At 45.4% G+C, this 62,172-nt stretch overlaps 4 protein-coding genes, 15 non-coding genes and 3 pseudogenes across 22 annotated transcripts; 19 read left to right on the top strand and 3 right to left on the bottom strand.

Moving 5' to 3' along the window:
• Positions 1 to 19,751: 19,751 nt before the first annotated feature.
• LOC109742342 (uncharacterized) lies at positions 19,752 to 26,677 on the bottom strand. Of its 4 annotated transcripts, none has more exons than XM_073502559.1 (14): positions 23,804 to 26,677; positions 23,447 to 23,555; positions 22,581 to 22,768; positions 22,332 to 22,476; positions 22,142 to 22,234; positions 21,593 to 21,656; positions 21,381 to 21,483; positions 21,160 to 21,305; positions 21,007 to 21,086; positions 20,827 to 20,915; positions 20,662 to 20,730; positions 20,508 to 20,583; positions 20,370 to 20,418; positions 19,752 to 20,169 (listed from the first exon to the last, which is right to left on the bottom strand). In XM_073502559.1, the coding sequence occupies exon 1, from the start codon at positions 26,375 to 26,377 to the stop codon at positions 23,852 to 23,854; it is 2,526 nt and encodes an 841-aa protein (XP_073358660.1). In that variant the 5' UTR covers positions 26,378 to 26,677; the 3' UTR covers positions 19,752 to 20,169; positions 20,370 to 20,418; positions 20,508 to 20,583; positions 20,662 to 20,730; positions 20,827 to 20,915; positions 21,007 to 21,086; positions 21,160 to 21,305; positions 21,381 to 21,483; positions 21,593 to 21,656; positions 22,142 to 22,234; positions 22,332 to 22,476; positions 22,581 to 22,768; positions 23,447 to 23,555; positions 23,804 to 23,851. The 4 variants fall into 4 exon arrangements, with proteins under 4 accessions (XP_073358660.1, XP_073358661.1, XP_020157017.1 ...); XM_073502560.1 differs by having other exon boundaries at positions 22,598 to 22,768; XM_020301428.4 differs by lacking the exon at positions 22,581 to 22,768.
• A 3,554-nt stretch (positions 26,678 to 30,231) lies between these two features.
• On the bottom strand, positions 30,232 to 33,201 carry LOC109742343 (18S rRNA (guanine-N(7))-methyltransferase RID2). The gene is made up of 9 exons (XM_020301433.4): positions 32,896 to 33,201; positions 32,721 to 32,796; positions 32,537 to 32,620; positions 32,387 to 32,442; positions 31,837 to 31,893; positions 31,693 to 31,742; positions 31,463 to 31,615; positions 31,226 to 31,367; positions 30,232 to 30,671 (listed from the first exon to the last, which is right to left on the bottom strand). The coding sequence occupies exons 1-9, from the start codon at positions 32,989 to 32,991 to the stop codon at positions 30,504 to 30,506; spliced, it is 882 nt and encodes a 293-aa protein (XP_020157022.1). The 5' UTR covers positions 32,992 to 33,201; the 3' UTR covers positions 30,232 to 30,503.
• Positions 33,202 to 33,263: 62 nt separating this feature from the next.
• Positions 33,264 to 33,778, top strand: LOC109742335 (small ribosomal subunit protein eS30z/eS30y/eS30x). The gene is made up of 2 exons (XM_020301419.4): positions 33,264 to 33,351; positions 33,438 to 33,778. Exons 1-2 carry the CDS (start codon positions 33,348 to 33,350, stop codon positions 33,620 to 33,622), a joined length of 189 nt encoding a protein of 62 aa, XP_020157008.1. The 5' UTR covers positions 33,264 to 33,347; the 3' UTR covers positions 33,623 to 33,778.
• Positions 33,779 to 34,027: 249 nt separating this feature from the next.
• LOC120967666 (small nucleolar RNA Z107/R87) lies at positions 34,028 to 34,132 on the top strand. Its single transcript, XR_005761392.1, has one exon. It is a non-coding gene; the product is annotated as a small nucleolar RNA Z107/R87 (small nucleolar RNA).
• Positions 34,133 to 34,268: 136 nt separating this feature from the next.
• On the top strand, positions 34,269 to 34,365 carry LOC120967663 (small nucleolar RNA snoR31/Z110/Z27). Its single transcript, XR_005761389.1, has one exon. It is a non-coding gene; the product is annotated as a small nucleolar RNA snoR31/Z110/Z27 (small nucleolar RNA).
• Positions 34,366 to 34,662: 297 nt separating this feature from the next.
• LOC120967687 (small nucleolar RNA snoR2/U65) lies at positions 34,663 to 34,801 on the top strand. Its single transcript, XR_005761413.1, has one exon. It is a non-coding gene; the product is annotated as a small nucleolar RNA snoR2/U65 (small nucleolar RNA).
• Positions 34,802 to 34,839: 38 nt separating this feature from the next.
• LOC120967515 (small nucleolar RNA SNORD14) lies at positions 34,840 to 34,960 on the top strand. The gene has a single exon (XR_005761266.1). It is a non-coding gene; the product is annotated as a small nucleolar RNA SNORD14 (small nucleolar RNA).
• A 105-nt stretch (positions 34,961 to 35,065) lies between these two features.
• Positions 35,066 to 35,186, top strand: LOC120967513 (small nucleolar RNA SNORD14). Its single transcript, XR_005761264.1, has one exon. It is a non-coding gene; the product is annotated as a small nucleolar RNA SNORD14 (small nucleolar RNA).
• A 43-nt stretch (positions 35,187 to 35,229) lies between these two features.
• On the top strand, positions 35,230 to 35,349 carry LOC120967520 (small nucleolar RNA SNORD14). The gene has a single exon (XR_005761271.1). It is a non-coding gene; the product is annotated as a small nucleolar RNA SNORD14 (small nucleolar RNA).
• Positions 35,350 to 35,462: 113 nt separating this feature from the next.
• LOC120967536 (small nucleolar RNA SNORD96 family) lies at positions 35,463 to 35,553 on the top strand. The gene has a single exon (XR_005761283.1). It is a non-coding gene; the product is annotated as a small nucleolar RNA SNORD96 family (small nucleolar RNA).
• Positions 35,554 to 35,654: 101 nt separating this feature from the next.
• Positions 35,655 to 35,751, top strand: LOC120967541 (small nucleolar RNA SNORD96 family; annotated as a pseudogene).
• Positions 35,752 to 35,964: 213 nt separating this feature from the next.
• On the top strand, positions 35,965 to 36,036 carry LOC120967595 (small nucleolar RNA R66). The gene has a single exon (XR_005761325.1). It is a non-coding gene; the product is annotated as a small nucleolar RNA R66 (small nucleolar RNA).
• Positions 36,037 to 36,147: 111 nt separating this feature from the next.
• On the top strand, positions 36,148 to 36,235 carry LOC120967694 (small nucleolar RNA snoR118). The gene has a single exon (XR_005761419.1). It is a non-coding gene; the product is annotated as a small nucleolar RNA snoR118 (small nucleolar RNA).
• Positions 36,236 to 36,881: 646 nt separating this feature from the next.
• On the top strand, positions 36,882 to 36,970 carry LOC120967618 (small nucleolar RNA R16; annotated as a pseudogene).
• Positions 36,971 to 37,020: 50 nt separating this feature from the next.
• LOC120967616 (small nucleolar RNA R16) lies at positions 37,021 to 37,104 on the top strand. Its single transcript, XR_005761345.1, has one exon. It is a non-coding gene; the product is annotated as a small nucleolar RNA R16 (small nucleolar RNA).
• Positions 37,105 to 37,184: 80 nt separating this feature from the next.
• LOC120967689 (small nucleolar RNA U36a) lies at positions 37,185 to 37,269 on the top strand. The gene has a single exon (XR_005761415.1). It is a non-coding gene; the product is annotated as a small nucleolar RNA U36a (small nucleolar RNA).
• Positions 37,270 to 37,322: 53 nt separating this feature from the next.
• Positions 37,323 to 37,417, top strand: LOC120967562 (small nucleolar RNA Z223). The gene has a single exon (XR_005761300.1). It is a non-coding gene; the product is annotated as a small nucleolar RNA Z223 (small nucleolar RNA).
• Positions 37,418 to 37,514: 97 nt separating this feature from the next.
• On the top strand, positions 37,515 to 37,605 carry LOC120967584 (small nucleolar RNA Z159/U59; annotated as a pseudogene).
• A 76-nt stretch (positions 37,606 to 37,681) lies between these two features.
• On the top strand, positions 37,682 to 37,827 carry LOC120967702 (small nucleolar RNA snoR137). The gene has a single exon (XR_005761427.1). It is a non-coding gene; the product is annotated as a small nucleolar RNA snoR137 (small nucleolar RNA).
• A 114-nt stretch (positions 37,828 to 37,941) lies between these two features.
• LOC120967580 (small nucleolar RNA Z103) lies at positions 37,942 to 38,040 on the top strand. The gene has a single exon (XR_005761314.1). It is a non-coding gene; the product is annotated as a small nucleolar RNA Z103 (small nucleolar RNA).
• An 87-nt stretch (positions 38,041 to 38,127) lies between these two features.
• LOC120967582 (small nucleolar RNA Z103) lies at positions 38,128 to 38,226 on the top strand. The gene has a single exon (XR_005761316.1). It is a non-coding gene; the product is annotated as a small nucleolar RNA Z103 (small nucleolar RNA).
• Positions 38,227 to 59,074: 20,848 nt separating this feature from the next.
• On the bottom strand, positions 59,075 to 60,437 carry LOC109742332 (thioredoxin-like protein CDSP32, chloroplastic). The gene has a single exon (XM_020301416.4). It carries the CDS (start codon positions 60,279 to 60,281, stop codon positions 59,370 to 59,372), a length of 912 nt encoding a protein of 303 aa, XP_020157005.1. The 5' UTR covers positions 60,282 to 60,437; the 3' UTR covers positions 59,075 to 59,369.
• Between the last annotated feature and the right edge of the window lie 1,735 nt (positions 60,438 to 62,172).

Genomic DNA, 62,172 nt, shown 5'->3' with positions numbered 1-62,172 from the left:
CCTCTCCTTCGCTGGAGAAAACAGCGTCTCATTGTGGTCACCGGCCAAAGCTTCCACAGGTATCATGCACATATGGGTTTGCACAAGCCAAGTGTAACATGGATTGCGTATTCATTTTTTTCCATCGAATGTGCTTTCTAAGAATACACAATCAAACAAAGCCATTTATTTCTTCAGATATGACAGTCCTATCCGTCACAGAAGAAAATGGGAATGACAGTCCAATTTCTTATGCAACACATTAACCTTTCGATACTTCAACAGTAATTAAGTCAATAGTAACAGGTTGCCGTTGGACATTTGCGAGGAGGAACCTTGAACATTTTCGTGCTAATATCCGAACGTTGGAGACGTGTAGGTGTGGTAGGCCGGGGCGCTAGGACATGTCAATATATTGTTGTGCACAAATATCTGTATGTCAAGTTGATACTACATTCTTATATTATGGCCTGTTGCGAAATCATTCCAGGAGAATAAGCAGCGCGTATGTGTGTACTTACGGATTGGTGCAACACTAGACTCATTGACAAGCAAACAATTAAAATAATCCTGCCATGCGCAGCTAGATCCAGACATTCTTATGATCTACTCCCTCCGTCCCAAAATAAGTGTCTTGAGCTTAGGACAAATTTGTACTAGAGCTAGTACAAAGTTGAGACACTTATTTTGAGACGGAGGGAGTAATTTGGTATGTTACTTGTACCCAGGTACCCATCGTTGGTCTTGAGGGGAAGTACGTTGGTGTATGCTTTGTAGTGAACGGCTATCCTCCAGTTGAGGAATTTACCCCAATGCTTGATATATCGGGAACTCAAAGAAGTGGGGGAGAAGTTTGAAGTTGTAGCTGTATCCTCGGACAGTGACGAGGCATCATTCAATAAGAGTTTTCCAGGCATGCCTTGGCTCACCATTCCTCAGGGAAACAAGATGTGCCGGAAGATTGTCAGTTACTTTGAGCTTAGTGATCTTCCTACACTAGTGCTGATTAGTCCTGATGGGAAGACACTGAGCAGCAATATTGCGGACATAATTAATGAGCATGGTTTTGAGGCATGGGAGGGGTTCCCCTTCAATGCAGAGAAGCTGGAAATTCTAGCTGAGAAGGCAAAGGCTAAAGCAACGTCACAGATATTGGAGGCCCTTCTTGTTGCTGGTAATTTAGACTTTGGCATCGGGAAAGATGGAGCAAAGGTACGTCTTACATATGTTTGATTCCGTGGATTAAAAGCTCCTTTTGTTGGCAACAACGGATCAGGCATATTTCTGTTTGAAGTATCTAAGAATAATGTATCGGGGCAGATTAACCCTATTCATCTAAAATTGTGACCTTCGTGCACAATTTTAAAGAGTAGAAATATCCATTTTTTTTTGTTAGTTGAATTCGTGGTAAACATTCTCACATCAGAGGTGGAGCTACGCGCAGTTTTCTTGGGGGGGGGGGGGGGGGGGGGGGGGGTGTTGCGACCAAAGGCCCCCTCCCCCAAGATCTTCAGCTAAATTTATGTCTGGCTCTTGAGATTTAAAGTGTCTGCCAGGTGGGCCTTTGGTCGTGTTGCGACCCCACAACCGTAGTTGTCTGATCTTTTCGGGTGATCCTAATCAGCGCTGCAGGCGCCGGTTGGTGCTACCGGCGCTAGCGACCCCTAGCGGGCCGGCCCACCAACCGGATCCGTAAGGAAAACGCGAAAAAGAAAACTCAAAAACCACCAGACCATGCTGGCTTTTTTGTATACAGATAGAAAGCATGCGTAGTTAATGTTTCCTGTAGGGCAAACGTTAATGTATAGCTGATATAAATCTCTTTGAAAAAAAGTAATTTTGTAAAAAAGATCATCTATTTTTAGAAAAGTTCATCTCTTTTTAAATAATAGATTTTGAAAAGATTTCATCGATTTTGAAAACACTTCATCAATTTTGAAAAAATCATTGATTTTGAAGAAAAAAAAGTTCATCGATTTTGAAAAAAAAGTTCATCGATTTGAAAAAGAGATTTTAGAAAAGAGTTCATCGATTTTGAAAAGAGTTCATCAATTTTGAAAAAAGAGTTCATCAATTTTAAAAAGAGTTCATCGATTTTGAAAAGAGTTCATCGATTTTGAAAAAAGAGTTCATCAATTTTAAAAAGAGTTCATCGATTTTGAAAAGAGTTCATCGCTTTTGAAAAAGAGTTCACCAATTTAAAAAAACATTGATTTCAAAAAGAGTTCATCGATTTTGAAAAAGAGTTCATTGATTTTGAAAAAAAGTCCATCGATTTCAAAAAGAGTTCATCGGTTTTGGAAAAACTGTTCATCAATTTTAAAAAAGACTTCATCGATTTGAAAAAGAGTTCATCAATTTTGAAAAAATATCATTGATTTGAAAAAAAGTTCATTGATTTTGAAAAGAGTTTATCGATTTTTAGAAAAGTTCATCGATTTTGAAAAGAGTTCATTGATTTTGAAAAAAATTCAACGATTTTGAAAAAAATGTTCGTTCAAATTAGCAAAACGAAAAAAGAAAAAAAAGAAAAAACCAAGCAAAACCATTCCGAATAAAAAAGACAAAACCAAAAAAGAATATAAAACAGAACAAAAACCGTTCTGAATAAAAAAGAAAGACGAAAAAAGGAAAATGAAAATGAAATAGAAAAAGGAATAGACGTAAGAAGAAAAAGGGGAAGAAGCTGTAGCTGTCCAGCTAACGCTTGATCGTATGGTGGTTAGCGCATCATGCCAAAGATCGTGTGCTCGCAGGATCGAATCACAAGGTTGTGTATATATTTTTGTTTACGACGGAAAAAAATAGAAATGGGCCGAGCCCAGGTAAGGCTGCTGCAGGCGCTACAAAGTTGAGACACTTGTTTTGGGATGGAGGGAGTAATAAAGAAGAAAATACACATAGGATGGTTTGTTTCCGAGTCCACATAAATTCTTTTTAAAAAGTCTACATAAATCCGTTAATACTATATATTTGTTATTTATATTCGTGATGATAGGAGTCTCTTACCCAGGAAATCCCATTTGATGTAGTTGATCAAGGCAGACGAAAGATATGTTCAAGGTCGGCCCATTTAAACCAGTTTTTCCTTTTGTGTTCGTTAGTTTTTCACCTGTTTCTTATTTTTTTGTCCAAGCTTTGATTTATTCTGGTTTTCCTTTTTTTCCTTTGGATTTTCTTTTTTCACTTTTATTGTCTTAATTAATGTATATATATATATATTTCTATACAACTATATTATATAAATACACATTCAATTTTTTTTTAAGACATGGTGAATTTTTTGAATACGTGGTGGATATTTTTCAGACACACATTGAACATTGCAAAATACATGGTCAACATTTTTTACATACACCATTCATTCTTCAGCAAACAACACACGACAACATTTTTTAAATGAATATTTTTAACATACATGATAAAAACAAATTTAATATGCGATGAACAATTTTACATGTATGTTTGTTTTGTAGGTACTTTTTATATATTTTTTATAGTTCTTTTTGCATTTTAATTGAAACATTTTTTTTCCAAACAATAAAATGGACGTTAGCCACCCCATCAGAGTTGTTTTCCTTCCTATTTGACACACTCTTACACACATCCACTAGCCACGTACCCTACATGGAAAAGCACTCAGATGTCAAACGTAACTGTAGTGGGCGCAGCAGAGCGCGCCATACTATCTAGTTTATGTTAAGGTTTGAATTAGGTAGACATTTAGACCCTCCATATCATGTTGAATTCATGATCAGCATTCCCATGTCGCCTGGACGTCTTATTTATGTCAGGAGCTCTATTAGGTGGAGATTTAGACCCGCCATATCATGCTCACCAGGATCTTACATTTTCTACCTAGCACTACGAAATTGAATGCAGCTTTGTCGCAACTAGTTCTTGCACCTCTAGTTTGTTCATCTCAATTTGTCCAAAGTTGGAAAACAATCATATATGTAGTTTAGACCAAAAGAAATAAATCATAGATATAGCGTCTATATTTGTGAGCCATACAAAAGGACGGATTTGAAGGACCAGTGTAGGAAAGGATGCACAAATTAGAATGGACGAATTATTTTGCTAGGGTCTAGGAACAAAGGAAATGATAGAGAGCCATTTGTCAGGTAGCCTGAATGTATATGATATATTGTTATATCGCTACTATACTATTCTTAAATCATTGACGATGAGCATATAGTAGTAATTTCAGAATGAGCATATGGTTGAGAGGTGTCAGGTAAAAAAATCCGTCTACACTTCTGACGTTGTCTGAATTGTGATAAGTATGAGAAGACTGAAATATGCTTTGTAATGTATCGTGTCAGTTTTGAAGGATGCTGCAGGGAAGCCAGTCGACCTGCTTGTCTCATCTCGAGGGGCCGAATCCAGGATATGTATTTATAAGCTGCACAACCAAAACACGTGCAACAAATAAAGTTACTCCCTCCGTCCGGAAATACTTGTCATCAAGATGAATAAAAGAAGATGTATCTAGACGTATTTTAGTTTCAGATACATCTTTTTTATCCATTTTGATGACAAACATGACGGAGGGAGTACTTTACAACACGCTAGAAATTGGAAGCAAGAAACTGGGTTAACACAAAGGAGAATCGGGCTTATTTGAACCTAACAAGAAAACAGTCTATATTCGCGTACCACATCGCCCAAAAGACAGTCTATAGTCTGGATAGACAGCAACATAGTTGTCATAACAACCATCATCGCCCAGAAGCAACCAAGTGATTTGACAGTAAGTGCCTGCGAGCTGGAGCTCAAGCAGGGGAATCGGAAGTACAGACATACCGATAGAAGACCGACCATTTATAAGCATCTTTTCCAAAAGGCTTAGATCAGCAAAACATGTCACATTTTAGTAATTCAAGTAAGAGACGTCGAGAGGCAAAGGAACAATCATGACCTCTTTGTGTTTGTTTCTTCAACAGGCAGTGGCAACTTGTTCTCCTCAGTGATGGGCTTGTCAGTCGAGCCTATCGCCTCACTAGTCTATAGGAGTAAACCTCATTGGGAAAAAACGCATCTGCCTCCCGGGTCGCTCCTCCAGGCGACTCCGGAGGCCTTCCCAGCCGCCACTCGAGAGGCCACCCGATCCTCCTCCCTTCCTCCCGCCGCTGCCGGAGGACGCCGCCGGCTAGCGCCCGGAGGCCGACGGCGGTGACGGGGGCTCTTCCTCCTTCCCGCGTCTCAGGGGTGGCGGGGCCCCAACATGCGTGGAGGTGCGGCCGATCTAGAAACGGCGGCGATGGCTTCGACGGCGGCGGCGGTCGGCCCTGCCTCGGGTCACGGGCGGCTGCTGCGGCGGCTGGCCTGGATCGGGCGGCGGCGCGATGCGGTCTTCGGCGGCATGTCATCTGGCTTTAGATCGGCGACGGCGTCGAGGGCCTGGTGGACTGCTTGGCGGCACATGGCAGATCTGTTCTGGCCGGTGTAGCTAGTGGTGGTGGTCATCTTCTTCGTCGGAGGTGGCCGGCCAGAGGCTTGGTGATTCGATCTCGAGATCCATCATCTAGTCCCGGCTGCGAGTTGGGGAGACATGGTTGCCGGTGAAAACCGAGCCGATGGCAGGCGATGGCGGCGTTCTACGCCGTTACCTTGATGAAGGCATCGTCGTGTAACTACTGTCGACCCACTCGTGCTGCTCCGGGGGAAACCCTAGGACCTGGTGTTCCAGATCGGACGATGGCGGCACTGCGGTGTCGTTTCTCTCTTGGGAGCATCGTTTGTGGAGCAGAGCTGGAAGTCAGAGGCAGGAGGTGGAGCGGCTTCGTCTTGCGCGGAGCTTCGGTGGAGATGTCAAGTCATGCCTGATCGACAGGTGCTACGCTTTGTCATGCCTGGTCGGCAGGTGCTATGCACGACAGATCTTCCAAAGACTTCAAGCTGTGTCGGCTGGTGGTACTTGGCAGCATGGTGCTGAGGTGTATCAGTGGCGACCGCGACGTGCTCAACTGTTTGCGCGCAGGAAGGAGGTGCCGTTGGGCGCCATGGTGACGTCGACGATAGCTGGACCGAGCAAGGTTGATGCATTAGTACAGTTCTGAAGATGGAGTGGTGGCAGTTGGCGGCGGCGGCCTATGAGAGCACGTCGGACCGGTGAGACCCATGCCCGGCAGGCGTCCTGGATGGGACCTCAGGTCTTAGATGTTAGGTTTGGCTGTGATGTCTGTTTGGTATTAGGCCCAGGCTATCTGCGCCCCTTTATCAACTGGATAGGTGTAGCGACAGTTTGTTGCTTAGACGGCGGCTTTAGTCTTACTATTGTATTATTTTGTAAGGTCTTGTGAGAATAATTAATAAAGTGGCCGTATGCATCGCTCAGATGCAGAGGCCAGGGGTCATCCTCCTTTTCTAAAAAAAAGAAGTAAACCTCATTAAGGCAGCAAGGACAGACAAAAAGCATAATCTGGAGAATGGGAAAGATCAGGGGGCCGCCACATCTTCGTCGGGTGGGTCAGCTAGTTCATCATTAGTTGAGTAAATTGCACAAAAGCATCATTTTAAAGGCTAGGTTTGCGAAAAATACTACAATACATTTTTTTTGCAAAAAATACCACGTCTACGGTAATGTTTTTGCAAAAAACACTGATAGGCGGATCGGACTTAGTTAAGTGAGTTTATGACAAATGGGGTTCGCCAGTCAGTCAGGCTGACATGGCACAGCCTAAATAACGGCGACGCTGGCTAACGTTATCATCATGTGTGGCCACATGGGTCCACCTGTCATTGAAACAAAAAAGAAAAAAAAACTGATGCTCGTCAACCTCCCGTCGTTGGACCAATACGTCCAGAGCTGCTGCTGCCGCGCCCGCTGCTTGCCGCGCCCGCTGCTCGCCGCAGCCGCCGCGCCTCGCTGCTGACGCCACCACTCGTTGTTGCCGCGCCCGCTGCCTGCTCGCTGTTCGCCATGCCCGCCGCGCCCGCTGCCTGCTGCTCACTACTGCGGCTCGTCCCAACCCCGACCGAGGTCGCCCGTCCTGCCCCCAGACGAGGCAGAGCCCGCCATAGTCGTTGCCGCACCGAGGCAGAGCCCGCCCTTCATCCGCCCTTGGGCGAGGCAGAGGCCTTCACGCCGCCAGTGCCATCCTTGAGCATGACCACCGCATCCCGGCGCCACCGTCCTTGACCTTCGTCGCCTGGCTGAGCCTCGCGACGGCGGTCTTTGTCCGCGAGCCTATGCACGCACGCAAATTGTTCGATGGAATGCCCAAGAGAGGCTTGTTAGGCTGACAAGCGGGCCCCATGTCCAGCAAACGTTTTCATGTAACGGTGTGAGAAATTGGTGCCATGTCAGCCTGACTGGCGGGCCCCATTTGTCATAAACTCACTTAACTAAGCCCGATCCGCCGATCAGTGTTTTTTGCAAAAAGATTACCGTAGACGTGGTGTTTTCTGCAAAAAAAAAGATGTATTGTAGTGTTTTTTGCAAACCTAGCCTTTAAAGTGGTGGTTTTGTGCAATTTACTCTCATTAGTTGGGGCAGTTGGATTATTTTTAAAGAGGACCCATTGGGCCACCAGTATAAAATTTGAGGTCACACCACTGCCAATGATAGATGAAACATATGAAAAGTATATCATGAGAATAATCTCTTAGAAGAAGGCTAGGTTGATATTTGCTAACTCGATCACCACTGGTGCTCGTTTTCTGACGGGAGGGAAGAGAAGGTAGGGACTGAATAAGGGCCTGAACATGAAAAGGTACAGGGTTTTGAATTGAAAATTGCTTGAAGAGATGTAAAATTTAAAGCAGAAACAACTAGATGTAAATCTTAAAGCAGAAACAATGAGAAAGGACACGATAAGAGACTACAGAGAGCACAAGAAAGTGGAAATGGCAAGAATTAAACATAAACAGAGATCAGAATATAGTCTAGAAGACATAATGATTATTAATGGCAAAGTCATAGACAATTGGTAATGGAGAATAACCTTTTTTACAACTTAATACAAATTCTGTGCACGGAACATGACAGAAATCAGAGGTCGCACCATCCAAATAGGATATATCTCTACTACTTGAAAAGAAACGTAAGGTTCCCGTTTCACCTTTCTTCCCACCATCCCTTCATCCAACCTTCCACGTATAATAATCAATCACCTTAATTTACTTACCTTCTGAACCAATTCCACTTTAGTTTTCTTACCAAATTTCTAATCCAAATATAAGGTAAATCACGGTCAGAATTTGATGAACATTTATTTACACAATCGTATACTATGGGCAGGTAAATCACTTCTGATCATAATATCATAATATAAGGTAAATCACAAACGAAATTTGATGAACATTTATTTACACAATCACATATTATGGGCAAGTAAATCACAATCTAACGTACTAGAATATTTATACCCATTGCAACGCACGAGCATTGTTCTAGTTTATAAAAGAAAAAGAGGGAAATAGTTCACCCAAGTATGTATCGCTAGAGACGATACAAGCAGAAGTGAGGCCACCACTAAGAGCATCTCCAGCCGCGCCCCCAACAGACCCCCCCCCCCCCCCAGGCCACTTTTTCGGCGTCGGCGCCAAAAAAACGCCCCAGCCGCGCCCCCAGGACGCCGAAAAGCGCCGGTTCGGCCCTTTTTTCGCCCGGCGGTCGCAGGCCAAACCCGGCGCACTGGGGGGCGATCGGGGGCTCCGGCGCAAGGGAAAAGCGCGGCTGGCCCACACCGTCAGGTGAAAAGTCAAGATTTTCTTCTCCGACTCGCCTCCCACCCCCCGCGCCCTCGGCCGCCACTAGCTATATCCCGGCGCCGCCCGCCGCCCTTCACCGCTAGATAGCCATTCCCCGCCGGAAGAATAGCAGAGGTTCGCCGCGGCAGCCCCTCCAACAGCAGCTGGGCGTTTTCGGCCGCCGTTTCCGGCCGCGGAGGGGCAGTTTAGCGGCGGGTACACGCCCACCGGGCGCAAGGTGTTCGGCGATTTGCCTGCCTCGGCGATGGACTCGGATGACGAGAAAGCGCTCGCCGCGCTGCTGGAGGAGGAAGCCGAGGCCGGCATCCAGGAAGAAGAGCATCTCATGGTGCTCGCCGCCCTCGCCCAACTGCTGGCGAGCATAGAAAAGCCGCGGCGAGGTGGCTCGGCGCCGGGGCGGGTGAAAGCAAAGAACCGGCATCGTCTCGAAGGCTACTGCATGCTCTACTCCGACTACTTCGCCGATGCTTCACTTCACGGTGACAAAACATTTCGGCGCCGTTATCGGATGAGCCGAAAGCTCTTCCTCGGGATTGTGAATTCCATCCGGAAGTTCGACAGCTACTTCAAGTGCAAGATGGATTGCACCGGCAAACTTGGATTCACCTCGATCCAGAAGTGCACGACAGCGATGAGGATGCTTGCATACAGAGCTCCCGGTGATTCACTCGACGACTATGGGCGCATGGCCGAGTCCTCTAGCCGAAGTTGATCACCAGCTACCGGCAACCTGGACTGCCTACCTCAGTATGCGTGAGGAGATCTGTCGTGGAATTGTCACGGCAGATGTCCTCGAGCTAGGACTTAGTCGTGGAGCCATCGCAGCTAGGAAGCTTGAAGGGGTTAATGCAGGACAAGGAACACGAGGGTTTATACTGGTTCGGCCCCTTACGGTGAAGGTAAAAGCCTACGTCCAGTTTGGGGTGGTATTGATTAGGGTTACAATCACCGGGGAGCTAAACTGCTATGCCCGGCTCTTGAGGAGATTGTTCTTGTTCCTAAACCGCTGCCGGGTCGTCCCTTTATATAGGGAGGCTGACGCCCTGCAGCTCTCAGAGTCCCGGCCGGCTCATAAGAGTGTCCGGCTCGGACTCTCAACTATTCTTGCCTTACACTACAAGTTCTACCATAATAATGATTGCAACTACGGGCTTTAAGCCATATCCGGGTCTTAAGCCCATCTTTGGCCCACCGTCTTCACGCTTGGCGCCGGGCTTCGGGCAATGATCATTAGAGTAACCCGGCCCCTCCTGGCGGGTGACTCTAAGGTTTATATCCTCAACATTAGGCCCCAGATTGATTTGAGCCGGCTCATGTCAATCTTCCATTCCTTCGACAGAAAAATCTCCGGCTTTACACATGGGTGAAGGCCATAACCCGGCATGACGTCACCCTCTGGTCTCCGGATAATCCGTCGTGACGTCATCTTCCATTAAGCCCGTTGTTTACTCCGCCAGATCCGCAACGGATCTTTGCTTTTACTGTCATCCCGAAAATCGAGGCGTTACGTGGGGAGATAACCACACCGTGGTTTCCTTGATTCTCGCGCCCACTTATGAGCTCGCCTTATAAATAGGCCGGCCCGACGGGCCTTTCTCACTCTCCTTCCTCTGTCGTCTCCTTCCTCTCACTGTCCCGTGCTACTCGAGCTCCGCCGCCGTCGCCACCGCGGGTCTTCTCGTCGTCACCAGCTCAGGCCGCTGCATCACCCTGAACGGACCAGAGAAACGCGACAACCTCCGCGGCTCTCCAGCTCCGGTAAGTCTTGCTTGTCCTGTAGAATAGATCTGCCGTAGGGTTCGTCCGCGTTCTTCGTGTTTGTCGCCATTGCCACAAACTCCGGTAGTTTTCTTTCTTACTGCTCCTTTTGATTTTAGATCTGCATAAAACTATTGCGGTAGACGTTTAGCACCCATTTTACACGCGAGTAGCCTTCTTTGCACTGCATAAGAACTTTGTTCGGGCCCAAGAACTTCTCCTGCCTCCGTTTTTAGGTCTAGGAATTTTCCTTTTAGTCGACCATTTTGATCCAAAAATTTTACTGCGATGTGTGAAACCTGTTTTACCACACTTAGTAAAAATTGCAATCCTTAAATCTCGGCGGTTTACATTTCTGGTTTAAAGAAACCACGCGCCGTAGAACCTTCCGGCTTAAAGAAAACCATGCGCCATAAAATTTCCGGCTTAACTGTGATAAAGCCTGTAGACAATCAAATTACTCTCAATCCCTCGGCGGCTTAAATAGCCCGATGCACTTAAATGTATACCATTAGTCCCCTTCATAAGCCGCCACCTTGATCTTGAACCGTAGATTCCTTCCGGCTCATAATTAACCCGGACGTTTTTCCTTTTATCATAGACTGCCGACTTTCACCATGCCTCCCAAAGCTCCCATTACTTGCAACTGGATGAGGTCCAATGTCACCAATGAGACCCTAGCAGATTTTGTCAAGTCCGGATATCTGCCCAAGAAGGACGTCATGTCCTACCATGCCCCTGACCCGTCAGAAGAGAGACCACAGCCAAAGGATGGGGAGGTAGTGATTTTTGCGGATCACATGAGCCGGGGCTTCGCACCGCCCGGCTCAAAGTTTTTTAGACATGTTCTAAACTTCTTCGATTTGCGGCCTCAAGACATAGGACCCAACTCAGTGTCCAACATCTGCAACTTCCAAGTATTCTGCGAGGTTTACCTTGGAGAGGAACCAAGTCTGCTGCTCTTCAGAGAGCTTTTTTATTTGAACCGTCAGAATGAGTGCGCGAATGGGCCAAGTCTGGAGCTAGGCGGCATCTTCATCCAGCGGCGTAGGGACTGCCTTTTCCCTTACGCAGAGCCGCCCAGCCACCCCAAGGACTGGAATCTGACGTGGTTTTACTGCCAAGACACGTCGCCGGCTGACGAGAGTCCATTGCCCGGCTTTCGCCCCTCGCGTCTGGAGCCGACTCACCCACTGTCGGACAAGCTGACTCAAGCGGAGCGCCAGCCTCTGCTCCCCACCATCAACAAGATCAAGGCTCTCCTGGGCAATGGTCTGAACGGAGTCGACCTGGTCCGAGTCTGGATCTCATGGCGGGTGATCCCATTGAGCCGCCGCCCCGGCTTAATGTGTGAGTACACGGGCCGAAAAGATGACCCTCAGAGACACAGCCGCAACGATCTTCCTGAAGATGTTGCAGAAGAAAAGACCAAGGCTCTTTTGAATGAGAGCCTGGCAGACTGCGGAAGGACCGGGCTAGCCCCCTTCTGCAAGACCAACCCAGCCCCAGCGGTAAGCCACTAATCTGAACATCTTATCTGTACATACCTTTCATCTGAATCATTTTAAGAAAACCTCATTGTACTTTTCAGGCTGATGATAAATTCTGGCGGGTCAAGTATGACCATGAAGCGGCCAAGAAGGCCAGAAAGGCGAAGAAAGCCGCCAAGAAAGCCGCCCCTCGCAAGAAAGGAAACAGGCCTACTGCTTCAGAGCTGATGCAATTAAGCGACAGCTCTGAGTCAGAGGTAACCCCTGAGCCTTTAAGTCCTTGCTGTATTTGTTGTTTGTTGCTGTCCGCCTTATCCATACTTGCTCATTGACAGGATGACACCGGCGCAAGTAACCCGGTGGTTGAAGAGGTAATGTCACTTTCCTCTGACTCGGAGCCCTTGCCAAAGCTGAAAGTCCGAAGGGTAACACGGAAAGTAAGCTTTTCACATCCTTTAGCTTATCAAGACCCTCAATTTTCTTTGAAGCGACAGGTTCATGAAAGCCGGCGTCACACCCGGACCAACAAAGACACCGACCTTTCCACCGGGTTACCTGACACATCAAGGAAGCGCCGAACTGAGGTTATTTCCCACTTGTACCCTTTTCATCAGTTGGCGGGTGTTATCCGTCAGCCACTCAATTCTTCTGACTCCAATTATCAGGAGACCTCCCCCTCTTCGGCGACTCTATGCAGTCGAGTCTTCCGGCTTTCAAGACCGCGCCCGGGTAATGACAACCATCTCACATTATACTTGTCTTTACTTACCCTTTTTGTGCTTAACGTTTCTATCCTTTCAGTGCCCAGGCAAAGCTCACCAAAAGAGCGAAGAAGACCAAGTCAGCCGGAGTGCCGGATTTGCCTGACCCGGAGGTGACGGCTCAAGAACCGCCAGCTGCCTCCGCCCCCGAAGCCACCATTCCAACCGACAAGGCACCTGAGGCCGCTGCCCCAACTACCAAGACAACTACAGAAGCTTCCGTTAACCCGGAGGCCTCCAGCTCGGCTCCACCAGCAGACGACCCGGACGTGGTAATCACCCGGACGGCATTTGTTGAGCCGGGGAGACCTACCGCACTGGCTAAGTGCTCCGCTAAGGGGGAGTTGCTGCAGCCCCACCGGGTGAACCTGGACCTCTCCGACCACACCAACCTGAGCATTGGAGAGCTCGTCTCTGGCTACATCAGCCAAGTGCACAAGAGCCGGGACGCAGAGGTTGCCATGGTGAACCTGATCCAGCAAAAATCCGAGGTATCCTTCTGCTATCCTCTTACTTACTGCATAGTTACCTTTATCATGCTAGCCCCCAAGTCGGCGACTTATGATTAAATATGTGGTAGACTTAGGTTCCGGCTTACTCAATTGAACCGGCAGTTTGTAGATAGACACATTCAATACGCATTAGCCCCCAAGTGCCAAGTGTCTTTGCTTGGAAAACGCTTGGGACTTATATAGTAACTGTTCATGTCATGACCCGGAATTTTATACAGGCTGCTGGCAAGAAGCTTGAGGCTGACCTTACCGATGTCAAGAGCCGGCTGAAGATGCAAGAGATGGAGACCCGGAAGGCAAACGCCAAGTTCGTGTCCAGCATCGCCGCGCAAGAAAAGCTGAAGACGGAGTTTGATGCTGAGCGGAAGGCATGGGCCGAAGAGAAGGCCGCCTTGGTAACCCGGGCTGAACAGGCGGAGAAGACTCTCTCCGAAAAGACCGCCGAGCTCTCCGGCCTAAAGCGCCAGGTTTCCCAGATGGTGGCCGCCATCTTCGGTAAGTCGCCTCGCCGGCTTTCATCAAGTTTAAAATGTTTATATCTCATAATTCATCCTTGTCGCCGGCTTGTCTGATTCTGTTAAACAGGTCCCAGAAGTGCCAACCTCAACCAGAGCGTGGTCACCAAGCTGAAGGCCGTGTATACCCTGGTGGAGCAGCTCTACACCGGGTCACAACGTGCCTTAGCTGTGGTGGCCCTATCCAACGAGGTGCCGACTCACCTGGCAGAAGTCCTGCGCCGGCTCGCCGTTCTGCCTCAGCGGATCCAAGAGCTGCGACGGGCCTCTGCGAGAGCCGGAGCGATCGCTGCGCTGAGCCGGGCCAAGGCATTCCTGCCGGAGTTAGACCCGGCGGACATCGCCCTTGGCTATCCAAGCCTGAAGGAAGACGGCTCAGCTTTCGATCAGAAGGATTTCGCAGCTTGCGTGAAGGCTGTACGCCCGGTGGCCACCCTTATCGGGAACGACACAGATCTAACCAAGTACCAGCCGGGTTACAATGCGGAGAATCAGAGGATTCCAACCCCTCGCTATGAAGCCCTCAACTTGATCCCGCCAGCTCGTCAGCACACTTTCGCCCCGGAGATTGACCCGGCCGGGTTAATTGACGAGGAAGCCCAATTCGAAGCTCTCAGCGGCATCGACTGGAAGTCATCAACCTTCCAAGTCTTGGGATCAGCCGGAGGAGAGGATAGGAACGAGCCGGAGACTTCAACTCAGCAAGCATCATAACTCGGCTGGCGATTCACCAAACAGTGCTCCACCCTTTTAGACTTGATGAATTTTGTAATAGAGTAGGTGCAACAGTTTATCTCTGCCGTGCCATCGTGCACGTATTGAATACTAAAGTCTTTTGAAGTTGTCTCTTTGATATTTCTCCGGGTCATAATCAATCATTTGTTTTTCTTAACCTCAAAAGAGGTGCCTGTAATTATCCTGCATAGAAGGGCAAATCACAAGTCTCGAGGCGGCTTACCGCCGGCCGACAAGCATACTTCCGGTTTAGATAACCCGGATAAGAAGGTTGGTACCGCAACTCCGGTTTACCTGTCTTATAACACCCATTGTGTTCAGCAATACTGTAAACCCAAGTGAAGCCGGCAAGGTGAAACCCGGTCGTACACACTTAGAAATAATCAGAAGAAACTTGTTATAAAGCAGAAGAACGTAGGGGCTTCCGGTTCGGATACGACTAGAGACCCGGCCCAAAGGGGTTATGCTAAGATTCGTATACGATCATATAGCCCCCAGTGGGTATGGCGATGCCAATCAAGAGGGTATCGACAGCTATGTTCTCTTTGGTTCGAATACGACCCATATTTGAACAGGAAGCCCCCAAGTGATTTTAAGAATTGTTTAACGACGCTGATTCGAATACGATCCACGTCGGTTCTCAGAGGGGCTACACTATGATTCAAATATGACCAAAGGTAACCTCCCAATGAGCTCGGCACTTTGCCAATCAAATGGGTATCGACAGCTATGTTCTCTTTGGTTCGAATACGACCCATGTTTGAACAGGAAGCCCCCAAGTGACCTTACTGCTTACGGCTAAATTCGAATACGATCATAAGCCGGATCCTCCTTTAAGTCATCATGTAATCTTGCAATGAAAACAACACGTGCATATTTGGAGGAGAAAAAAGGACAGAGGTCCTGCTTTATTGCTTATCATAATATATACATGGCTGAGAGAAATATGTACACCACGAGAGCCGGTGGCTCAAGTGTAGTAAGGCCGAAGCTAAGCTATGTTCCACGGCCGACGGGTCTCTTCCTCCGACTTACGTGAATCTTTGTGCTCCCGAATATCAATGAGGTAGTATGACCCGTTGTGCAAGTTCTTGCTGACCACAAAGGGCCCTTCCCAAGGCGGGGATAACTTGTGTGCATCTGTTTGATCCTGGATGAGCCGGAGCACGAGATCGCCTTCCTGGAAGACCCGGGATTTAACCCGGCGGCTATGATAACGGCGCAGGTCTTGTTGGTAAATCGCTGAACGGGCTGCTGCACATCACGCTGTTCGTCCAACAAGTCAAGAGCATCTTGGCGCGCCTGTTCATTATCCGTCTCAACATAAGCCGCCACTCGAGGTGAGTCATGACGGATATCACTGGGGAGGACTGCTTCTGCCCCATAAACCATAAAGAAAGGAGTGAAGCCTGTAGACCTGTTAGGAGTAGTGTTGATGCTCCATAACACGGAGGGCAACTCCTCCACCCAACAACCCGGCGTCCGTTGCAAAGGGACCAAAAGCCGGGGCTTGACACCCTTCAGAATCTCCTGATTAGCTCTCTCAGCTTGACCATTGGATTGAGGATGAGCCACTGAGGAAACATCAAGTCGGATATGCTCTCGTTGACAAAACTCTTCCATGGCCCCTTTGAAGAGATTGGTGACATTGTCAGTTATAATGTTGTGCGGAAAACCAAAGCGGAAAATCACCTTTTTCATAAATTGAACCGTCGTGGCTGCATCGCACCTGCTAACTGGCTCAGCTTCCACCCACTTTGTGAATTTGTCAACTGCCACCAAGAGGTGGGTCTTCTTATCCTTGGACCTTTTAAAAGGCCCAACCATATCAAGCCCCCAGACCGTAAAGGGCCAAGTGGTTGGGATCATCCTCAGCTCCTGAGCCGGCACATGAGCCCGTCGTGAGAACCTCTGGCAACCATCACATTTACTGACCAAGTCCTCTGCATCAGCATGAGCCGTCAGCCAATAAAAACCATGGCGAAAAGCCTTGGCCACAAGAGACTTTGAGCCGGCGTGATGGCCACAATCCCCTTCATGGACCTCACGCAAGATTTCTTGGCCTTCCTCAGGGGAGACACAACGCTGAAACGCCCCTGTAACACTGCGATGATGCAACTCACTGTCGATAACAATCATTGACTTAGCCCGCCGGGTTATTTGCCTGGCCAAAGTTTTATCCTCAGGCAACTCGCCCCGGGTCATGTAAGCCAGATATGGCATTGTCCAGTCTGGTATGATATGGAGAGCCGCCACCAGTCGCGCCTCCGGGTCAGGGACAACCAAGTCTTCCTCTGTAGGCAACTTAACAGAAGGGCTATACAGGACGTCCAGGAAAGTGTTAGGCGGCACCGGTTTTCGCTGAGAGCCCAGCCGGCTTAAAGCATCCGCCGCCTCGTTCTTCCTGCGATCGATGTGTTCCACTTGGTAACCCTGAAAGTGTCCAGCAATGGCATCAACCTCGCGGCGATAAGCCGCCATGAGAGGGTCCTTAGAGTCCCACTTGCCCGATACTTGTTGAGCCACCAAGTCTGAATCACCGAAACACCTTACCCGGCTCAAGCTCATCTCCTTAGCCATCCGGAGACCATGGAGCAAGGCCTCGTACTCAGCCGCATTGTTAGTGCAAGGAAACATCAACCGTAGCACATAATGGAACTTGTCACCTTTAGGGGAAGCCAATACAACTCCAGCCCCCGAGCCCTCCAACTGCCTGGACCCGTCAAAATGGATAGTCCAATATGTGTTATCCGGCTTCTGCTCGGGCACTTGTGACTCCTGGCGGGTTACTAGACCCTGCACCTGGCGTGTTGAAGAGGTTGCGTGGATCGTAAACCGGAGGGAGTCGAGATTGGGTCTTTTGATGCCTCCTTCTCATGACCTCATTGGACGCGTTCTGATCCATCGTGAGTTGGAAGGACTGCGCCTGGATCAGCTGAGTTTGGGCATCGAGAGCCGCCCTCTCTGCAGCCATCCTGATCCCTTCCGCTGCAAGCTCCTCCTTAGCTTTCACTAGATCCAATTTTAACTGTGCCACCTCCGCATCATGCTGAGCTTGATCCGCCGGGTCAACCGTGGCGGTTAACAGGGCCGTCATCTTGTCTGTGAGATCCATCAGCACCTGAGCCGGAGAAGGCACCGGGTTTCCCGCTCCAGCAGCGGGGTTCTGAACAGGCTGCGCGCCAGCCATAAAGACTCCAACCTGACTTGGCGGCTCAAACGGGTCCGGAATACTGTCACCATCGGAACAACCCATGAGCCTGCCATCTTGAAGTTGATACAACGAGTTTGACTCATCGGTGGCCGACTCGCCGTCAGAGCCGGCGGCCGCCTCATCACCAGACCCAGATAGATCAGAGGGCCCTCCGTGGATACATCCACAAACGCGCGCCTTAAGGCAGGCCGGGCCCGGGCGGGTCGTGCACGCTGAGTCGTCTCGATGAGATCGGCGCAGAGATCCGGCTTAGGGCCCGGCTCACCAATCTTGCCAATGAAAACATGAATTCCGCCGAAGGGGACCCGGTACCCGTACTCAATTGAGCCGGCGTCGGGACCCCAGTTTGCATCGTCGATGTAGAGCTTGCCGCGACGACTCTTGGTCATCCGGCCCACAGCGTATCCCTTGAGCCCTTCGAAGCTGCCCTTCAAGAACTCAAATCCACCGTGCGCTGGCCCCACGGTGGGCGCCAACTGTCGTGGAATTGTCACGGCAGATGTCCTCGAGCTAGGACTTAGTCGTGGAGCCATAGCAGCTAGGAAGCTTGAAGGGGTTAATGCGGGACAAGGAACACGAGGGTTTATACTGGTTCGGCCCCTTACGGTGAAGGTAAAAGCCTACGTCCAGTTTGGGGTGGTATTGATTAGGGTTACAATCACCGGGGAGCTAAACTGCTATGCCCGGCTCTTGAGGAGATTGTTCTTGTTCCTAAACCGCTGCCGGGTCGTCCCTTTATATAGGGAGGCTGACGCCCTGCAGCTCTCAGAGTCCCGGCCGACTCATAAGAGTGTCCGGCTCGGACTCTCAACTATTCTTGCCTTACACTACAAGTTCTACCATAATAATAATTGCAACTACGGGCTTTAAGCCATATCCGGGTCTTAAGCCCATCTTTGGCCCACCGTCTTCACGCTTGGCGCCGGGCTTCGGGCAATGATCATTAGAGTAACCCGGCCCCTCCTGGCGGGTGACTCTAAGGTTTATATCCTTAACAAGATCCGAGACCCACAATGTGCATCATCAACTGCAGCATGATCTGGTGGAGCACCTATGGAGGCTCAAGGGCGACGCCGGGCGCGACATGTGATGAAATATGAGTTTTTATTTGTTGAACTATATAATTTGTAGTTGTACTATTGTGTTGAATTATTTGATTTTTCTGTGATGAACTATGTGATAAAAAAATATTTATATTCATAATTCAACGCCGAGCCACGGCGAACCACGCCGAATATGGGCCTATTCTCGCCCATATGGGCCCGTTATTTGCCAAAAGGGGGCTGAAAAGTGGGCTGGGCGCAAAACCGTCCCCAGCGCCGATTGTATCGCCAGCTCGCCCCCAGGGGACGATTTTTATGCGTCCTGGGGAGGCAACGGCTGGAGATGCTCTAAGGCACTAACAGCCTTAGTGGTGGAAACAGCACTAAGATGGTGGCCATGGGCTATGGCGACAAAGTTCAAGAGGAAACAGCTGAGGCATAAACCTCAGAGTAGACGATGCAGTCTCAGATGCACGTCTCCCATCTTTATCTTCGACGAGTAATTTCAAGGATCTTCTCGACATGACTCGGGACAATAGGAACATAAAACCGTCCATGGGTAAACATATGACTTTTCAAGTATAAGGCCTGACCTGGCTCATACTTACTGTCATAGCATAACACAATCAGACAAAAAACGGCCGTCTTTTCAGGCTGAATGGCAATTGGTTTTCTTTTCCATCAATCCTATTCTAGGTATATAAACATGCTCTCCTATATGAGAACCCACCATAATAACATACTGAATGAAACAGTCAGCAAGTTCCTTAACGATCAGTCAAGTTCTATTGCACGCTTGGCCAAGATTTCCAAGTAGCACAATAGGGACACCTAATTATAAGAATATCTTGAGCTCATGGAAATTTATCATAGAACTGAACTAACCTTCGCATGATCTCCCTTTAACAAGAACAGGGCGTGAGCATGCGACAGCCCTCGTTTTTCAAACTCAACACTACACAACATTGGAAGGTGACAAAGGCATAACTTATATATAAAGCAGCTACTTTTAACTCATGGAAGGCGTTCCAGGAACCAACCACAAGTCCAAATTCCTTTATTACTCTCATGTTCCAAGAGATAATTGTCAACATCATACAGTTTTGCTAGATCAATCTTTATTTACACAATGCACTAGGGAAATCTCACAGAGATCTCTTTAATTTTGTTAGACTAATAACAAAGATTTCCTCAAGAATCACAACCTAACGAGCTCAATGAGGAAATAATACAAAGATAAAAGGCAGATGGTTTTAACAAAATATATCATGTTCAATGGCACTTCATCAGACCAATCATCAGCATATGACACATCGGCAAGACAGGGATTTTCCAAAGTTAGCCGATCTTGGGCAGTCAATGTTTGGAGCAGTTACTCTCTTACGGATGACTGTTGGGGAACTTATGTTGATGCAGTCAATTTCTTGGTATTCCATACACGAACCTGTTGCACATAGCAACATGTCAGCAGCAGTTTAAAGTTTCTAACCAAACTCATGTTCTTTCCATTTGTACATTAGATACCAACAAATACTATAGATGCCCCTAGTCATAGTGAGATGAGTGGGTCCATTTTGTTGTAGCGTCTGACAAGGCAAGATTAACATGAAACTTGTTAACTTTTAACAAGAGTACAAGACTAACCGTGGAATCATCAGATGATGATACTATCTTTCCAACCTCCAAAGCACATCTGAAATTGTGAAATTCGCATTGCAACATGAGCATTATAGTGACAGTAAGACAACAAGTAATGAAACCATTCTTGATGATAGATCATACCAGTCAACTGAAGTGGCTTCACCCTCGTGGCCTTTCAGAACTATAGGGCCACTTTCAGGTTGGTCCACCTGCATAACTGAAAAGAAATTAGCAATTTAGCATGAATACAGTGTATGAAATGTAAAAGAAAAGGTAATAGGAATGCAACAAATACCTGCCACAGGTACACATTGCCATCGCTCGAGCCACCTAAAATACGAGTCCCATCAGGACTAATAGCAGACTGCATTCAAGCACCAAAGCATGTGTTAAATAAAACACATGAAAGAAACTAAGAATATACAGTTGGAAGAGAAGGCTAAACCAGTTGACCACTCACCTTGTTTGACAAAGAAAGACTCAATTTTGCTGCCAGTGTAAGTCTTTATTGGACCCTTGTCCATGTGGAGAGTACTATACAGATAGATCCTGGAAGTGGAAAGCTTATGAAGTCAGAAGCATCCCCTCCAGTGACATCACTTTTTTGCAGTTCTGTATAGTGGACAAATGTTATGCTCACCTGTGATCCATGCATGACGCAGCAATATAAGCACCATATGACTCCTGAGACAAGCAAGAGATCCCATGTGTCACCCCCTCCTGAATGAAAGGATCAGTCAGCCTTAAAACAGAAATACAGAAATATTCTGTTGTAATTGCGCTGCTTGCTTACCAAAGGTTGTGCTGTTGATTGAGAGGTTTTGTTGGAGACAGGGGCTTTAAGGTTCCGTGTATCCCAAAATTTCAGCCTTAAAGCAGTGAAGGATAAGCGGGAGGAGGACCATATCTCGGCCAAAATTATTTGATGTCAGTTGATAGCTGGCCAATAACAAGAGATCAGTCGACCAGAAGACCAGCTGCCTGGAGTTTTTCTCTTCTTAAAAAGAACAATACCTGCATGTTTATAAGCCATGGAGGCGGTGCACCTTCTGGCATACCAAGAGCTTCTTTTAAGTTCTCGGGACAGCATACCTGGCTTCATTTTCCTAAGTTTGGCCTGTTGAGTTCATACATGTATTATGCTCGGTGAGCCATATGGATGTTCCAAACAATTATCAGTTATCTCTGTTCCTGACATTAAGAAGAGAGCGAAGCAAAAGAAGTACCTCAAACTCTTTCCTTCATAGTAAAGGTCACCATGACTAGTCAATTTTGGTTTCCGTGTAAAACCTGCACACAACAAAATTACGGTGAGGCTTGCTTTCCTGCACATTCAGAAGTTAACTCATGTCTAAAATTTGAACATACAGAAGAAACACATCGTACTTATCAGCTATGATATTTACACGTGTACATCAGCAGTATTAGTGCCTAAGTGGCAGGTGATAGAACACCTGGCAAACCAGATATGCATGTAGAGAAGTACTCCCTCCGTCCGAAAATACTTGTCATCAAAATGGATAAAAAGAGATGTATCTAGAACTAAAATACATCTAGATACACCCCCTTTTATCCATTTTGATGAGAAGTATTTCCGGACGGAGGGAGTATATCACAAGGAGAAAACTCAGGCATGTGTTATTCAACACCTAAGTAAAATCAGCTGGAAAATAAATAGTGCTCTGTATCCATCTTGCTCATTATGGAGAACACAGATATATATGGCATGTGCTTCTATGTGCAACTCAGATTGGCCTCAACAGGAATTAACTGACCTGATAATCTATATCCATCTTGCCCATTTTTGGCTGCATATGCCCCCGCTGCTTCTGCTTCAACTTTTTGCTATCCTCTTTCTTGATATATGCCTGAAAATGCATTTGGAAAGCTACTTACAATTTGTCCATCTTGCCCATTTGTGGAATAAAAATTAAAGTGCTAATAAAACAAAACTCCCAAAGTTACCAAGTTGACAAGGGAGATACAATGTCCGTCCATAGCATTGCTACAAAGGACCAAAATATTAAGATGCCTGTCCTATTTTTTCTATTCCACTTGCAGCAATGAAATCAGGAAGTTGGAATGGTTGTTTTCGGATACCTTGCTTGCCCTGAAAGAAATAACATGGTGATGTAAAATCTATTCGACAAGATATAGATAATATGAAGCAAAGCGTAATTTCATGTTCTGAAGATATAAAAAAGTTGCAAAGACCTGGGCAAATGATATACTTGTATACGCAAGCAAAGGAGGACAAGGATCAAGATCCTAGATGGACCTAAATGTCTTTCAAGGGAATGCGTAGCATGAATCAACTAGATCAAACGCTTCAGCATTCATACTACAGCAATCACTCAAGTACAGTACCACCAAGACCTTGCTCCCAGGAAGTTGCAGCATCCCTGCAAGAATTATATATCTGTATAAGAGGGAGGGAAAACCTTATCAACTTTATGTTCCCTCCCCCCTTCGAATAACACCCACCCAGGCACTGCCATGACACTTTGTAATGAGTTCACTAGCTTATGCATGCTGGCCCGAACAGTTGCGGTTATGGGCTTACACTTTTCAATGATGCAAGGACAAAACCCAAGTGTGCTCGGCATTAAGTGAATTTGGGCCTGGCATGGTCTGTCCCTTGGCCCTTGTGTTTTGTTTCTCTTTCCTGCTCTGCATAGCTTTTTTGGTCTTGTTTGGTTTTCTGTCTGTTTTTGGTCGGCTTGTATCTGGTTGTTGTAATCATGGTGCTCTATTTTACAAGTGAGTTACTTTTAATACAAAATGAGACGCATTTAGATACAACATGCATTTAGATGCAGGCCCATGGGAAAAACAAACTTCTGTAACAATGCATGGAAGCATGCAGTATTAGTTAGATGACAGATATTAATTGAGGGAGATGCTCCAACACTTTTACAAGTGGAGTTCAAAGAAACTAGTGATCTGTTTGCATCTGCCTACCAACTCCACTACTAACAACACTATTTTCTGATTGTGCAGTTTATTTCTCAGAGGTGCATCCAAGTACTCGTTACGAAATTATGCATAACAAGATTATTCATGGTACATGTATTACAAACCTGCAAAGAATTTCCTCTTTTGGGACCAGTGCCTTGGGACAGGTACTGTGTTCCTGTAAGACTTCAGATAGACAAGTAACTTGGGTTCTGATGCAGTCGCATCCCAAACCTGGCAGGAAAAGCATAATTGCATCAGTTGAAGCTAATTCATAATCAACTTTACACTGCTAATAGCAATGAGTTAAAGAAGATGGCACACAACAAAGCGTGTATAAAGAAGATGTCTGCAAAGCATATATAAACATACTGCATGTAAGAGCATTACACCTCAAAACATTAAGCACTAAGCACATGAATGGATGTCATAATCATATTTTCCAGGCTTCCAGTAAATTCATGACTTGTAAAATATATTACCTCGCTGACGAGATTTCAGTGGATATAACCGCAGCGAAATCATACATGTCACTTATACTGCCTTTCCCTCAAGGTTTTCTGATTTAATACAGAAAAGGCCAGTACACCTGGTTTTATTCCCCTGTCTACCATTTCTTCAAAAAGATCTTGTGCCTTCTCTATTTCGCCCTGGCTGCAATATCCACATATCAGAGCTGTGTATACATGTTGATCAGGAGTCAGCCCTTTCTGCAACACTTCATCAAATTCTCCCCGGGCTTTCTCAAAATCACCGGCTTTGCAGTACCCATCTATCAATACGGTGTAAAAGGGTACATCAGGTTCGATTTCCATTTTTTTCATAGAGCTGAGCAATCTGTTCTGCTTTGTTCTAAGAACATAGATCCTTCTCTCCTTACTAACGCCCTGCCAGCACCGCTGCAGGTACTCTTTTAGGTGACCATCCAGTAGCATGGTATATGCAATTACGTCAGGCTTAATACCTAAACTTGTCATCTGATCAAACAATTTGCAAGCTTCTTCCATCTGGCCAACCTTGCAGTAACCATTCATTAGTACAGTGTATACAATAACATCAACAGAAAGTCCTCGCTGAACCATATCATGAAACCATAAGAGAGCATTGTGCATATCTCCTGTCTGACAATAGGCTGATATGAGTTTAGTATATGAAATTACATCAGGAATAACATTATTTTCTAACATCATGCTGCAAACTGTTGAAGCTCCCTGGGCATTTCCATCCCTACAAAGGTCATTCATCAACTTTGAACATGCGAAACGATCCACAAATTTTCCTTGCTTAGCAACCCTAAGAAAAAGCATGTAAGCATGATCTGTCCAGCCTGAATGCAAATAGCCACAAACCATTGAACTGTACAATACTTCGATGCGTTCGATTCCTTTCTCTTCTACTATATTAAATAACACCTCTGCTTCACTAAGGTTGCCACTTCTGCAAAACCCATCAATTATTATACCATAAGTGAGTGAATTAGGCTCTAACCCTCGATCCGCCATATGGTCTAGAAGGTCAAACACCTCTGTAACAAGACCATTCTTGCAAAATCCACTGGCCAATATGTTATATGTAACTACGTCTGGCTTTACATTGGCCTTCAGCATCACTTCAAATGCTTGACGTGCATTTGGTACATCTCCCTTCAAGCAATAACCCTTGATCACGCATGTATAGTGAAATCTGTCAGGTGTCAGACCCTCAGCCTTCATTTCTCTCAGTAGCTTAACCGCCTCATCCATGTTACCATCCTTGCAATAAGCATCCATAGCAATATTATACAGCACGCCATCTAGATGGAGTCCCGAATCTCTGAGTTTCTGGAAATGCTCTGTAACTTGAGATGTCATGCCTAACTTCATAAAGCATTGTAGAAGATAACTCGCAATGTGGCAGTTTGTTTCGAAACCATGGGATACCATGGCTTGATAATGGTCCAACACCTTGAGTAGGTTGCCCGCTTTGCCATAACTCCGAATGAGATAGCTATAACCATATGTATCTGGTGTGAACCCTTGTCTGGTCTTGTTCTCCAAGAGCATTTCAGCCTCCTGCAGTCTCATTTCCTTGCATAGCCCATCCATTACCATGTTATAAGCCATGTCCTCAACTTGAATCCCCTCTCTGTTGATCTCTTGCAGAATCGCATAAGCCAAATCAACCTTTCCGCAATCACACAGACCAGTTATAAATGATGAGTATGCAATTACATCTGGTTTCACCCCCATTTCAATCATCTCAACCCACATTTGGAATGCTTTGTCTGCCTTCTTTTCTCTAAAGAGAGACCTAGTGATAAGGACTAATGCGTGAGCATCCAAAGTCAATCCAAATTCCTTGATTTGATCATAAGCCGATACAACAACCTCCGAGTCACCGCCCTCAGCAGCAAATTTGAGAAGTATGTTGCAAGTCCAGACTGCCGGGACGATTCCAAGCCTGCAGAGGTCACCAAACAGCCCTATTGTGTCCTGTGCACTGCAACAAGTGGTGCATGTTGTGATCAAGCAGTCTGTCGCAAACAAGAGAGCATACGAAGTAGTGCACGTACTTCTGAGCTGATCCATGAGCGGCACGATCTCAGGGCCGCCGCCGCCGCCATCGGCCGGCGAGAGGATCTCACTGAACAAGGAAAACAGCATCCTCCCCTGGCCCTTGTGTGACAGGACGCGGATGATCTCGGCGTAGGTGGCAGGGTCATGGCGAAAGCCGATGCTCTCGGTGTCCTTGAAGTAGGCGAACGCGATGGCAGGCTTCCTCTCCAGGCGCTGGAGAGTCCTGACGACGCCGGCAGAGCTCAGGCTCGGAGCAGAGCTCCTCCTCCGGGCAATCTCGCCAGGAGCGCAGCCCCTTCTCCAGGAAACCTCGCCGGGGGGAGCGCAGCTGGGCCTCTCCTCGCCGCTGGAGGTGGCGTCGTCGTCCGGCTGGTGCGCCCAGGCGGCGAGCACGGAGAGGCGGCGGCGGCAGCGGCGAGCGGGTGGGGATGGTTGCGCCGCGGGCAGGGCCCGGGCGTGCCTGCGGCACTCGGCGACGCATTTGCGGCGCCACAGGAGCATGGGGATCTAGGCGGCGCGCATCGTGGGGTGGGATTGAGCAGGAGGGTCGCCGGACGGAGGCGACCTAGCTCGCACCTCGAGGCTCGGCGGCCAGAGACCGCGGGCGGGGCGGGGACGGCAGGAGCGCGCCGCGCGATGGCCCAAGGAGGACGGGCGGGACGGAGGTGGCCGCGGGGGAGTTTGGGGGGCGGGGGGAGGGGAGGGGATTGGGTCGGCGGCGGCGACGACAAGGGACGGAACGGAACGGCACGGCGGCGGCGGGGCGGAACGGGGGGCTAGGGCTTTGGGGAGATTTTAGACAGTCTTTTTTTTTCCACCACCAATTCATCCATTCGTTATGTAGTTAACCCCCAAAAAATGAAATGTCTAGTGAAATTCAATGATGACACAAAACTTGTCGGGCGTGCTCCTTTCGTTCACGGGCTCATAAAATGGAATTTTATCATGCTAGTTTTGTCCTACATGTTCGCTTTGGTTGAAATCGTTTGGAAGCAAGGCCGTGACGATTAAAATGTGCCGCCACCCTCGATGACACCACTTGTACATCCGGCGAAGGGGGTGTGCCTCGAATTTCGATGTCCCCTTTAACTCAGACCATGGACTTCATTGGACAAATTCATCTCACCCGGTGAACCGCTTTCAAATTTTCGCGCAGGCCGACTCCTCTCACTACCGCATAGCTCCTAGTCATCTTTGACAAGCCCCGAGATGTCGTTTGGGGAGAGCGGTTTTCGCTCGACGTGCGATCAACAAGCGGAGGTAGAGGGTAGGCTCGTAGAGGTTACATGAGTGGCGACCTGGCGAGGAGTAGGTGTGGGAGGGCTAGGTCTGTCTGGATTTGGTTGTGGTGGCTCGTTGGTAGGCTTTCGAATGTGTGGTGTATGTGGCTTGGGAGGTGGATCCAGGTGAAAGTCTTGTCTCCGGTCATTACCAGAGTCGACGATGATGGTGATTTTGAGTGTCGTTTCCTTCTTGTTAGCATTTTCAAGGTGATACGTCTAACCACAATCTTTGCAGCTTTAGGGGGAACTCTAGATCTGTGTGATCGGGCATTGGTGGCTCACGGGTGCAGCAGTGGGGAACCATGGACAATGGGCAAAACCTTGATCCAGCAATATCGCGTGAGTGAAGAAGAGCAATGCCGCTTGTAAAGCTCTTTCGTCGAGTACACGATCATGATAGGACTTGAGGAAGAAGTCCTGGCTTACTCCATGCCAGCGGCATTGTTTTCTTTCCAGATTTGTTCAGGAAAAAATTTCCATCCGCGGGCCTAGCGAGAAAGGTGAAACACATGGTGTCGACATCGGTTTTTCCTATTCTTCTCTTCCAGTGGCCGTGACATCCCATCTCAGAGCCACGCGCGGGGCGGCTCGCCGTGGTCCCTCATTCCCTCCACCTTCCCTCACTCCTCCAAGACAGCATCTCCTTCTTCGCCCACCATGGAGTGTTTGAGGGTAGTTTATTTGCGCAGAGATCGGGTCCACAACCGGAGACAAGGAGGAGGGAAGCGGGAGGATACTCACCCAGGCAGCGGCTGACGCTCCCATTCTTCCAACATCCTGGGAAGGAGTTATGCGCTCGTCGCGGGGGAAGGCGTCGGCGTCCACTCATGTAAGAGGGGTCGTGTGGTACATTTTGCATCTTTAGTCCCAATCGGCAGTTCGGTGCAATTTTCATGGTTTTTATTAGGTCGGGCTTCAGCAGTAGTGTCATCAAGTAGGAATGCGAGGAGATAGTAGTAGTGTACTGTATACGATATCGAGTCTAGTATGCGGTACTAGATATAGGTCAAGGTTTACATCGTAGGAGGTGTAGGGGGAGCTATGCCCGGTAGGATGGTTGGGGGTGAGGTATAGGGGGCAGGTATGTCCGGCGGGATGACCAGATGGTGGGGCTAAGGGGTGTGTGCTATGCCCGGCGGGGCGGCCGCCGGGGTGGTTTTGGGGGGAGGTGTGTCTAGCTCAATAGCCGGCTCACAGGGGCAGCATGGAGGATCTATGCGTCTTAGGAAAATTGCCAGTAGGGGGGGTGTGTGTTTAAAACTTAAAATCCCTAAAAAAAATCCCTTCAGGAAAAAAAATCCCTCCAAGCAAGCTATGCACCAAACGAATACAAGAAGTATTTCATACTTCGGTATATATAAGAAGGGAAAGATAAATAATAAATACCCACTTGGAAGCCCCCACCACAAATTCAACTAGTTTTCGGTTCTGCTCGGTTCTTGCAAGGGCAGCTAATTGAACACATAAAAGGGGTTTTCTTTTTAGGCGGCAATGTGCATTATGTGCAATGTATGATATATATTATGATGTCACTACTTGTAGTTTATTAGATATCAGAGGATTAAAATAGTTAGCATTGTGGTAAATGATGATCCGTGATGTTCGATGTTGTGCTGCTGAAGCTGGACAAGATATGATCAATTAGATGGCTGATGATGAGGTTAAAGGAAAAGTATGAGTGATATCTTAACAGGTCTTACACGAAAGGTAATATAGGAAGCTGCAACATTTTGGTATGAGCAGAATTAACAAGATTAAGTATGTAATCTTTCTTACCATCCAAGAGAAGTGAAACCTGAGAAAATGAAAGTCAAAAGCCACATGTTATAATGTCCTTGCCATTAACACATTCAGCAATAGACAAGTTGTTATTCCACAAGAACACAAGAACTTCTCATCATTGTGAGTGGTAATGTAACATAGCGCGCACATCAAGAACATACCAGAGGAAGTTTAGTAGCAATGCAGTGCTTACTTGGTGAAGATGAAGGAGATGACATGTTTGGTTGGTTATTTTAGCGTACACATCAAATACCTGAAGATGAAGCTACAGCAGTTTCGACAATGCTATCATGTTTGCAAGGATATTATGACATGGCTGGTTGCTTCGTGTCTGCATTGGTTTGATTTTTTTTTTGCAAGTTTGCTTATTTTGTATCGAGGGCGTAGGCAGTAACCTGTTTTATCGAAAAAAATAAAAAGATGCAGGCTATTCAGCGAAAGATGGTTTTGCGATAATATACTGTGTTCTTTGTAAGCACATGGCATAGATATAGGGGTTCCTGTTGATGTCATGTTTCATTCGTTAGTTCAGAGATTTAGGGGTTGGATTGTGCACTCTCATCGCAAAAACAAACCTCGCTTAATTTCTGGTTTTATGTCGGTGTATGCACAAGTTAACTGAATGAGCTGCCATTTTAGTGGAATCCATGAGGGATACATCAATTTTTTCAGCATGCTAACCTTATCCCATGAACTCGCAAAAGTGCAGTTTCGTCATGTTGAACTTGTCTCGGTCTGAATCTCTCACAAACGAGGTTAGCTTAGGTGAATTTGCATGCGTGGTACACTGAGTCGTTTCTTTCTTGAAATGGGTGCAAAAGAAGAGAATTGCCCAGTTAATAAACGAAAAACCGACAGAGACCGCCACAAACCGCAGAATGACACGCACAACATACTCCATACACAATACCACAGAGAAGAGGCCTCACCGAGGTAGCACACTGACGTCATTGTCACCACTTCTCCCTCGAGCAAGCATCATCACAATCCCATCTCCATGAGCAAGGACTCCGAATTCACCGCAGGCGAGTGCCGACCCAACCCATGTTGTAGAGGATGCGCAAAGTCACATGAAGGTCCATGCCAAGTTCTTAGTCAAGCGCAACACGGCATCATAGCTCCGATTGTGACGTATACCATGCATGATTTCGTATTCCATGAAAAACAGCTCGTGCATACAATACAATACACAAAAACAGAAATTTTTATGTTGCGTTTGTTTTTGCGCCTAGTGCGCAGCTTAAGAAAATAATCTCCGAACCATTTTGTTTCAGCATCTACACCACATGCTTCCAAATAACACAAAGGGTATATCATCGCGATTACTGCCAGATACAAAATTGTGCATACTTTCACAAATCCATGCAAACATGAAACAACCAACAATGTCATCATTACATATATCCTCGCAAACATGACACTACTAGCATTTGCCAAAACTGCTGCATATCTTAAGAATAGCTCTCGGTGGTATACAACGGAAGCGCGATACAGTCAACTATTCTGACACAAACACTCTTGCTGCTTCTGACAAGCTAAACTAAATGACCGCCAAAACCGACTTAGAAGCGGGTTTTCCGCTTCCGCCCTGTGTATTTCGTGTCGGCGGGGACGTCGCGTCCTCTTTTCCTCATCTGCTCCTTTTTCCTCAGCAGCCAATCCTTGCCCCTGCCGTTCTTCTTGTTCACCTTCTGCCTCTTGTTTGACCTGTTCCGTCCATATGTGCCAACCTGCATTGGAAAAATCACATTATTATCATGTATCACTGCCAGTAGAGCACCAAGGCTTCATCACATGGGAGGACAATCAACGATGGACTATTAAGTGAGGGAACGGAATAAGATAAGTATGATGCAAGTTGATTCTTGATCAAGCACAGACAGTTAGCTCACTGCGTTCAAGATAGCAACAGTTTTCAGATAAAGTAAACATCTGGAAATTATTGGGTAGAACTGAAGATGCTAGCAGCTGACACAGGGAATACATAGACAGTTTTTTCTTTCTGAGGAATCATGACAGTGGGAAAAAAATACAGACAGGTAGAAAGATCACCACAAAAATAACAAACATTTCCATACCACAATAAGAGAGTAATGGCCTATTTGGTCATGTCATTAACATTTAACAACATTTCTTATGCAACTGGTATGTGTACACATCAACTGGGTCACATATAGTTCCACTGATCAAGGTGGAATGAAGCAGTAGATAAGACACAGAGATTAAAAGCAGTAAAGCTCAAAATGTATAAACAGAAAACATATCTTGTTAAGAGTGAGCTTACTGTTTGGTCATCGTTGCTCTCATCACCATCATCGTCATCATCACTGCTGCACATCTCACCATCTTCACCTTTCCCCTTTGGAAGAGATGCGATAGAAGATGTACCACAAGTGAGGACAAGGTAGGACTTCTTTGCTTTTGAACTGTCAGAGGAAACGCATCCACATAAGTCTACAGCAGACAAGAAATCCATAAGACTGTTCATACAACCATGGCTCTGAGGCAATGAAATCCTTACCTATGAGGCCAGTCAATAACCACTCCACCAGCAAATCCAGCTTTCATGGCAAAAGACACGAGCATTTCGGTTTGTTTCACATTATCAGCATAAAACTGTAGAACGGCCCTTGCTCCCCTTGCTAAGCATCTATATAGTGATCCAAAGAAAGCCCTGGAAATTATGCACATCAAGGTTAAGATTTGGTTGCAGATAACCCAAGGGATACGTTACAAAATAGCTTCACGTACTTTAACCGCAATCTTGGTTCATGAGAAGACTTGTCCGCATTGCATAACCACTGCACAACATTGTCAACAAAGGGCATAGTTATGAACAAATCACTAAACACGACAAGCTAGTTGCAGAAACAAAACAAAAACTTGAAGAATCACCTGGACTGCTGAAATACTAATGGCACCATCCATAACTCCTGGGCGCAAGCCTAAGCCCTGGAATATGCGTTATTATAAACATATTAGTTCAAGTAACAACAAACTGTGGTTACACAGCTGTGAAAAGGTCAATGCAGTTGTATGAAGCGAAAATTGGAAATCACGGTAATTTCATAATCTTCGTAGGACCTCAGGTTCAGCATGCGCAATAGAAGATACCACTCGGCAACCATACAATTATTATAGAGGAAAGGCAGTAATGAAATGTGAAATGTTCAGGTTCTTTGGATTCATACTCATATTTTCCCACCAGACATAGGTTCGAAGGCCAATACTTTTACAGTGTCAATCAGGTTTGACGTCGAGATCATGTTGAACACAAGTCATGCACACCATTATCATCAGCAAGGATACCTTCTAACAGTAAATAACACATAAAACTCAACTGTAACAAGAAGAATTGCACAAGACAAGCTTATGAGCTACGACCCAAACATAGCATCTGGAACTAAAATTCTCGGCTAATCCAATGCCGTAACAGGCATTTTACCTCGCCCATGTCTGCGAGCAGGAGATCTCCCTCCGTCTCCCGCTCCAGAGCAACATCTGCGAGGGGAAAACAAAACTGAAACTCTCAAACACAAAGCTTCGTGACACACCAACATGCCCATAAGAGCGAGAAACGAGGTGAGCTCCTCACCAAGCATGGACTGTGAGATATCACAGCCGATCCAGTGGTGGCCGTGCTCCGTCAGCGTCTCACCGCTGAGTCCGGAACCGCACCCTGCGATTCACACAACCACAATTCAACACAGCACAAGGATTCTCCAAAGGGGGCATAATAATTCTGAACAAAGCAACACAGGATTGAGGGAGAGGCTGACCGATGTCGAGCAGCATCTTGGGGACGCCGTCGTCGGGGAGCGCGAGCAGCTCCAGCGCCCTCTCCGAGATCCTCGCCTGCGAAGAGGAAGAAGAAGATAACCCGGGTCAGCCTCACCACGAACCGCCGGAGCTCCTCACACAACACACGACGAGAGGGGGGCTTGGGCTGCTTGCCTGGATTTCGATGATGCGGGAGGAGGTGGTGTACTTGCGCGCCTCCGACTCGTTGTAGAATATCTCCGGCGGCGCCTGCACCTCCGGCCGCGGCATCTCGCCCCCTCTCTATCTCCTCCGCCGCCGCTGAGCTCGCTCCCGTGCTCGCCCGCCGCCGCCGCCGCCGCCGAGGGTTCTGTTCTCTCGTGGGTGGAGGAGGAGGAGGGAGGGGGTTCCCACTCCCCACCTCTTTTACGGGCCCCTAACGGGCCACATCTCCAAGCCCAACACCGGACCATTTCCCACGGGCCTGCCAGCCCACGGCCCGCATAGCAACGGAGCCCTCGCCTCTATAAAATCCCCCACCCATCTAGGGCACACCTCCCATCAGCAGAAGCCGCCGACGCCGCCGCCGCCCGAGCGCCCTCCGTTCTCCTCGCCGAAGCGCCCGCCGCTCCACCGCCGCAGCCGCCATGGGTAACGATCTGCCCCCCCTCGACCCCTATCTGCTCTACTGTTGTCGTGGTTGTCGGTGCTGACGCGGCGGTGGTGCCTGCCTTCAGGTAAGGTGCACGGATCGCTGGCTCGCGCCGGAAAGGTGCGGGGCCAGACGCCCAAGGTGGCGAAGCAGGACAAGAAGAAGCAGCCGCGCGGCCGCGCCCACAAGCGCATCCAGTACAACCGCCGCTTCGTCACCGCCGTCGTCGGCTTCGGCAAGAAGCGCGGCCCCAACTCCTCCGAGAAGTAGATCTAGGTCGTCTCGCGCCAGCCCTCCTTTTTTTTTCGTGTTTCCCAGTAGCTGTGATCCGTTTATTCAGTATGCATGCTAAGAAGAAGACCTGATCTAGTATCTGTAATTGACTGTGATGTTGGTAATGGAAATCTCACTGCATTGTCCAGTTAATATTTGCCATATGCCTATTTATCCTATATTATCATGCTCGTGGCGGTCTGCTTCTACTATTTCATCGACTATAAGTTGCAATACCTGTATATGTATACTACAGTGCTGATTAGAACGAATAGTTAGCTGAACAATGAATCAATGCGTGACTGCCAGTTGCTTAGCTCTTTTTGCTGTTGCTTTGTCTCGATTTGAGAACTTTTCAACTTTGTTTCTTCATTTGGATTTGCTTCTTTTCCAATTTGTGCATATGGCAGTGACGATTTGCAAATATTCAAGCTGAACAGACCAAATCACAGGTCGTCTCTCTTGAGATTGATTTGTATGCCGATTATCCCGCTGAACCGAGCCATCACTTTGTAGTTCTCTTTTTTCTTTTCTTTTCAAAACGGTTGGTTTTCTTTTGAATAAACGTTTATCCTTGTGCGTGTTTTTCTGAGCCTTCTCTGCCGTGTTGTGGTAACATCTCTTTTTTTGATTGATTTTTTCCAGTATCAGGTGATGAAACCTTGAAACAATCTTAGGACACCTTCTGACACAGTGCTGTTATCCTGTGAATGAGAAGTCATTTATTTTCTGATGATACAAAACTGCCCCACATTATGCTCATTGCATATATTTACCCCTCTTTATTTTCTAGTTTTGTGCTATCTCTGGACTACAGATTTTTAGTTGGCATTTTATGTCGCTTTCAGAGGTTTTTGTCAGTTTAAAACATTTTTTCCGTTGGCTGCAACTAAACATTTGACTTTTGTGGGTCTGTCTTCGTTGGAGACCCCATTTCATTGCTTTATGTTGTGTGATTCTATGTTCGTCCCCATGGGGTTCTCTCTGACTTAGGCTGCTCTTTTATTCATTAGTTGTTTCTACCGTAATCTAACTTGTGCCCAATGGTCCTTCTCTGGTAGCTACAAGCATTGACCAGGGGATCTATAATTGGGCCAAGAATCTGTTTTCACTCATTGATAGGAACCTGGAACTTCATTTTGTTAGTCCGCGGAGCCTATTATTGTGATAAAATTGCCTACCTAATATAGTTGAGTTGATTTGCTTGTATTTTATGGCAATGATAATAAATTTAAGGCTTGTTTCTCAAAACATTCGCAGTTGCCGCCTAAGAGCTTTCGCCTTGCCAGGCTTGAGAGCTGGTGCTGCTAATTCCTTCCTTGGATGTCTGAGCCTTGTTATTTTTTCAGCTCAATATAACTGAGCTATATAGTCCTCCCTTTGTAAACTTCTATAATATATTTTAGATCACTAAAGTAGTTATCGAAAATGTTGCTGCATTGCAAATGATGATAAAATCAAGGCTTGTTTCTCAGAACATTCGCAGATGCCGCCTAAGAGCTTTCGCCCTGCCAGGCTTGAGAGCTAGTGCTGTTTGATCCTTCCTTGGATGTCTGATGCAATGCTGGTCATATGTTTGCTTTAGTTGTTTGGTGTTAATGCAAGCCTGGTGATGATTAGTTTAAGGCTTGTTTCTCAAACATTCGCAGTTGCTGCCTAAGAGCTTTTGCCCAGCCAGGCTTGAGAGCCAATGGTGTTAGATCCTTCCTTGGATGTCTGAGGGCATAATGTCAGCTCATTGTTAGTGGCATTCCTCTCCTGTCTTATTTTGTCAGAATTTGGTTTTCTGTAGTATTTTTTGTTCTGTTTTGTCGACCTGTTTGTTTGTGTTTGTGTTTGTCCGGTGATGAAAAACCTTTAATCATACCATCTTTCGGGACTGATTGGTCGCCGTGCGCCCATGCTGTCATTCTGCAATTCTGAGGACAAATTGAACATCTTAGCGTAATTTTTCTAAGTACTTCTGAACTTATTTGTCATCTACTTTTCAGTTTTTTTATTTGTTGTTTACTATTTATAGAATATGACTGGACAATGATGAAAACCATGAACAAAACACACCATCTTTCGGGACTGATAGGTGCACTCTTTGTGCCATGCTGTGAAAATCTGCAATTCTGATGTTCACATGCTATGCTGTAATTTTGGAGACTGAATTTAATGTCGAAATGTTAATTGGGCTAGAATTTTTCAAATGGGCTATCCTTTTTGTGGATCTTGAGTTGATTATTTGTACTTGTGAGCTGAGGTGAATAACATTCTCCAAAAGTTGCTCATGCTATTCTTATCGTTTTATGGCTTTTTAGTTTGCCATGTTCTCTGCAGTTCATTTCTGTTAGTCCAGTGATGGCACATCTTTGAGACCTGAGATTTCTTCCTTGATGAAAATCATAAGCATAATCCCTGAGGGCTACTGATTTGATCTTCTGTTGTTGCTGTCCACTGATTTTATTTCCATTGTTCGTTGATTCTCTTCCTTCACTTTTGCTCAGCTATTGTTTGGTTGTATATGTCTTGATGTCATGGATGATGATATGCACTGGGCTCCGAGCAGTGAACATCGCTGCAGTCTGATGGAGATGCATTTGCCTAGAAAGCATTGTCTGACAGCTCAACCATTTGTTATGGAACTCTTTAAATATTCTTATTTGAAATGAGGATTCTGTGTAACGTTTCTGTTTGATTTTTCTTTACTAATTGGAGATTGTTGTCTATGGATCCTGGTGATGACTTGTGATGTTAAAAAGTAGTGGCCTGATTCATACATTGATGAGATCTATATTATCACTCTTGGGGATCTGTCCGACAACATATCCAACTTTTTTTATGTTTGTGTTTTTTGGTGATATTTTTCTCTTATCTGGGCACAATGTTAACACATTTTTTATTTGCTTTGATCTTTCTTGTTAATTTTTGGTTTTAAATCTTTCTCTATGAAGAGAGTACAAGCAGACGGGCGGTCTGAACTGATGCCATGTTGATATGTCTGCATCATCCGTGCTTCCCTTGTGGTTGGCATCTGAGAGAAAAAATGTCCATCTTTATTCTTCTGCTTTTCTTGTCATGTTTGCGCTTAGCTTCTAGTGTCCCTCTTAGTTGCACTCGGATCTGAGGGGGCCATAGCAGGTGCGGATAGAGAAATGGTTTACTTACCAACCCTTTGCAGCGTTTGCCATTGCTCTTGGGTCAAATGGTCTAACCAAGATTTTCTTTTCCGATATTGTTCTCAAGATTTTAGAATTATTTGAATTTTCGAGCTGGCAAGTGATGATCTGATATCCTACACTCTCAATGGAAAATTCCATGTGTGGACTATTAATCTCATCTTATTATCTGATGCACAAAGCGCTCTATTTGTCTTCCTTGTTTTTCCATTTCAAGACTATCAAACCTAGGGTGGCAAATGATGTTAAATATTATATGCTAAACACTGAATCTTTCATATGTTTACAAAACTCCGCTTATTATCTGATGTCACCCATCAACTTCAAATGACTTTTATCGTGTTATATCTTGTCTGCACATATGCCCAGCTCTTACATGGATTTCTTTTGATTAGTGGCAGTGGTTTGAATCTTACCCGCGCTTCTGATTAGTTCATGAAAGAGAAGGGAAAACATGGTTGAATTTCTTAATATGAGCCAAAAAGATCAACTCTCACTATTGTCATTCTTTTAGATTTATGTGTTCTGGTTGACCATGGCTGTGATGATAAACACTTTAAGCAAACATGCCAGTTCTGCTTCTGAAAATTCATGACTGGAAAACCTGTTAAACAAATCTGAGCCTTTGCAACATCTTTTAGATTTATATGTGTTGATAAACACTTTCATCAAACATGCTAGTTCTGCTTCTTTTGTTTTTGTGCTTGTTTATCTGATGTTGGAAGCTGTCCGATGATGATCAAACTAAATACTTTCGTTCTTCTGATGCACTAAGGTGCGATGCGGAAGCAATTTGGAGACCTGAACTGAGGATTATTATTGATCATATTGTTCATCCCCCAGAACTGGATTTTTTGTTTTTTCTCTTTATTGCTGAACAGATGTTGTGTTTGTTGCTTCACAACTGGAAGGATGGCCTGTTGTTTACAGTTTGGTCATCCTGTAGAGGGAAGCATAGATGAGCGGAAACACCGGCCAGCATTAAACAGCACGGGGCATTATGAAACCGCCCCGTGTTACCTGTCTTCTGGCACATATGTGCATATTTCTCAAGATTGAATCTTTTGATAGGTTGCCATCATGTGATGGCCGAACTAAACAATTTGGAGTGGTTTGCCAAGTTTTTTGTCGGAGATTGCTTTTTTGGTTAAGATGGAAGTGAGGATCCTTTCCCCAGCTGATCGACTATGATTATACTGTGCGCAAATGAAATTCTTTATCAGAGGATTCCAAGCCAGAAATCTGATCCATTGTCCAACAATCTCTATCCCTCTCTTCTCTCTATGTTTGTACTGTTGGTATTTTATTTAGGTTTTTCTGCTCTGATTTGTAAATTGAATTGGAGTGAGGATCCTTTCCCCAAATGATTGACTGTGATTATAATGTGCGCACATGAAATCCTTATCAGAGGATTCCAAGCCAGAAAATCTGATCCATTCTAACTTTGTTCTCTCTTTGAGCGCTTTGTTTTTGCTGTTTTTTCTTGTGCAATAACCTTTATGTATTGTTCTTTTTATTGTGTTATTTAAATCGTGCGTGTGATACAGTTCTGTGTTTATAAAAAATTGGTTTTGGACATTCTTTCCTTCATGAGCACTGGCCAGGTTATCCCGAGGCGATCATAGATGAATGAATTGTGTCAGTGGTAAGATCTTCCTGGCCAAGCTGTCGTGGGCACTGGTCGCATAGATTGATGCTGCTTTACTTCTTCACAAGCCTAGCTAAACATCGTTGAGGACCAAATTTCATCTAATTGGATAGATAATTCTTTGTGTTTGAGCCTATTGTGAATGTATTTTGTGTTACATTCTATTCGGCTTCTGCTACAGACTGTTTGTAATGGGTAATGTGAATTTGTTTCTGTGTTGAAATAGTAAATTCTGTCAATGTAATCTATACGTCAATATATTGTGCAAGTATGAACGAAGTAATTATATCTAGTGAGATTTTTGCATCACAACAAAAAGTGTTTACGCCCAAACCTCGTGATGCTCTTAGCCGTTATATACTTTACACTGGGGCCCGGTGGTGAGCAAAGCGGTTTTCGAGTGTACGGCCTACCCTGCGGTGAGAAAACCACTCCGGCCATCATATTGAATGCAGGGCCGAAGAAGGGATCCTCCTTTACGCGGTAGAGTATCGTTGCTATGTTGACAACAGTGGAAGAGTTAATTGATATATAGGTCAGTGGGATGAGGTGTTGGTTCGCGATGTCTTATGGCTTTGTTTCATGGCATTATAACCGGAATGAAAACTTCACAGTTAGATCGGCTTATTGTTAGGATTAAATTATAGGTTAATTAAAGAGATAATCCTCCCATTGTAATCTGTACGTCGGTTGCATTGGGAACCGTCGCGCCTCTCCCCTTGCGTATATATACCGAGAATCATTCAATGGAATCGGGACTTCCATCATTTGTTCCTTTCGATCTCAAACACGTTATCAGCACGCTTCTTCCAGAGAGCAATGAGGTCAAGATCGGCAACAGAGAAAGGATGGAATCAGGGCACCGGCGTCCCTGGTCATCTGGCCATGACCCAGCCTCCCAACGCGGTTGCGCGTCCTCTGGGATGCGGACGCTGTGACCGGCCACACCATGGCCGCCCGTGGCCGGTAGTGCCTGGCCGTGGTCGCCCCTGGCCGCGCCAGCCCGTCTGCTCCGCCCGGCCAGCGCGCTGGCTCGCGCGGCGCCGCGCTCCGCGCCCGCTCGCGCCGTGCCCGTCTGCCGCTTGCGCCATGGCCTCGCCACCTGCGCCCTCGCGTGGCCGTGGCCGCACTCCCCGTGCTCCGCCGCCTAGGAGCCGAGATGGAGGGAGCCGATACGACCACTCCGCCTCAGCCGGAGATGGCCATGGGCTCGAGCAGCCCCGCCGAGAGGCGCTTCGTCGTCTCTTCTTCCTCGGATGTTGTCCGTGATGCGGTCACATATCCAAGACCGGAGGCAGCAACCTCGGTTCGCATCCACGGGAGACGGGACGGACGACCTACAGCCAGCAAGGAGCGCTCCATCTAGCACGCGGCTCAGCGGCGCCCTTCTGCACGCGACCGTGGCTCAGTGGCCTGCTGCAGCCCGAGCCGGTGGCGGCTTCCAACGCGGAGCACGCGACGGTTGAGCGCGGCTCCCGGGAACGACATCGTCTTCATCGAGCATGAGGCCGCGCCGCTGCCATCTCCGACCTCTGCGGTCGTCGAGGTCGCCGCCTGTCACGCGCTCGCCTTCGTGTCCGTGCCGACCGGGGCCTCCGTCTTCATCCTTGGCTCCGGCGTGTGCGGCTCCTCTTGCGCCGCGGCAATCGATGCAGGCGTTGCCGCGCCGTCCCAGACACCAGTCAATCCTCCGCCTTTGCGGCGCACAGGCGCTCGCCGCCGCCTCGTGGCCCTCGCCGTCCCGCTGGAGAGTCCACTCCAGCCGCGCAGCAGCAGCGCTCGCGCTCGCGGATGGCGCCTACAACGGCGTCGCGCCCGGCCACCTCCGCGGTGGCTCCTCCTCCAGGACGAGCGCGGCGGGAGGTCTGTTGCGGCCGGTCAGCCTGCGTTGGGGGATCTCCGCCGGTCTCCGTTGTGGATTTGGGATCGAAGTGACTCAGGAATTGCTAGACCTGTCTATTTCATCTAGTGGCTCTCCCTTATTTAATCGGTTGGACCAGGTCGGGGCTGCCTTACGTGGCCATATGTATGCGCTGGGAATTTAGGCATCCAGCATAGCATGCCACGTTTTGCTTATTTGCACATTAATTTTAGCAGATTAGCATTTAGTCTACAACAGCACTTCTAGTCACTTTTTAGACTTGTTTATTTCAGTTTCAGTACTGCATTTCCATTGAGTACTACGTATTCCGGAATATATGTATCTCCATGTTCGCTACATGTCGAGATTAATACATATATTTGTAATTGGGATTTTCAATTTCTTGTAAATACATATGCAAAATTCAAGGTGTCATCCTTAGCAATTTGAGATTCACAATAATGATTTCGAGCTACCTTCTTGAAATCTATTGATTTTGCAACATTAAGATGTATTTATATTACGCAATCTGTAATATAAATAAATTACCGGTTTTTATCGGGGATGATATGTTCTATGTGTTTACCACATTGACATTCTTCATGAACATGTCACAGCGGTCGAGATTGATTTCTCCCGCAGAACAAACTTGTAAATTTTTGACAATAACATCTCCCTCATTATATTAGGAAAACACAAGGTAATGAGTTGGATCTACTGCCCATGTGTAGACTATCTCTATTACTGTGAGATTTGTATGATCTTCAATGTGTTATGTTCCCACAATTGAGGTTGAGCATTTTCAAGTTATGTACTTGAGTCAATTTTTTGCATTCTTATTACAAAACCATGATGGTTTTAATTTACTTATTGTAAATTAATTATCTCTGGCTTGCCCCTATAAGTAATCGATGGCTAACAATTTGAGGCACTTGCCCTCAGTGGCCACAACTTACTTAAGCGGGTCATGGATATCAAGATCAGTCTTGCATCCCATGGGATAGCGCGTGCAATCCAAGCCACGCCACCGGGACGCAAAGGACCTCAAAGGTAATGGTTTGAAACTCACTTCAAACCCTCAACCTGACACCATCAAGCTGTCACGAGACCCTATGAGCATGGAGAGCATGATGGTTGAATATGCATCAACCGACATGTTTGGAGACTCTACATTTAGTCCCTTAGTCTCCTTAGTGATCTATTTATTTATGTCCATTTATGATGTTCTAATAAGAACATGATTATTGTTGTCATCATATATTGTATATCACAATATATTGTATCAGCACTTTGATACAAATTCATTTGTATGTATTCTATATATCCGACAGTGATTTTCTTAAGAATCTTCATGTCTATATATAGATTTCTATGTGAGTCAATCTGATGAAAAATGATATGTGCCTTGTGGGCATATGCACCACAAACTCTATACTCAGGGAAGTCCAATGTTTCCACTCTCATTGAGAGAAAGGAGATATTTTAAAATCGCTAGATGCGATGAGGTATTTGTTGGCTCAACTCGAGTCATATTTACTATCCCTGTGGGTACTCGAGTAACGTCAGGATGCTTCATTGCTTCCCAAGTTTAACTCGTACCCTACTAAGCTATAGAGATATTTGTCAAAGTGGTTTCCATAGCGAAAATTATGCTGACAAGAAAGAGAAATACATTCTCTTTACCATATGCAACAGATATGGCAAACACATTTTCTGTGTATCATCTGGATTGTACTACACATACTACAAAACCCGTAGCACATGTTGCGCCCAAGATAGTTTTCCAAAATGTCTTGTACATGAAAAACTTGGCATACTCACCTTGGTCATCGAGACATTGGGTTGAAACCGAAACTATAAGCAATTCCAATAGTTTATAGTTGCTATGATGCTAAATTCTAACACCATTTGGATTTTAGGTGCACTACAAGTGACATAGGGAAGCTAATTTTAAGGCTCGCACACCTTAAAGTCCACGCTGAACCATTCAGACTCCTTGAATGCATCAAGTTGAGGTAAGTGGCTCTTCCCATCCATTGACTAGACTATCCAGGTATTCCATGGTTCTAAAAGACATATCTACATGATGGTCTTAAGTGTGTGCTTTATTCACACGAAACCATTGACTCATTATCCTGACATCGATTTCAAGCAAACCGAATGGATAACATTGCAGAATTCTCCTTGAGTGCCTTCTCTATGGCCCTTGGATTGAGTTAAGCAATTTGTCCTATGGTCTAGACTCAAAATGGTTTGGTAGAATCCTATCCAAAGAGTTAAGCTCATTGCATTATCTTTACTTTGGAATTGTAACTTGCCAACTTTACGTTGGAGTCATGCAATTTTACACGCTCATGACAGAACTGCATAATATTATTACCCTCTAGCTTTGATATGTGGATATCTACCAAGTATTTCCTATCTGCGGTAATTTGGTTGCATACCGATATCACCACCCGGCATACATCATTGGCCCCTCAACATATAGTTGGGATCTATGTGAGGAATAACTGTATTTCCGTCAATACCTCAAGCCCCTCGCATGGGGAGTTATTCAAGGCCAGTATGCTAATTCAATGAGGAACATTTCCAGGCATTAGGGGGAGATTTCGGGTACCATAAAGAATGCCAGGAAATTAGTGGAATGTTCAACACATTTCTGCCTCAAATCCACGTACTCAAAGATCTGAACCATGCGTTCAGAAGATTTGTAACACATTGCAAATAACCTGCCAGATTCATTTACTGAACATAAAGGTGTCACACAATCCTGCAAAAATATGTCGGAAAGAGTGGAGGTACCAACTAAAACCACTCAACTCCTCGTTCAAAGTAACAGGGGAGAAGTACGGCAATAGTACATCAGGATTCAGCTTTTTGCAAGCAAGGATATCATGACCAATCAGTAAATGCAAGTCAACTTCACGTTGACAGACACCTGATGGGTAGTATACCCAGTGGATGGGAAACCTCCACCAACCCAGGTCATAGTGCACACAATGACCGGGACATCGGAATACCCGACTTGGCCGCATTGGGAAATCGCGAGCAATCACCACGGGTAACGATATTTCCATCAAATCTGTATTGATATATAGATTCTGGAGAAACATATAACCAAAAGTCTACAATTGTCGACATACATTTCCCAACTAGATTGCAAAACCTTTCAAGTGATTCAGATCCAAAGACCATGGCCATGGCAAAGTGTGAACAACACTTGGACTGAACTCAAACAAAGGGTATAATCTAGGTAGAAATGATCTTGCTCAATAATGGAAGGTATTCATAAGCAATACCTACACCAGTTTTCTTCTGGAAACAGAATTGAGAACAATGAGGTGGTGAAACAAAGAGCAAGTATTGTAGCACAAGGGTTTACGCAGATACCCAACTATTCTCCAAAGGTGGAATCTCTTTCCGATAACTTATATCATTGGCAGTACAAAATCATCTATCTCTGCAGTTGATAGATGTAGTGATTACATACCCATGTAGATCACTAGATTCAGATATAGATGGTTCCCGACGGAACCTCAATTCTGAATCGAAGTACAAAATGCAACATATATTGTGTAAAATCAATAAGTCACCATATGACTTATTATTATTGTCGGTACATTTGGTACAACCGACATAGTGAGTTCCTTATTCACAAGGATTACTCCTACAATGATTGATTAACCATGTTTGTGTGCCTGCAATGACGACACATGTAATCATCTAAATGACGGAGTTTAAAATGGAGGATTTGGGTAAACCAAAATACTTCTCGTTACTACAACTTGAGCACCTTCATTCATACATTATTGTACACCATGTTGTCTATATCCAAACTATTTTGGGGAAATTCATTGTGGACAAATCTTATCCATCCATAACTCTCATGGTAGTTCATTCTCTAGACGTAGAGAATGATCTATTTAGACCAAGAGATGATGGAAATGAGATATTGGGACTCAATGTTCCATAATGTCATTGGATCCACCAAACACAATTGGTTGGTGCTCAAGAATATCTTCCGATATCTCCAAGGCATCAAACATCTTGTCCTGGTTTTTCAGTTTCATAGGAATGTGAACACCGATATCATTGGATAGATCGATATGATCCCTACTATGTCAGATTGTAGACAAGCTTTGGTGTTCCTCCTAGGTGTAGTAGCCCTCTCATGAGAAGTCTTCGAAACAGACCTCGTGGCTACATCCACCAACCATTATCTCAACGATAATGTTTCTTGTGTTGCCCGGATGCAAACATGTTACATAATAAGCAATATCACTATATTGCATATCTTGCAAGTCAAATCATGCGACTGATTTGTTCATCAGATTTCTACCAACTTCTATGTTCCGGAAATGTGTTCATAGAATTGGTAGGTGAAGGGTTCGAATTTTGCAAGAATCAGGGGGGGTATCTTCCTGAATTGTTCCTGTTCAATGCATCATATTATACTCTTTTTCCCTTCATGAGTTTACTTTACAAGTTCTCATAAAGGTTTTTAATGAGGTAATATCAACATGAGATCATATGTCATACTTTCAGTTTTCCCCACCGGGGTTTTTACGAAAGTATATACGACATATTTATTGTCCTCTGAACTCTATGGGTTTCCTCGTATTGAGTTAATAGAGACAATAACCATCATATGTTGCACCATTTTCTCCTTATTTTTCCCACTGGGTTTGAAGGAGTTTTAGCAACATATCATACTACAATACTTCTCACATTTTTCTCACAGGGTTTTGGAGAAGAGTTAATTCAAGTATGATTCCAGAGATGATCGGTTGCAAGGACAAGGAAGGATTAGGGGGAGTGTTAGGATTAAATTATAGGTTAATTAAAGAGATAATCCTCCCATTGTAATCTGTACGTCGGTTGCATTGGCAACCGTCGCGCCTCTCCCCTTGCACCTCTACGAACAGTCGCATCTCTTAGTCGTGTATGTTCCCCTTGTATATATACCGAGAATCATTCAATGGAATCGGGACTTCGATCATTTGTTCCTTTCGATCTCAAACACTTATCACACAGAATTTAAACATCAATTTGGGCGTCAGATGGATCTGTCTTATCCACAACAGAGCCGAGAATAGGATATATGGAAGCATGTTTGGGCTCTTCGAGTACCTGGGAAGATCAAGCACTTTGTGTGGAAAGTTAATCGGAGTGCTACCATGTTTTGGAACCCTTGCAGGGCGTCATATACCAGTGTCCGGTCTGCCGGATTGGTTATGAAGACACGCAACATTGTTTAAAACGCAGCTGTCTCAATCCGAGTCCTGGCCACGAACTTTTACCGTTCACTCGCAGTGAATCAACCCATAAGAAAGCGTGATCACATGTGGTAGAAACCGGGAAGGGGAGTAGTGAAGATAAACATGGATGCGTCCTTTTGTTATGAGAATATGAATGGAGGAATGGGGGCTATTGCGCGGGATGAGCGCGGTGAGTTCATGCCTCTAAGATCGGTTGCAATACTTTCCAGATAGAATCTGATTGGTATAATGCGGTCCAAGCGTTTAGTATGGAAGAATACTCGGGACAAGATTCAGCTACTGTATTTGAAGGAAAAGAGTTGGGATTAGATGTTGCTCATTATGAAATCATTGCTTGTCTACGGGAAGCAAATGAAGTAGCTGATTGTATAGCTAAATACTCCCTCTCTAGTAGACTCTCGGAGTTTTGGGATAGCTCAATTCCGGACTTTATTTCTCAACTTGTTGCAAACGACCTCACTATCATTTGAGAAATAAAGTTATTTATGTCAAAAAAAAACCACTCCGGCCATCATCAGCACAGAACACTGCTTAGGGCATCTCCGACCCTCAACCTCCTGTATCCGTTCCAGATTGATTCCAAGCCTTGTTCTAACTGCCCTAGCCCTTCAAAAACCCCGTCCCCCTCTCAGTGTGTTTTTGATCAGCGTTTGCATTCATGCCCGTCCAGATTGGAGGCAGTCAGGCGAAGGAGCAGCTCGCCGTCGGTAGGGTTGTCGCGCTGGTCGCGGACCTGGCAGTGCAGTAGGAGTTGCTCAAGTCCTATCGCTCTTCCCGCAAGATCTGCCTCACCCGGTGGCGGTACTGCCAGCGGGTGGTGGAGGTGGAATTCGCCTACAAGGAGGGCGACGACATGACCGAGGCGGTGTTCGGCGAGACCGACGAGGAGGAGGACATCGCCGAGTCCATGCCCCGTTGCGCGAGCACGAAACTGACACGCCCGCGACGTCAAAGTATATGTACCATTTGCATCTTTACAGACTGTAGCCCATTGACTCGAGAGCCATAGAATTGTGGTAGCATACTGTAGGTAATGTTTGATTATAATTATACAATAATGTTACACCAAGACATGATGAGATTTGATGTTATATGTACTAACACTTCTAATAAAAAGTTTGGTTAAGTTTTATGTGGATGAAGTGTTTGAAGATCGAAGAGGTATCGATATGAGAAGAATAAGGAGAGGTAAGAGTTCAAGCTTAGGTACCCAAGTAAATATTCTGTTAAGATTAATTACAAAATGTATTAAGGGGAAAATCTCCCCTTGCCCAAACCGTCGGGCGGTTCCTCCCGCTACCGACGCGACTCTCTCTCGTCCTGGAACCGACGAGTCTTCTGTAATGCATCAATGAATGGAACGAGATCAGTTTGATTCGGAACATATTCAAGGAAGCGTCTAAGCTTGGGGATGCCCCGGAAGGCATCCCATCTTTCTTCTTGTTCACATGATATGCGTAAATTCTTGGAGCGTCGTGTGCTTTTTCTTTTTCTTTTAGTAATGCACCATGCTGGTATGAGATAGTCCTTGGTTGATTTATAGAATGCTCTTTGCACTTCACTTATATCTTTTGAGTATGACCTTATAGCATACTTCATGTGCTTCACTTATATCATTTGAAGTTTGGATGCATGTTTCTCTACATATAGGAAGCTTCACTTAAAAGCATGCATAGTAGTACTTCGCTTCGAGGGGTAATAAACTTTGGCAATAAGTATGTGAGTTTTTTATGACTAATGTGAGTCCATGGATTATACACACACTTACCTTTCCGCCATTTGCTAGCCTCTTCGGTAACATGCATTGCCCTTTCTCACCTCGATAGTTGGTGCAAACTTGGCCGGTGCAACCAAACCTCGTGATATGATACACTCTATCACACATAAGCCTCCTTATATCTTCCTCAAAACAGCCACCATAACTTTTATGGCATTTCCATAGTCATTCCGAGATATATTGCCATGCAACTTCTACCGTTCTGTTATTATGATATACGTGTTCATTGTCATATTGCTTTGCGTGATCATATAGATGACATAGTATTTGTGGCTCAGCCACCTTTCATCATTATCATACATGTTACGCTAGATCAATGCACATCCTGGTACACTATCAGAGACATTCATATAGTCATATTGTTCTAGATATCGAGTTGTAATATTGAGGTATAAGTAAATAAAAGTGTCATGATCATCATTACTAGAGCATTGTCCCAGTGAGAAAAGGATGATGGAGAATATGATTCCCCCACAAGTCGGGAGGAGGAACCAGACGAAAAGAAAAAAAGAAAAAAGAGAGGCCAAAAAGAGCCCCCAAAAAGAGAGAAAACAAAAAAGGGAAAAAGAGAGAATGGGCAATGTTACTATCTTTTTACCACACTTGTGCTTCAGAGTAGCACCATGTTTTTCATATAGAGAGTCTCCTATGTACTCATTTTCATATACTAGTGGGAATTTTTCATTAAAGAACTTGGCTTGTATATTTCGATGATGGACATCCTCAAATGCCCGTGGTCCTCATGAGCAAGCAAGTTGGATGCACACCTACTTAGTTGTCAGTTCAGTTTTCATACACTTATAGTTCTTAGTGCATCTGTTGCATGGCAATCCCTACTCCTCGCATTGATATCGATTGATGGGCATCTCCCTAGCCCGTTGATCCACCTAGTTGATGCAAGACTTTCTCCCTTTTTGACTTCTCCTTATTGATCTCTATCATCACATTTTATTTCACCCATAGTGCTATATCCATGGCTCATGCTCATGTATTGCGTGGGAGTTGAAAAAGCTGAAGCGCGTTAAAAATTATAAACCAATTGCTTGGCTTGTCATCGGGGTTGTACATGATTAATACTTTGTGTTAGAAAGATCGAGCATGACAAGATTATATGATTTTATAGGGATAGCGTTCTTTAGCATTTTTATTTTGAAAGGCATGATTGTTTGTTGGTATGCCTGAGTATTCATGTCTTTATATCAAATGATAGACTATTGCCTTGAATCACTCGTATGTTAATATTCATGCTATGATTAGATTATATGATCAAGATTATGTTAGGTATCATTCCACATTAAAAATTATCTTTTTATTATTTACCTACTCGAGTACGAGCAGGAACTAAGCTTGGGGATGCTGATACTTCTCCGTCGTATCTATAATTTTTGATTGTTTCATGCCAATATTTACAACTTTCATATATGTTTGGCAATATTTTATATTATCTTTGGGACTAACATATCGTACCAGTTCTTGTTTTTTGCATGTTGTTTGTTCCGCTGAAAGTCCATATCAAATGAAGTCCAAACGCGGTAAAATTTTATGAAGATTTATTTTTGAATATGTGTGATTTTTGGGAGGTGGAATCAACGCAAACGGAGGCCCACAACCTTCACAAGGCGTCAGGGCGCCACCACCCCCTGGCCGCTTGGGGTTGCCTTGTGGGCACCTCGTAAGTCGGTTTGGGGTCCTTCTTCGGCCACAAGGAAGCTTATATCGAGAAAAAAATGTGTTAAAATTTTAGCCCGATCGGAGTTACGGATCTCCGGATACGGTTTTCGGCCAGGAAACAGGAACACGAAATAGAAGAGAACGGAGTGAGAGAGATCCAATCTCGGAGGGACTCCTGCCCTTCGAGAGCCATGGCGGCCATGGACCCGAGGGTAAACTCTCCTCCCATCTAGGGGGAGGCCAAGCAAGAAGGAGGGGGCTGTCTCCCCTCTCTTCTGGTGGCGCCGGAGCGCCGCTTGGGGAACCGTCAACACCAACTCTCTCCCCTCTATGCAGCGGTGTAACACCTCTTCTACCCACGGTAATCTCTAATTAAACATGGTGGTTAATGCTACATATTATTATCCAATGATGTGTTGCCATCCTATGATGTTGAGTAGATTCGTTTTGTCCTATGGGTTGATTGATGATCATGATTGGTTTTAGTTGTATGTTTTATTTTGGTGCCGTCCTATGGTGCCCTCCGTGTAGCGCCAGCGTGTGGGGTTACCGCTGTAGTGTGTTGCAATACATTCATAATTCGCTTATAGTGGGTGGCGAGAGTGACAGAAGCTTATACCTGAGTAAGGGGGTTGTTGCGTATAGGAGTAAAGATGACTTGTTACTTAATGTTATGGTTGGGTTTTACCCTAATGATTTTTAGTAGTTACGGATGCTTGCTAGAGTCCCAATCATAAGTGCATATGATCCAAGTACAGAAAGTATGTTAACTCATGCCTCCCCCTCATATAAAATTGCAATCCTTCTCTTATGTTACAAAAGCTTTCTACTAAACAACTAACTTTTATTATGTTGCAAATTACCCATAGTTTTATTCTCACTAAGTACATTTAGTTTTATTCTCGCAAACTTATCCTTACACCTACAAAGTAGTTTCATATTGTTTTAGGAAGCGAACGTTAAGTGTGCGTAGATTGTATCGGTGGTCGATAAAACTAGAAGGAGGGATATTAATTTTACCTTTAGCTCCTCGTTGGGTTTGACACTCTTACTTATCGAGAAAGGCTACAATTGATGGACGTGAATTTTTGAGACATGCGACCACGTGATGCCGAAATCTGAGACGTCCCGCTGCGCATCAAGATGCCTACTTAATACAGGCCCATTCGTAATACCTGACGCGTTAATCAGGGGCGCACTTGAATACGTCGTGTTATACATCAGAAGAGTGGGCTAGACGCTATTAATGCTCGTATGAATACATGCTCATCTGGCAGCACCCCACGTCACGGATCGGGGATGGCATAATTGATCTTGAAGGTGGGCAGACATCATTAAGCATGCCCCTCGCTCCAAGCCGTGCCCTGTGAAAAAGCAGATGGAGAAGAGGAGATGGCTTTTGCAGAAACGGAGTTTAAGAGATTAGCCGGCTAAAACTATACTTGATCTGTGGTTTTCGGTTTCTTTTGGGTACGATCCAACGAGCCCACCTGTAATCATCTCTCTATTGCCTCAACCCCCCTAGCATGTCAACAATTTTTTGGGCGAATTACGGATTTGGGTGCTCAAGTGGAACGTGGGAAATGCCTGTTTACATTTCATGTGTTAGAATTTTCCAGCCTGGTCTCACATGTCTTTCTTTTGCTCGATAAGTGCAGGAAAAGCAAAGCAGATGCCCGACGAGCGAACAACAAGCGCTGGAAGATTAACCTTCCTCGAAACGGCCCTAGTCTGATTTTCAAAAATAACGATTGCACTCGTTTAAAATACACTCCACTTGTTTGAAAAAAAAGATTCCACTCATTTCACTTAATACAAACAAATAGTTTCAATTATTTTCAAAAGGAAAAAAATTCATTCGTTTAGAGCTTCAACAAAAATGATTTCACTCGTTTCAGAAAATAGATTACACTCGTTTCCATCAATTGAAAACGAATAACTTCAATAATTTTCTAAATATAGTGATTTCACTCGTTTAAGACAGCATATTGCATTGTTTTATTTCACTCATTTCAAAAGGCAGATTGAAAACATTCGCTAGGTACCGGTACCCATGCACTCATTTAAAAAATCCGCTCTTCTAAAAAATAATTTTACTAAAATAAACTTCAACTACTCAAGAAACATGTTTCGCTCATTTCAAAAGAATAAGGTCTCTACAATCAAAATCAGATTTCACTTGTAAGTGTTGTTCTAAGCAGTTACACTGAAATAGGTTGAGCGAAATAAGTGAATTTAAACATTGAAATGTAAACATGTTTGAAATGTATCCTACATTACTTTTGTTCTAAGCTATCGAAAAATGTACGTCAGGTTGTTCAAAAAATCACCGTCATAATCGTTGGCAGATGGTTTTTGGAAAACTATGGCTTAAGCAATCAAAGTGACCAATAGGAGGATGGTTTCCCCGCAAAATAAAAAAATAAAAATAGGAGGATGGTTTCCATTGATAATCGGTAATGTTGGCTAACACTTGCAATACATTGTATTGAGAGACGATAAATGTTTATGTCAGAATATTTAATCAAGCTTGTTTAATGAAAAGTTACTCTAGCCAGTCCAAGTAAGCCAAGGGGTTTCCGTTGGGTGATGTCAAAGACAAAAGGTCCTGAACTGTTTCCATTAAAACTTCCTGGGTGACTTAATGAGCTGCAGGGGAGGGGGTCCTGGGATTGCAGGCCCGACTTAATTGACGTATGCTCAAATGCACTGCTCGTTTGAATGCCCGACCCTGCCTTGTGGGCCATCTGTTGGTGAGGGCGTAGGTAATATGAATGCAGAATGCTTTGTATACAGCCCATGGATCTCAGAATACATGTTACTCGTATTTGGACTGCACGAATCACGTGGGAATGAGCAGGCCTGATATCGACCGCGCGTAGCACCATGTCCACTTGTGATTATTCGTACAATTGATCCCCTATACTTGTGTGTTATCATGGAGGCAGACAAGTTCACTTCCCGGGCCACCGGAGGCGGAGCTGGAGAGCGCCGAGGCAGAAGTGGAGACGGTGAAGCTTCAGTTCTCGAGGCCATGGCCGGACACAGGGAACGGGCGCCAGCGACCATTTAGATTAGGTATTAATTTACCTCTAGAGCCGGACTAGCACCGCTTTGATGTAAATGTAACGAAATCCGTCATGTTTATATGAAATCTGAACGTGTTTATGTGAAATCTGTCATGTTTATATGAAACCCGGCCTTGTTTCACGAATTTCATTCGGTTTGTTGAAAAAGAGTTTGAAATGTATGCGGCTACAGTTGGATGACGGCCTCTCGCATCCATGTCCGCGGACGGATGCAGGAGGAAATTTGCGGGTTCCCGTTGAAGATGCCTTTACTCGTTGTCAATCGGGACGACAACCCAACACAACGGAACCAGTGTTCGTGGAAAGGATCTCACGCTCCACTCAGGCCCGTGTTGAGAAAGCCCTTGCTTCATGCTTTGTTCAGCGGCCATGCCTAGCCCTGCGGCGATGTCGGGAAAAGCTATTCGAGGACGTGGTGTTCCATGACCGACATGAGGACGCGGTGTTCCACGACCGACGTCGCGGGCTCATCGGGACTAGGGGCAGCGACCCGTGAAACAAAGGCCCTCGGCCAACAAGTGATGCGCCGTGAAGCCCTTCACGCAAGCGCAAGCCGAGCAGTGGCTTCCCATCTCCCGGCGTGGCCAACGACCATGACCTCTCAGCACACGGCGGTGCTTGGCCCGCCTTGATGACCCACAAGTATACGGGATCAATCGTAGCCCTTTCGATAATTAAGAGTGTCGAACCCAACAAGGAGAAGAAGGAATTGATAAGAGGAGGAGAAGGAATTGATAAGCGGTTTAGCAAGGTATTCTCTGCAAGTGCTGTAAGTAGTAGTAACGTATAATTTGATAGCAAGATAATTCGTAGCAAGTAGCAATAGTAACAAAGTGGCCCAATCCCTTTTATAGCAAAGGACAACCCGAAAGTACTTCTTATAGTGAGCAAAGCGTTCTTGAGGACACATGGAAATTTCACCAGTCATGTCCATTATGTTTAGTTGGTTAGCATTCACTACTTTGATAATTTGATATGTGGGTGGACCGTTGCTAGGGTGCTGTTACCCACTTATGGTTACCCCCTCTCATAAGCATCTACAACTACGAAAAAAGAATTAACATAAATCTAAGCATAGCATGAAACATATGGATCCAAATTCCGCCCTTTACGGAATAACGCATAAACTAGCTTTAATCTTTTGTCACTATCTCAACCCATCATATACTTACTACTCCCCAGTGCCTTCCCCTAGGACCAAGTATGATAATGTGTCGTGTAGTTGACGTTTTACATGACACCACCAGAGTAAGAACAACATACATATCATCAAAATATTGAATGAATACCAACTTCACATGATTACTTATAATAAGTCTTCTCCCATATCCTCAAGAACAAATGGAACTACTCATAACTCATATTCATGTTCAATATCATAGAAGAATAATTTCTGATTAACAATGTGAACATATGATCTTCCACCAAACAAACCAACTAGCATCAACTACAGATGTAATCAACACTACTAGCAACCCAAATGTAACAATCTGTGGGTTTGAGGAAAAATTGAACACAAAAAATGAAATAGGGTTTGAGATGAGATGGTGCTGGTGAAAATGCTGATGAAGATTGGTCCTCCCACGATGAGAGGATTGTTGGTAATGTCGATGGCTTCGATTTCCCCCTCCCGGAGGAAAGTATACCCGTCGGAATCGCTCCGCCGGAGAGCAAACGTGCTCCTGCCCAGGTTCCACCTCGAGACGGCGATGCTTCGTCCCAAACGTCTCTTCTCTTATTTGTTTTTGAGGGAAAATGGCCTCATATAGTAGAAGAGGGGCACCGGAGGCCTTCTGTGGTCCCCACAAGGGGCATGGCGCGCCCCTGCCTTGTGAGCCCACCATTTATCTTCTTCGGTGTCGTTTTCGTCCAGTATTTTCTATATATTCCAAAATTAATCTCCATAATGTTTTAGGTAATTTGGAGCTTCGGAGAATAGCTATCTCTGCTGTAGCTCTTTTTGGTCCAGAATTCCAGCTTGCGACAATTTTCCTCTTCATGTATATCTTGCATATTAAGAGAGAAAAGGCATTAGAATTGCATCATACAGTGAAATAATGATAAAAAACATTATAAATAACAGTAGGAAAACATGATGCAAAATGGACGTATCAACTCCCCCAAGCTTACACCTGGCTTGTCCTTAAGCGAATGCCGAACTCGATAATCATGACCACATGTTTTATAGAGAGAGGCATCGATAAAACAAAATACGAACATAGAAGCATCAAGATCATTATTATAATAACAATTATTCGTCATAAAACTTCTCATGATCAAGTAACAGTTCATCCACAAGCTGAAGTATAAACAATAAACTTTCTTGAAAACTAACAAACTATGTTCTCAATCATCAAAGCAATTACAATTCATCATATTTACAGGAAGAGTCTATGTAAGAGCTCTTGGTTTAGCAAATTATACATACTCAACTATCATATAGTCTTCCATGATTGCTGACACTCAAAGCATATTTTTAGAACAAACGTTTCAATCAGACACACAGAAAGATGGGGGTTTAATGTTTCACCTCCCAACTCGTTTACCTCAGGGATAATGTCAATAATAATAACAACTCATGATCACCTATATCCAACTGGATATATCTGCTGTTGGGAAACGTAGCATGCAATTTCAAAAATTTCCTACGCTCACGCAAGATCTATCTAGGAGATGCATAGCAACGAGAGGGGGAGAGTGTGTCTACGTACCCTCGTAGACCGAAAGCGGAAGCGTTTGACAGCGCGGTTGATGTAGTCAAACTTCTTCTCGTTCCGACCGATCAAACACCGAACGTACGGCACCTCCGAGTTCTGCACACGTTCAGCTCGATGATGTCCCTCGAACTCTTGATCCAGCAAAGTGTCGAGGGAGAGTTCCGTCAGCGCGACGGTGTGGTGACGGTGATGGTGAAGTGATCCGCGCAGGGCTTCGCCTAAGCACTACGTAAACATGACCGGAGGCGTAAACAGTGGAGGGGGGCGCCGCACACGGCTAGGAATCAATGTTGTGTGTTCTAGCGGTGCCCCCCTCATATATATATGTTGGAGGGGGGAGGGGAGAAGCAGCCAGGGGCGCCCCAAGTAGGAGGAATCCTACTTGGGTGCCTCCCAATTCGCCCCCCTTCCATATTCATCCGGAGAGGGAAGGAAGGGGGAGAGAGGAGGGAAGGAAGGGGAGGCCGAATTACCTCCCCTTCCTTCTCTCTTCCCTTTTCCCTTCCTCTTCCTATTCGGCCAACAAGGGGGGTGCAACAGCCCATGCTGGCTGCTGTGTTTCCCCTCTTGGCCCAATAGGCCCATATCTTTGCTGGGGGGGTGCCCGGAACCCCTTCCGGTGACCTGATATGTAGCCGGTACCCCCGAAACACTTCCGGTGTCCAAATATCATCGTCCTATATATGAATCTTTATCTCTCGACCATTTTGAGACTCCTCGTCATGTCCGTGATCTCATCCAGGACTCCGAACAGCATTCGGTCACCAAATCACATAACTCATATAATACAAATCGTCATCGAACGTTAAGCGTGCGGACCCTACGGGTTCGAGAACTATGTAGACATGACCGAGACTCCTCTCCGGTCAATAACCAATAGCGAAACCTGGATGCTCATATTGGCTCCCACATATTCTAAAAAGATCTTTATCGGTCGAACCGTTATGACAACATACGTTATTCCCTTTGTCATTGGTATGTTACTTGCCCGAGATTCGATCATCGGTATCTTCATACCTAGTTCAATCTCATTACTGGCAAGCCTCTTTACTCGTTCTGTAATACATCATCCTGCAACTAACTCATTAGTCATATTGCTTGCAAGGCTTATTATGATGTGCATTACCGAGAGGGCCCAGAGATACCTCTCTGATACTCGGAGTGACAAATCCTAATCTCGATCTATGCCAACCCAACAAACACCTTTGGAGATACCTGTAGAGCATCTTTATAATCACCCAGTTACGTTGTGACGTTTGATAGCACACAAGGTATTCCTCCGGTATCCGGGAGTTGCATAATCTCATAGTCAAAGGAATATGTATAAGTCATGAAGAAAGCAATAGCAATAAAACTTAACGATCATTATGCTAAGCTAACGGATGGGTCTTGTCCATCACATCATTCCCGTTCATCAAATGACAACACATGTCTATGGTTAGGAAACTTAACCATCTTTGATTAACGAGCTAGTCTAGTAGAGGCTTACTAGGGACACTTTGTTTTGTCTTTGTATCCACACATGTATCAAGTTTCCGGTTAATACAATTCTAGCATGAATAATTAACATTTATCATGATATAAGGAAATATAAATAACAACTTTATTATTGCCTCTAGGGCATATTTCCTTCATCTGCCTGAATCTTTCCCTACCACATGATGCTTGCCTAGTGTAGAATAATCAAAATCGAAATATGAATGAATACTATTGACTCTTACAGAAACGTTAAAACTAAAAAGTAAAAGATAGACCCTTTACAGAGGGAAACAAAGTTGTCATGCGCTTTTTCATTGCAAGAGTCAATAGTAGAGATACTACTTGTGTATCTCTAATAAAAAGTGACGCTTATTTGCATTAAGGGCCTATCATTTTGCATTATATTGCCCCTTGTGGCAGCGACCTTTATTATGCAGTCCGTCGCTTTTACTTCTTCACCATCACAAGTTCGTACACAACTTGTTTTTCCTTACAATAAAACATCATGCATATTTAGGAGTAATATTTTATTGCTTTGCACCGATGACAACTTACTTGAAGGATCTTATCCAATCCATAGGTAGATTTGGTGGACTCTCATGACAAGAAACTGGGTTTAAGGGTATTTGGATGCACAAGTAGTATCTATACCAAGTACGAAATTTTGGCTAGCAAAATATTATGAGCAAGCACCACATGTTAGTGGATCCATGACAGTATAACTTCGATGTGAATATAAGCAAACATAACTCATTGCGTTCTCTTCCTTGTCCAACATCAACTATTTGATCAAGCTTGAAAATAATTAATGGGGGCTTACAATAATAAAGATGTCCAGGATAGTGTATTTATATGTGAAATATCTCTTCCTTTATTATTCTTTCATGAATTGCATCAATGACCAATGCTATGTTTGTCAACTTCCAATAAATTTTAAAAACTATACTTCTTGTATGTGAAGTCGTTACTCCCCATGGTATTAGCACATGGTCCTTTTGTTTTCATGCTATGATTGATGCAAGAAAGTAAATTAACAAAACTCAAACTAATCTTTATTATATAACTCTCACTCATGATTACATAGATAGATAGAACGATCACGAAACAAGCACTCGAAAACTACTTCATACTAAAACTTTTATTCTTCTAAATCACGAAGTAACTAAAGATCGAACTAAAATAAATAATGATAATAAAAGTGATGGTGATATGATACCGGGGCACTTCCCCCAAGGTTGGAATAAGCCAAGGGTGGTGCCCGTACCCGTTTCTTTCTTTGGCGGTGGCAATGAAGTGGTGGCCTTGTCCTTCCATGCTGCCAACTCATTCATCTTTCTGACGATCTCACAAAGTGCACGGTTTTGTTCCTCCAATGCAATAACCTCTTGAGCGAGCACCATATTTTGAGCATAGATTGACTTAACGGCCTTTAATGCATTAATATTAGATAAAGAAAGATCAGGATAAAACTGAGAATAGAAAGTGTCTCCCTTTTCCACGGCCTTGAAGGGGGAGACCGAGTTGTCTTCTCCTCCCTTGAGAATTTTTAGTAGTTTCAGTTTCTTTAGCTTTAGCAATATGAGAATCCAATAATTCACCAAGTGGAACAATATTATGAAGCAAAGTAGAAGCATCATCATAAGTATCATCAATAGCAAAATTAGTCCCTACTGTGTGTGACATATGAGTATGTAAAGTATGTGGTGGTGGTGCCACAAGTTGACTTAAAACAGAGGGCGAATACAGAGTAGAGCTAGTTGGAAGTTCCTTACCTCCTCTATTTTTTAGAGGGCATGATCTTAGTTTTGGAATCCCTGAGATTCTTCACAGTAAAGATATAGTGCAGTGAATAATTAACTCCTAAGTGAACTTAATAAACAGAGTTATGCTCCTCAGCACAGACTCCAGAAAATAGTCTTGATGACCAACAAATATAGGGGATTGCAACAGTCTCCGAGGCTAGTATTTCAACCCAAATTTATTGATTTGACACAAGGGGAGCCAAATAATATTTATAAGCTTTAGCAGTTGAGTTATCAACACTTGAGAGATATCCTCCCGCCGGCTCAAAGTGGGAGGGGGGGACGAGCACCCAATGTCCTGAACCTTCCTACACCGGCTCGAAATGGACCACATTTTTAAAAACATTTTTTTACACGAAAATCTGGTTATGGAAAAATAGGCGATGTAACCCGAGTGCCGTTTATCGGGGCGCTCGGCTTACAGCAGGCGTCGTGACGCTGCCGTCTGCAAGTCCCATGATCGCCACGTGCCGACAAACTTTGCCTAGGATTGGCTGTAAGCTGAGTAACTCCGTGCGGTATGCCGAGTCTTATATGTAAGCCAAAGGCTTTTTAGAGGGCTCACTCGATTTACTAGGCCATAAGCCGAGTCACTCTTTTTTGCCACGAGTTTTTCCTTGCCTTGACGAATACCCGTGTTTTGACACTCGGCTTACATGTTAATACTCGGCAGCGTGAGTGGCGGTTGGAGCAGGCTGCTACAGAGGTTTTTTTCCAACATGGATGGTAGCATAACCTCCGAATTGATCCACCACCACTTTCGACGTAGACATAGTGTTGGTCTATAGGACTCTAGTGTTGTTGTCGTTTTGTTGGTTTAGTTTCATTTCTTTTTGCCGGACTTTTCGGGACTGGCTGTATGCATCTTAATTATGCAGAGGCCGGGTGTTATTCATAATGCTTTGTATCGCTTGATGCAACATTTGAGATAATAAAGAATGCCCTTCTATCAAAAAAAAGTAGGATGGCAAAGCTCTGATAATATCACAATAAAACCATTATAAACTTATTACAATTTGCACTCGAAAATTCTATTACTGCTATAACCGTATGTATTGGCGCCCAATACCAGATAATTAAGAGCATAAAAATGTCTAAATATGAACCTATATATAGCATCGATCGATGCCGCATGCATGCAGTAAACTGCAGGAGTAATTCTATCTGCACTCCTTAATTTCGTTTGGCCGAATTCACAAGTATCGATCGTTGTACTACGTACGTACATAAAGCATTGCTGGTGGCTTGGTGGTTTAATTAGTATGTAACCCTGACGCCCTGGTAGCGGAGGATCTCGCCGATGAGCTCGCCCTTGCCGGAGCCGACGTAGCGGCCGACGATCTTGGCGTCCCTGATGAAGAGGAAGGTGGGCACCTCGACGACCTCCATGTCCTTGAGGAACTGCATGCATGCGTCGTTCTCGTCGCCGTTCATGCGCGCGAAGACGGCGGTGTCGGCCATGGAGCGGGAGAGCTTGACGACGGTGGGGTAGACCTTGACGCATGGCCCGCAGTGCTTGAGCCCGACGTCCAGCACCAGCAGCTTGCCGCCCTCGCCGCTGTGCTCCGCCATGAGCGCCTCCACGTCCGTCCGGCTGTGCAGCTGCACGACGCCGGCGTGGTTGTCGCCGTAGTAGAGGACGTCGCCGGCGAGCTGGTCGGGGCCGATGCCCTCCTCCTCGTGCACCTTCTCGGTGCCCTTGTAGAAGGAGAAGTGCGGCACCTGGGTGATGCCCTCCCGCTGGCAGAGCTCCCGCGTGGCCTCCGACTCGTCGCCCATGACGAGGAGGAAGTCGACGTCGCCGCAGGTGCGGCTGAGGTCCACCATGCACGGGTAGATGCGCTTGCTGTTCACGCTGTGGCTCGCCGCGAACTCCACCACCACGAGCCGGTTCTTGGCCTTCTGGAGCGCGCTGTCGAACTCCTCGGCGCTGTGCACCTGCACCACGCGCTCGTCCTCCTTGCCGCCGGACTCGGCCGGCTTGGCCTTCTCCTTCTCCGCACCGGACACCGCCGCCCGCGGCCGCGCCACCATGCGGCGCCTCTGCGCCGTTGCCGGCAGGAACCTGACCTTGCTGCTGCTGCCGCCGCCGCTGACAGGCGTGAAGCTAAGGCTGGCTGTGGCCGTGGAGCTGGCGAGGTGGCCAAGAAGCTGTGCGGTGGACGCCATTGATGCACTATCTGTGCTTAATCGAGCTAGCTACTGATGATGGCAGCGAGCGAGCACTCCTGCTGACTGGCTGCTTCTAGAGAAGGGGGGAGAGGGCTTGAAGAATAGGATGAGAGGGGAGTTGGCTTCCAATCAAAACTCATCCACTCAAGATGGTTTGTGGCTGGTGTTTCATTCAGCTCAGATTTTTCAATGATTTGCACTTCCACTTTTGTCGGCTTCTTGGTGAGACCACACACCTCAATCTGATTTTTTGCCCCACCTAGTCATGGCCACAACTAATTTGCTTTGAACTCTCGGGTGATCTGGGGTTTACTGGCAGGTTTCGATATTTTGATTGACTGAGATTTGGATAGGACGAACATAAAACAATTTTTTTTAAATCACCGAGATGCCGAACTCTACCAAACACCTGTCAAAACTCAACTAGGGATCTCTGAAAGCGTCACAAGCGCCTGCGAAATATCAGCGGCAGAATCTGCTTCCTGTCCGCCAGTTCACACTTTACAGTAACCCATCTGACGCTGATTTATCTTTGTAAGGCCATATGCAGTACTATTTCAAATATAGACCTTTTGATTCATATCTAAAATATCATACATGCACTGTCATATGTCGCAGACTTTACAAATTGAATATCACAACATTTTCACTACAGAAGATGCAACATAATAGATATTGTTGAGCATATTAGCAATTTTTTGATTAATCTAATCTAGAAATAAATCATGAATATGGCATTGACAGTACTAATTCCGTACTAATATTTAATCACGTAATCACGTACTAGGCATATAGCAGAAACATCTATGCAAATAGCTAGTACGGCCAACACAGAAATAAACAGGACCGGGGTAAATGATCTATATACCCTCTAGTTGGCCAGATCGAAGCCGCAACGGCGGCAGCGGCGGCGGTGTCCTCGGCAGCCTTCTTCTCAGCAGCGAGCTTCTGGGAGTCAGTGGATAGGTTGATGACGAAGGTAATGGACGAGACGACGTAGTGGAAGAAGACGAACAACGGCGAGCATTGCGTAGGAGACGCTCCCCAAAAACCCAATCGTCCTTCTCCCGGTGCAGGGTCGTGGGGGGTTCCAGAGGCCTGTTCTCACGTATAGTTGTGCACGCGGTGGACGGAATGGGGTCGCAGGAAGCAGCAACAGCGAGAGGAATGACGGTAGGTGGTGTGAGCGAGGAGACAGATGTGATCTGATCTGGGTGGCGGCTAGGATTGTCGACTGGGCAATACATAGGCACGGTTGGGTAGGGAGATCTGGGCTGGACGCTCGTCCAAGTCGGGAATGACCCATGATCTGATGTCTCAGATTTGTGGCGCGCCTGTTAAGGACTCTCCGTTCTTGAAAGGAAAAAATTAAGCGCACACATGACATAGGTCTGAGCTCAGCTCGGCTCAATCACGAAACACGACGCGAGCGTGGCGAGGCCGACGACGGTGGAGGAGCTTGTGGGAACCACTACTCTTCTTAAGCTCCAATAGCATGTAGAAGAGGATTTCTTATAAAGGGGTCTAAAACTTCCTACACTTCCAGGGTGGTACTAAACTTCCCACCTCATCCCTTGTCATATGGCCTGGAGCCCATACTATATTTCAACAATCCCCCATCAGATCTCGAAGGCCCATTGTATTGTCCTCTGTTCCAAACACTAATTTGATATACCGATATTTTCAGTGAAGACCATTTAAGGTTGAACATCCACCTAGAGCAAATAGCTACACTTCTTCACAACTGAACAATGGACTATGTCTTGAATTGTTAGTTTGGCGTAAAGAAGTTTCACCAATTTTTTTAACGGTACTAGACTACCGAAGGCTAACCCCACGGGTGGGGCATATTAGCCACACTCCTGGCCTATTCATGAGCTTGCTAGAG

Source organism: Aegilops tauschii, chromosome 6 (assembly GCF_002575655.3).
Source record: "Aegilops tauschii subsp. strangulata cultivar AL8/78 chromosome 6, Aet v6.0, whole genome shotgun sequence".
NCBI lineage: Eukaryota > Viridiplantae > Streptophyta > Magnoliopsida > Poales > Poaceae > Aegilops > Aegilops tauschii.
This window is presented reverse-complemented; position numbering and strand designations above follow the sequence as displayed.

Bases quoted from the DNA above. Each gene is read 5' to 3' on its own strand.
- LOC109742343 (XM_020301433.4), bottom strand. From the start codon at position 32,991: ATGCCGCGGCCGGAGGTGCAGGCGCCGCCGGAGATATTCTACAACGAG. The intron at 32,621-32,720 runs GTCAGCCTCTCC...TGTGAATCGCAG, and splicing joins CAAGATGCTGCTCGACATCG to GGTGCGGTTCCGGACTCAGC. The intron at 31,743-31,836 runs GTGATTCTTCAA...AATGTTGTGCAG, and splicing joins TTAGTATTTCAGCAGTCCAG to TGGTTATGCAATGCGGACAA.
- LOC109742332 (XM_020301416.4), bottom strand. From the start codon at position 60,281: ATGGCGTCCACCGCACAGCTTCTTGGCCACCTCGCCAGCTCCACGGCC.
- LOC109742342 (XM_073502559.1), bottom strand. From the start codon at position 26,377: ATGCTCCTGTGGCGCCGCAAATGCGTCGCCGAGTGCCGCAGGCACGCC.